This window comes from Symsagittifera roscoffensis, chromosome 6 (genome assembly GCF_963678635.1).
Source record: "Symsagittifera roscoffensis chromosome 6, txSymRosc1.1, whole genome shotgun sequence".
Taxonomy (NCBI): domain Eukaryota; kingdom Metazoa; phylum Xenacoelomorpha; order Acoela; family Convolutidae; genus Symsagittifera; species Symsagittifera roscoffensis.
The window spans coordinates 19,527,774-19,599,862 of record NC_087067.1 but is presented as its reverse complement, the minus strand read 5'-3'; the positions used below and the strand labels follow the sequence as shown (position 1 = coordinate 19,599,862).

Here is a 72,089-nt window from a genome sequence, read left to right as displayed (position 1 = left end):
GAATTCAAGAAAGATGCAGAAGTCTCCTCCTGTTGAAACTGAGATGCGGATGGGAGACATTGTCAACATGGAGGAGTTAATTACGAAAAAAAAAACATTTCAACCATGCCGAGACTAATTATTTTCGACCACGCCGCGACTATTTTTCTGACCATGCCGAGAATAATTTTTCGACCACGGCGAATAATTTTTCGAAAATGCTGCGATCAACTTTTTGACAGCCGCGGCTAATTTCTCGACCATGCCGCAACTATTTCTTTGACCGCCGCGACCAATTTGTTGACCACTGCGACTAATTTTTCGACCATTAGTTGCGTATCTCAGTTGCGATTAAGTTTTTGACCGCCGCGCGACTAATTTTTTGACCATCGCCACTGAGATACGCTATTTTCAGTCTCAGTTTTCAACCATCTCGACTGAAAGACGGTATTTTCAGAGTTTGTCGGCCTAAAACCCTGTCCAGACAATGAACTTTCGGTTGCGGAATTAACATTTCCGCGATCAACAAAGTCAAAAAATTAGTCGCGGACATCGACTCGGATATTGATTTGCCTCATTTAATTAGTTCTTCACGAAATGAAAAACTTTTAGTAAATGTCACGGGAGTGTTAGTTCACAAGGTGACAGCAATTCAAAATCAGAACGTTCACTAATTAAAAACATAACAACGAATTTCTTGAAAAACTTTTCTATCTAGCAGTTTTTGAAAAAGGTATTTAGTTACCTTGGGGTAGATGTACGTATCATCTCTCAAAGTGTGTTATGTAAGTAAAGCTTAGATTATATATTATGGTTACACACTCAAAATTTTGGCTAGTTCTTTGGTGCATTTTTAAATCAAATCGAAAAAACTGACGGATCAACCGTACAATTCGCCCCCAAATCGATTAAAGGGGGGGGGGATGATTTTTTATAAACTAATTTAAAGTATAGCCTAAAATTTGTTCAAAACTAACCGTATTCTCGAAGAAAATTGAATTAAAACATTAATTTGTGCAATTAACGGCATACAAAAGCAATCCCCCATAAAGAATTTTAAAATCAATTTTATTTGCGCTTCAGTATGAAATGCAAAATGCATATTTTATTTAAATTATTTGGTCCAAACTGACGCCAAAAGCTAATATTTCTTCAAAGTAATGTATAGCAACTTCGAAATTTGAAAAAATTAAAAAAAAAAAACATTCGCATTTTACATTAGAAAACACCGGGAGCAGATCTAAGGAGGGGATTCAAAAAGTGAGGAGGGGCTATTTTTTTGGTCGAACAGATTGACATTCAGTTTCAGAGCTCCCGAAAACGCAATGAAGACCCATTTTGTCAAATTTTTATACATAATCCGGCCAAAAAGCTATTTTTGTGCACCTTTTGGAGGGTTTGACTAAAAAATATCGCTTTTGTGGTACAAGTTCCCGCCTCAATTTTACCATTGAAACTATCAGGTCCCTACTTCACAAAAATTATTATCAAAATTCGAAAAATTTTAGTTTAAATTTCAACAAATCAATGCTTTCCAGTTGTTGGCGTCAAAAAATGTTATATATATGGAAATTGGTGTACAAAAATGTTATATGATAATCGAAATTGGTCTGGGTGGGAAGCTAAAAAAGAGCAATCGACAATTGTGCACAAGTAGTACGAAAACTCCAATCAATTTAGCACACGATAGCAATTAAATTTTAATCAGTGCTTGCATAAGCATTTAGCAACAGGTGCGATGAAGGTTTTTTTAAAGGTAGCCCTGAACAATCTTCCGCTGATGAAATAAAACAGAAAGTTCATCGAATTGTTCAACACTGACATGATTTCCGCTTGTAGCTGTGCAATTTCTTTCTCGGTAACTGTCATATTGGGGTCATCCGATTGACCTATTCCATTGAGAATCCCACCGCTGATTGAGAGAACTAGAAACGCGACGGTGATGAGCATCAGACTGATTGTCAGGCTTGAATTATCGTTTCTCCTTCTGATCTTTTTCCCTCTAGCCTCGTCGCCTTTCTGATTTTGATCTCTTTTGTTTTTATTGGTCATTTTATGCGCAAAGTTACCCCGATTTCGCTCATGGTTGAGCTTTGCGTTGGGAATCTTATCGCAATCTTTGATCTCGCTATCATGATTAGCCGTGCCAATCTCTACCGACGTTCCAACTCCTCCAGATTCTCTAGCTTGGTTGTCAGCTATATCATTGTCAGTTGACATCCTCGATGTTTGCTAAAAAACACAGTGAATATAGATTGTAGAACTATGTACTAGAGGGGCGGATCCGCTCCCGTCCCCCTTATATCCGCCCCTGATAATATATACGTGACTATAGTCTGGAAAACAGAAAATGTGTATACCAATTTTTCTCGACACTGAGAGTATTTCTGAAATAATTATTTTGAATCTGATCAAAGATAGCCGGATGATGTGCAAGTAGCAGAGAATTTCATACATAAGCTACGATCAGTTTTATTGTTTAATTTTTCAAATTAAATTTGTTTTAGTTTAATAGAGTCATGAACTGCGTAGAAAGTTAGTGAATTAAAAAGTAAAAAGACAAAAGTTGTATTCGGAAAATGAACAAAAAAAAACATAAGATTAAAAAACAAATTCAGAAAAATAACTTTTTTAATATGTCAGAAACTTTGCTAAACAATTTCACAATTTTTTTGTTAGCAAGCAAGTGCTAATGAAACTTTAATTCTAGTTTTATGTTGCTAACTAAATTTTATACTTGAGTGAAAAATTTGTCTAACTTAGAGATACTAATTTTTTTGAGCAAGTTACAACCGCATGAAATTAAAATGAAACTAGTATGTTTGAAACCGGTTTTTCTCCACACTGGGACCTTTTTCGAATTATTTTGTTAACTGATTCTGTGTACAAAAATAAAAAATAACAAAACTAAACAAAGGTAGCCGGTTTCTGTGCAAGGAGCACAGAGTGTCAGAAGGTTCCAATCATGATTTTTTCTTTTTTTTTCTTCAAATTTTAGTCATTCTTATGCACGGTGTAATGAGATTACTATTCAAACGCGTATAAAGTAAGTGAATTAGGCATATTCGACAACAGTTGTCCTCAGTAAATGAATAACAAACAAAGCATAACTGTTTTTTAAAATTTTCAAAATTTTTTTCTACAAATTTTGCTCAATAATTCAAAATTTTTCTGAGAAAAGTATTTCGCCCTGTAAATGCTGAATGAACACGAAACTAACGTTGTATTCATAAAAATAATATTCCTTCTAGTAAAATTAGTTCTATAAGTGACCTATATTCATATAATGAACGTTGCTCAAAAACTGATGAAAGAAATGAAATATAATGCACTTTACTCAAAATATTACCCAAAAAAATTTACTAATACTCCAAGAGTTAATACTCCAAGTGTTTTTGCCTATCTAATCTCACAAAGGTCCGTCTCTATTTTCTGTATCCGAGGTTTCAGTCGACAATGATAACGGTGAAACGTCCGGCCTCGGCAGAATGTGTACTGGTGGTTTTTTGGCTTACTCGAGCTGCACTGATTTAACGGTTTCCTTGGCGTGCTTGCAGCTGGTGTCTTTGAATCTATACCTGAACAAAATATACTGATTTGAATTTCGGTTTAAGTTATATGTGGTTCTTTCTAATTACTTTCCCCTTTTCTGTAACGTGGGTGTTGTTAATTACTTTAACAATTTTCCCATTAAACAATTTGAATAAAGACCGACACAATTTTCAGTCCAAAATCTTCCGATAGCCAACCACTTTCTCTGGATAATGATGAAGATCGAATTCAAGATTACTTGTTTTTGGCCTCTGTACTGGCGTCTCCTGTTCCACTCTGAATCTTAGCGACCCATGGTTGAGATCGCTTCGAAGTCTTGCTGCAAGAAGTGGGTTCGTGTCTGTCAGTTTCCTCAGCGCTTCTGATCCCTCCTTGTGTGTGAGATGCTTTTTGTGCAACTTCCAGTCAGATGCTGCCTTTGCCAGATTCTCTAGAGCCCTGATGCTATCTGGCTCTTCCACTGACCTATTCAGTTTTGGTGACACGTCTCTGCTCACCATTCCCTTCTTGAACACCTTCAGTCTGGTCCTTGAATCGGTTGCTTCTCGCATTTACTTTTGCTTCAGCATGGATCTCTCGAGTTTTTGTTGATCTAGATTTAAAGAATAGATTAGTGTATCCCTAAAATAAGACCATTCTGTATTTGGTTTCCGGCCGTAATGAAGTTCAAATGGTGACTTCTTTAGAGTACTATGACGTGTTATCTGAATATCTTCCAAAATCGATTTGCCTGCTGATTGTATACCCTCAAAATTTGGGTCCAATAGCATAGTATCTAGTTTTCTTTTAATAGTCTGAATACGTCTTACCACCAATCCGCAACAGCGGTGTATCCTACTGGGCAGAATTCTTGGTTTACTCCCTTAGACTTGCAAAGTTCTGCAAGCTTAGCATTTTCAAACCCAGAATATTGGTATGTACTTAAATTCTTTGGTATGCTATGTTGATGTATATAGTTGTTTAAAAATTGATTATTTTTTCACTCCCTGAATTTCTAGTAATCATAGCAGACGGGTATTTCAAAAATCGATCAATTGCAATTAAAATAAATAGCTTTTTTTCCCTGTGAATGAAACATGGGAACAGCAAAATCCAATGTAGCTCTTCATTCGGTCCGGATAGTTCTGGCAGAGTTTCTGAAGAGTTGAATGATTTGGATGTCTTAAGGTTCTTACCATACGCGGAGCATGATATGCAGGACTGGCATAGATCTATGATTTCTCTGTGCATCTTTGGCTACCAGAGGTATTGTGCAGCACCCACCATGGCTTCCTGGCCTGGGTGTGTTCTGTGCAGTCGGGCCATAACCGCATTCCTCAGACAGTTAGGAACCGCCACCCTGTTGTCGATGATGATACGGTCGTTTATCAATGAAGCATATTCCTAAAAATTGACCATGTAGCTTTCGAGTCACAGAAATCCCTCTCTATCCTTAGCTAGGATATGTTTTCTTAGTTGGCGTAGCTGGCTGTCCTCCGTTGTCAATTCCCCCAATAGGTCCGCGTCAAGGATGTTATGAAGGCCTGCTGTGAAAGACTTTTTGTCTGATGTTACTGGAGCTTCTGGTGTCCTTTTTTCCCCGACCTTTCTTGCGATCATGTTGACCCCCACTGATTTCTTTATCATGTTTACTCTGAACTTCGCAAGAATTCGAGAATAGCTAGTCTTGTTGACTGGTGTGATCTTTTTCAGTTTCCTGCTTGTAGTTATTGTTTCTGCTGTTTGTCTCATTTCAGCCTTACTTCTCTCACTGATTGGACGTTCCATCTGCTTTATTGAAAAATATGATTCCTCTGAAATATAGGAAGTTTTGAATTATTTGGTTTTTGGATATTTGAGCTGATGTAATTTAGATGTAAAGTCGGAGACAATGATTTTTGTGTATTTCTGACTGAACATAACTTCGCCTCCTCTGATTGGTTAGATTCTACTCGGACGCCCTCTCGTGGCGATCTGGTAAGATGCGGCAAATTTGTAAATAAATTAAGAATAGTCGATTCTGATTGGTTAAAACCTCCACCGCATGTATTTTCGCCCTCTTGCGGTGAGTTGTATTTTTGCATATATTGCTTTGATTATTTAAAGTATTTGTCGCGTAAAAATCCGATATGAACATGGGGGATGTGAATTCGCATAAATTGATCTAATTGTCTAATGTAATAATCGCATGGCGATGCGTCCTCTCGCGGATGTATGTACATTTGCATATTTGTCTGTGATTGGATAAAACTTGTGCCGTCTATGTCGAATGTTTCATCAAAATTGGCGGTTCTATTTCAATGACTTGATTGGATAAATGTTTTGTACAAATTGCCGTCGCCCTACTCCTGTGATTGGGTAGTTAATTGTACTTTTTTCCTTAGGTTCACGTCAAAGAGTAATTTCTTTGTATTCTCACTGTACTTTTCTTGGTGAGCCTGAACTGACTGAACTTTTTTATAATCTAATGGGTTCTCTTCTGGTGTGTTTATCACCCTGCATGCCTCATCAAAATTCTCGATAGTCTTGACTACGAACTGCTCATTGTATTTAGACGTAGAGAGTGCCTCGAATTAAGGGCTTCTCGACAAGCAATTTGCCATTCCTATTTTAGCGCCTGCAATGTGGGATATTGTGTATTCAAATGGCAACATTTTGTCTGCCCATCTGGTTAATCTGGACCGGTAGGTTTTATTACCACGATTTTCTGTTAATGCTATAATTATAGCCTTATGATCAGTTGAAATTTTAAAGTGATTCCCCAGCAGATAATTTCTGAAAAAATCATATTACCAGACCACTGCGAGCAGTTTTAGCTCGTTAGTGCTGTATTTTTGTTCGGCAGTATTCAGAAACCTTGAAGTGAAGGCAATTGGTACCCATTTGTCTCGTTCTATCTCGTGCTATAATGCTGCTCCCAGTCTTTTGTGATTTACATCACATTTGATCCTACACTGTTTGGAAGCATCATAATTGTACGTTTTGGGAATGTTGGCGGTTATTTCTAGTATTATTTGAAAAGCATTGTTTGCCTCTTCACTCCAGATAAACTTTTTCCTTGTTGTCTGCTTTCAGTGATTGTCGAAGTGGTCCGGTGCATTTTTGTAGGTTAGGAATAAATCTGGACGTGTGGTCCAGTATGCCCAAAAAGGATCTGAGCTACTTCAGAGATTTTGGTGGTTGTAGCGCCATCACTGCTTCTATCATTGAATGTTTCATCGATCTCACTCCTGATGCATCGATCTCGAACCTTAACCAGGTTAAGTTAGTTTTTGAAAATTCGCATTTACTCAAATTTAAAGCAAAACCTTCTTTGTCTAATCTTGATAGGACTTCGTTGACTATTACGTTGTATTTTGTGACTGAGCTTTTCGACACTTTTAAAATATCATCTACGAAACAGTATACTCCTTGTAATCCTTAAATTCTGTTGTCCATTCCCTTCTGAAGTTCCTTCGGCATGTCTGTTAATCCATAAAATCCGGTTTTAAATCTGTATGTTCCAGTAAATTCCCCACATACTATGCTGAAGTTGCAGTGTTTCCTCACGGATTCAACTAATGGAAGTTCGCTAAAAAAGCGTATTTCAGGTCTCTAGAAGTGAACCAAACTGTGCCCTCTGTTTTGGATGTGATGATTTGAGCCGCCGAAATAGGAATTTCTAGTAGATTTGGCATTTGAAATTTATTTTCATAGATTTGCGAGTTCATTGGTTTGGCGTCCAACGCTAATTTCACTATGCCATCCTTTTTTGCTGTGATAACTACTGGGGATACGAATTGATCAATTGTGCATTTGTCTAGTTTTACTATGTGGCCTTCTTTTATAAGTTTCTTAATTTCTGCTCCCATTTTTGCTTGAATGAAGATTGGCACGCTTCTGCTGTTCTCCTGGATTGGGATTTGTGGTGATTTGAAAAGAGAGAACACCTTATGGTTCTTCGAACGTCCTAATCTTTGGAGTACAAAACTGTATTTTTTGACAAACTAGTTCTTCCAAAAAAATGACTCTGCTGATTCGTTTTCTTGTTCTTCTGAAATTGAGTTGGTTGACTATTTAGAGGGTTTGAGCTGTGTTGTTACTATCCCAAGTCCTAATTGAAAGTCTACTCATAATAGGCATCTGGTCTTATTCTTAGAAAATAAGAATTTTGCGCCTTTAAGTTTCCACCCGTTTGAATAGATATCTATTTCTAACATTATAAAAAGTTTGATGGGCTTGTGGTTATAATCAACGTACGTTGTGTTTATCGGGTTTTTATCTAGGGAAACGATTCTTGCGTTACGGTCTTTCGCTAATAAAGTTTCTGCTGTGCGTTTATTGACAAATGAGGCTGGACTCCCTGTGTCAATTGTGGCACTGAACAATGAGCCTCTTGTTTTCGGCGTTGTTCTAAGGCATTCAGTTTTGCTGGTGGGGGAGTTAATTACTTCTAATTTTTGACCGTTTCCGTTTTAATGGATAATTCTGAGATCTTTAGGATAGCAATTTTCTTTGCTGTCTGAATCTATGAAGTTGCTTTCTTCTTCATCTGGCTCCGGTTGATCGACATTGGCAACTTGCGTGCTGTTACAGCATTTAGCGAAACGTCCCTTTTTTCCGCAGCTTCTGCTTATTGCTCCCCTGGCCTGACATTTGGCTTTGGGTTCGGATGTAAATCTTTTCCCACAGAAATAGCATGGTTTAGATTGAGTGTTCGGTTGGTCTTGTTGATATTTTGATTTATAAAATTCCCTTCCCTAGCGATCCATTCATCCTGTTTTGAACATTGTTCTTAGTTTGTATGGATTTTAGTGGTTTTTGCTTTACTCGGAATTGATTAGGAGAATTAATGAAACTCGTCTAGTTGCTCGCTACAGATGGGTTCTGCTTTCGGAGAGTGTTCGCTGTTACGTATCCTTTTTCCTGTAGCAACGCCGATTTGAGCGTCCACCGTGATTCCTAGTCTAATACAAAGCTCACTTTGTAGGTGAGAGAATCTCATTTCGCAATGAAGATATCACGAATGACCTGCTTTTCAATATTTTGAGTCTATCCGCACTTTGAGCCCTGTCCTGCTAGACAAAGATAAAATGATTCAAGGCTTTCTTTTTCTCCATGTGATGGGTTGTAATTTTGCATCCTTTCGATTATATGATTTTTCTCAAGTTTGAATAATTGTTTACATGCATCGTGAAAAAAAATGAATTTCACTGAATTGAGATTTGTGTGTGCGTGTTGTTGCAGGAACATTTTCTTCCTTTCATTTCCTAGGGCAAAGAGAAGCGTTGATTTTATTCGTGCGTCTGCTTCATGGTAAAAGACGTTTGGATTTATTTTGGGTCCATTCTTCCGTCGTTCTTCGTTTGCTTCGTTTTTTTACTGACTGCTGCTTCGTTTCTTGCGACTCTATTGTCCGCTTCTGTCGTCGATTCTGAACTTGGATCTGATAGAAGGATGTTCGGGTCACAGTTCTCCTTGAGTGATACGGAAAGGAAAAAATGACCTATCCATGCCTCCCATGGATATGGAGGTTCGGCTGACGGTTTACCCCAAAATGAAGGGACTCTTAGCAGTCTCCGAAGAAGAAACTGCTGGCTGCGCCATGTGATATTCCCTAAATCTTATCTGAAAACTGAACTAATAATACGGTTGATTTAATAATAAAGTTGATAAGTAAATATGGAACAATAAATGATAAGCAAACCATTACCTTCCAATAGTTCACGAAGAGTGAGATTTTGCTTTTGCACCGCAAAAGCCCCTAAATATGATAGACATGTTTGGCAGGTCTCTAATTCATAGTGATCGGATGATCGTTAACATAAGGCACTTCATATTTAAATTCAACATTATGTCCTCAACGCTAGGTGGTCAACTCCCTACCACCACACAGAGAAAGCGCCTACCACCGCTTTTGAAATTCTAAATAACGGAAATCATTTTCTGAAAAAAAAAAGAAATAGCGGTTGCAAATCAACTCAACTTATTAATGAGTTTAAGCGCCCGAGAACAAGGTCTTGTAGTCTAACGGCGTCCTCTCAGTCTATATATTTGTAAATGAGATACTAACTGTGAATTATTTATATCAACCCTAGATCGGAAATAGTTTGTTATTTATGGTGATCTGTTTGCAGTGAAAAAAATTGATGCTTCTGTTTTTTGATAATTTGTTTATTTAACAACTCTCTAATCAAAATTTTTCAATTTTTTCTTGATGATACCAAAAAAACTGACAGAGCTCGCAAAACCAGTTCAGTCGGGCTAATAAGATCGGGTTTTTATGTTTAAAAATCTGACCCCTTAAGGAAATCAGAGAATCCTAGATCCATATCTGCATCCAAAGTAGCCTCTGTTACCTGACTTGATCTAGAAGCGTCATTTTTTGGCTTGTCTTCATTATGAGTCTTGATAGGACTCATTTCCGCTTCGGTCGTTCGTGATCCCCGTCCAGATATTACAGTGTTGGATGTCACTGTCTTTTTGATACGGTTTTTACTCTTGCGATGTTCGTGCAGTTTGAAGAGAAACACAATATTAGAGCCCAGAATTAGTCCAAATGGAACCAAAGCAAAGAAGACATATGTAGCCAGTCCAAGATACACAGCCTGCGGGACCAAAATTCAAACAGTTTTGAACTAAATTTCATCTTACTTTTATTACGTCTCTTGTTTTTTCAAAGTTCAACTTCTTGTTTTTTTTTCAAGTTCAAGCAAAACGCAATGTTAAATTGCGTTTATTTTTTCGACGCTTCCATGAAAGAGAATTAGCGCAAAAATTTGTCATGAAATATCTTATCTGGTCTATTTTTTTATGTGGCTTATGATAAGTTAACTAATGAACTCATCGCAAAATAATTAATTGGTCTGATTACGTAAATGAACTTTCTGAAAACCCGTTTCATGCATTAATCTAAAAACGTTTTTAAAAATGTTTCTTAACAGCTTGAATTTGTCCCCGCCTGTAAAACTGGTTTTTTGGCCGTTGCCATCTGGCAAGCGCCATTCGCGTCAATTGCGAAGAAGTAGAAGTTGGGCAACACTAGAACATAGGCGAAGAGCGAGAGAGACCAGGAAATACGTCGGGCAGTCTTTTGTTTGTCCAGTCCACGGTGCCAGATAGGATAGACGAGGGTGAGAGCACGGTCGGTAGCCAGGGCGGAGATGTGCCAGGCGGCATTGATAGTGCTCGCCCATGAATGGTAGTAAAAAATCTGAAAAAATTTTCTCAAGATAGTTTAACTCCGTTTGGCTGCACAAAATTCACCAAAAAAATAATTCATCGAAATTTATCTGTAATCAGAATTGTAATAGACAATGCAATATCTATCGCGACCAAATTCCACGATTTTTTTTAATTTCGAGTTTCTTTATTGCTTATCTGCCAAAAGACAAATGCAAACGAACCTTGCATCCAACGCTGTGGTAACTGGCAAGCTTTATTCCAAAAGTTTTCAGTCCTATGTCGGCAACACCATCTTGAAGAAGTGAAATGGTATCCCACACAGCAAGATCAGCCATTAGAAGAGTGCTGATAAAAAAGAAAGCATAAAAGTACCTAGTTTTTCTTACACTTATATTAAAACTCAGCAAAAAAACTAAACTAATGTAGGGTTTCAAAACGCTCGTACAAAAAACGCTCGTACGCTTAAATTGAAATAATTGAAAAAACTCTTTTTTTGTGTCACTTTTTGTTTGCGGTGTAATGAGAAATTTTTTGAGAAATAAAAAATCAATTTTTTTTTTGGTTTTCGAATTTTTCAAGGATTGCTTAAAATCTAAACTCCTAAAAGACGCTAAACAATAACAACAACTAATTTCATTGAAATAAATGAAGTTTTCAAGGTTTATAGAGAATTATTTGTGTTAAAATGTGAGAAAGGATTTCTCAATTTGTAGAGAAGTCATTTCCAATTTTTTGATTAAAAATTAGAAGTAGATTAGATATCGCACGATGTCTCGCAATATCAGGCAATGTCATGTCACTGGATCAAATCTCAATACGCGGTTAGTTTACATAAAAAATTGATTTACTGCTCTTATATGGCTCTCTATTTAACTGTTGTTTTTCCTTATTTTGCTGCCAACCTGTGGTAAATTGGGAGGCCAACTGCCAAATTACGAGTCAGAAATCATAATTGTCTGACTTAACAAAAACTTTGGGAAAGCTTGCTGTGACTAGGTGACAGTTGTAAAGTCACACAAACGATAGACAGGCGAGAAAAAAGCCACAAAAAAGATAGTGGACAAGCAAGCAGATAAACCACAAAGCAAAGCAAAAAAAAGACAGCGCATTGAGACAATTCGGTGATCAAAAGGAAATCTGGAGTCACAAGGAAAGCTGAAAAAAGCAGACGAGAGCAAGAAATAGAGAGAAAGAGGCAGACACAATGTGACAAAGAAAAAGAGAATGAGAGATAGATAAAAACTGATAAGCGCTTGAATTTGAAGTTATTAAATTACGTGGTGATGGATGATTAACGGAAATTTCGTTGTTGTTTGCGGGCATCGTATTCAACCGCTGTGACATCTGAATTTGAGCCAATTTTAACGAACAGAGTCGACAAAAACAAATACTTCAAAACTTTGTGTTGCCCGGTAAGCAGACTGGCAGGTTTTGGAGCAAACTTGGTCAAAACATACATGCTTATTTATACTATGCGATTTGATTTGACTGAGTATTTGTTATCGAGGTTACATGGAACATAGGGTATTTGTTCAGAAAAATAGTTTAGTTAAAAAGATTCTAAATCAGACAAAAAACTTTTTTAAAAATTGAAGGTTTTTGTATTTTGCAGAGGTTTTTCAAGCTAGACCTTTTCATCTTGAGCTAAATTTGGTTATCAATAAAGAAGTAGACGAGAGATATTTTGCAACCAATTGTAGAAAGAATGCTACCGCTGGAAATGAAAGGGAATATTTATGAAAAGGAAGAGAATTTTTGTTTGAAAACTAATTGCATGTTTGGCATAAACTAGTTCAATGCTTAGTTAAAAAATCTGTTTTGTTTTTAGAATACTAAAAAAACAAGAGAATTATGGCTTGAGAAGTTTGGAAATTGAAAGCGTGGAGAGACACAGTATGCAGCAAATTATTTCAGAATTGTACTTGATTAGAAAGAAAATTTAAAAAGTTGTAATTGAATATATTACGAGAGTTGAAAAGTTGTAGTTTAAGTTAGAAGAAGAAGACAAAGTTTAACCCGAAAGATATGTGCGTGTTAAAAGCCTTCCGAAGGAGTTGAATGCTTTTGTTCTTTGATAAAAGTTATTTTGAAACATGAAAAAATTTTGACTAAAAATAAGAAAAATTTGACAACATTTTAAACGGACCACAGAAAAAAAGAGGACACTGAACATTTTTTGTCTCAAAGATAAAAAAAATTATGCGCAAATGGACAGGACACATTCCAACTCAGTGAAAACCAAGTTAGTGAATAAAATAAATCAGTCCTCGAGTGATAAACTTCCTGTGAAAAGTTTTAGATGTTTAGACTTAGGACTAGCTAGGGATTTCAAAAAGGATTTACTAAAAAACTATAAGAGAGGAACAAACTTTGGCTACAACAACAGAAACTCATTTTACTTTTTAAAAATCAGCCGCGAGGTGAGGCTGACTAAGTAACAGATTCCGGCGAAACCTGCAATATGAGAAGGACAAAACTTTTTTTCCAGTTTATAGTGATTTGTTTTAGTGAAGTTGTTGAAAACTCTAATATAACGGATTCTAATCTGAGGAAAAAAGAGAGTTTAATTTACTGTGAGAGACTCTCAAAGAAAGTAGAAAAACATTTCACTCAGTGATTGTTTCTAAGTATCAGAAAGTGGGAGAATTTTCGGTCAGTCGTAAAACTCACAGGAAGAACAGCTTTAATAATTTTTGGAGAAATTTTGTCCGTTGAACAAGGAAATGAGACCGTTTGTTCTCTAATTGAGCTAAAAAGTCTCTTTATTTGGAAAACATTAAGGTTTGAAAAATTAGAAAAATGGCTTGCTGATAATTTTGAGCTGAAATTAGGATTTACAGTCAATACAACTTGTTTTTGCAGTGAATCCAACAGGTTGATATTTTGCAGTGAGAAATTTGATGACTTGATGACTAGCGACGATGATTGAAAAAAAATGTTGAGCTCAAAAATGAATCTAGAACTTGTCCTAAAACTGAAACTCATTGAATGAAAAAAAGTGGAGTTAAAAGCATAAGTGAAGCTAGGAAATTTCAGCGTATAGACTAAGATTATGTTCAAAGATAGTGGAGAGAGGGAATTTTTTTGAAAGCAGAGCAAAAAACTAATCAGGGTTTACTGATTTTGCTCCCAACAAAAACCGTATGAGACAAGGTGAAAGAGAACCTCCTGAAATGTGCAGGATAACTTGCATTAATGAATTTGAAAGGAGGAGGTTAAGTTTCGGAGAAATGACGTCTCATTTTGTAGAAAAGTCTCCTCCCATTTTTTGGTTCAAATTAAAACCATGATTCGATATTGCAAGATGTTATATAACGAGATCAGATCTCAATACGCGGCTAACTTTCAATTTATATAGAAGTTCATATACTACTCTCATTTTTTGTTCATGTATTGTTTTGCTGCCAACCAGTAGTAACTAAGTTTCAAAACATAAAAATCTAAAATTGGCCCGCCAAGTTTTTTCTTATCTTCAGTGGTCGAAACAAGTAGTTTGCTACTAAGCTACTATACAGTAACCTCTATCCAATCTAATTTTGAAGCTCTGTTCAGGTTACTTCGACTGCCGGACTTTCAAAAAACAAAAATTTTGGATAGATCGCGCGCTTCTTTTCTATATTTTTTCTTCATTAAGCATAAAAACGTTTTGAAAGTTCGAAAGAATTTTCAGTCCTTATTATAATTCAAAAATTTGAAAATAATCTTTAGAGCTAAAATTCAGCTTTCAACTCGGTTTTTTTTCAAATCATTTTGCTAAATTTGAATTTCGAGAAATGAAAAAAAAACATTGTGCTTGTTTTTTTTTCGAGTCTTTGCCATGTGTATGAAGCCCAACTAACAAAATATATAAGAGCTCAACTAAAAACAACCGGTTGCTGTGCAAGCAACAAGGACTGTTTCAAATCAAAAAATTGTACAGTTACAGACAAAGTGGATGAAACTCATATATATTCAAAGTGTTTTCCGTTTTTGTTTGCAGTTTTTTGTGTTTTCCTTTCCAGAAAAAACCAATTAAATCCACAAAAAAAAGTACAAGGTCAAATGGTTATCATTAGCCATTAAAAAGTTTAGTTTCGAGAAAAAATTAGTTTGGTTTTCTGCCGCATATCAAATTTCTGTCATCAACGTTTTGTCCAATAAATAAGAGAAAAAATTCAGACCAATTTTCTCGACAACAAAAAAAGATGAAATTTTTTTAGGAATCAAAATCGGCTGCAAAAGAACTAGCTCTACTCCATCGTTCCTTCCCAGTCTTAAGAATGATATTTTTGATAACTTTGATATTTTTAAAAGGACTACAGGTTTTTTACCTATAAGTTTATCGAGTTTATGCCATGTGTATCAAGCCCAAGTCATAACAAAGATAACCGCCAGCCGATTGCTGCGCTAGTAGGTCGTAATTTTCCGACCATATTTACGACCAAATTTTTCAGTTCTTCAAATTAGTTTATTTTTTGTTTGTGATGTGATAATAAAATTAGACACATGCGTAAAAAGTCAGAAAATTAGGCATAATCGAGAACATTATAGGCATAATAGGCATATCTCCAATAAAAAAATAACAAAAAAAATTTCAAAAATATCAAAAAAAATTCGAGTTTTTTTAAATATTTTCTAAACAAAATTTGTTAAATAATAAAAAAAGATTTTCTTGCCAGTAATTTCCCAAATAAAAGCTTTCAAAATTAGTTTCAGTTTGAAGAAAATAATTGTTTTAGCCTAAATGACCAATTTAACAAGTTATTTTCACTTTATTTGGTCGAAGTCGAAATTAGTGAAAAACCAAAAATTTCAAACCGGTTTTTCTCGACAGTGTGATTTTTTTAAGAAACTTTTTAATGTGGTTCGATTTACGACAAAAAGAGTCTTAGCATGGTGTATAATTCAACCCAGTCCGATGAGTTATTGTGGTACCTGTATTTAAGTGAAAAAAAAAGTTATAAAATAAACCCGAATACAAAGATCCTCCCCATTTTTAATGGTCGGAATGAAAATGCCGACTGCCCTTCACTCTATCTCGGATTTTTTTTGGTTATAAAGATTGCTAACAGTGAAAATTTGGAAGTTTAGTATATTTATTCGTCTCAATTTCTGATAATTTTTACCAGGTTTTCAAGTCTTATAACTCCTAGAACCCGTTTAAAAAACTCTTTTCAAAACTATTTCAAAATGTTTTTGTAAAATTGGCTCTGAAACTGTTCCGATCGCAAAAATTGATTTGAAATATGATGGATTCCGCACTCAAAATTGTGTTACGCAATTTTTGTCGGGATATTAAGTTTTGTAGCTGATTCTGTAACAAGCTAATTTAGCTAGTTGTTCCGGATTCCCCACATTAAAGCGGATTCTGCAAATGCAAGCGGATTTAGCAAGTTCGGCGTTTTTCATTTACATTTTGATAATTCTACTTGCATTTTGCGGATTCTTCATACAATTTGGGGATCCTGCTTGCAGTTTACAATTATGCGACAGCTTATTTTAATATACGCATTTTACTGTTTGTTAGTGGATTTCACAAAATGCTCTGGATTCCGCAAATTTTGTCGCGAATTCGGCAATTTCTTCTGTTTTTGGAGCGATTTGAGCCATATAGTGTTTTAACTATTCGTTCGTGGATTCCGCAACAATTTTTTTTCTATTTGTTGCAGAAATCACTAGCAATTCTCAAAATTCACCGTTTGGTATCGTATTGCAAACTGATTTTTTTTTGTTTTTTTTTTAAACCTGATATAAGAACATCTTCAATTGTTTGAAGACAAATTGGACAAAAATTGGAATTTTCAGAGCTCTGGCTCAAGATTGGAAAGCTTATTTAAAAAATATATTTGAGTACTTGCAAAAAATCACAGCTCACATTTTGACGCTGTGATTTTTTTTGTTTTTTATATATTTAGTAAAATGATGCAAGACAACTTTTAGGAGTTGTTAGCAATTTTATTCAGATGTTTTTTCCACAACAAGAAAAAGTATTTCAAAACAGTAAATGGATGAAATTTTTTTGAGGCTGAGCTCGACGTAATTATTTTCTTATTCCTGGTAGACGAGAAAAAGTATAGGCGAAATCTTAAATTAATATATCTCGAACTACGTTTGCTCAGCAAATTTGAGTTATACCTTGTTGATTGATCAGACAGAGCTAGTGTTGTCTTGTAAGTGAAGAAATTTAGAACCAGTCCTATCACACTCAAAATTGTCCCGCAGAGGCTGGTAAGATGATATTTGTCAGAGCCAAAACAAGACAGTCTACTCAGAAACAAAATGCTCTCGTCACAAAGCTCAATCGAAGAAGTTGTATTGCTGTCCATTTTAGATCCAAACAATTAAAATTATAAGAAGAAAATCAACGGTGATAAAGCCACAAAATTTTAGAACTATGCAATGAGTATAACGTTTAGAATACCAAATAAAAGTGTTGACAGACTATTTTTGAAAATGTTTCAATATTATGGTTAATTTTGAACAAAGCAATTCTTAAGAAATACGAGTAATCAAACTAATTGGAATATTATAATGTTTCCCATGTCACATGACACTTAGCTTTTGAGTTTCCTGAAACAAGAATCAACCAGGATGCTTAACAGACCAGGCTTATTCATGAAGAACTAATTTTCCAATGAAGCTGTCAAAGATAATGTTTTGACTTTGATAGATTCCCAGACATCAACAAATTTTTAATTATCAAGAAGGCTCCAGAAGATATTAATTCACTTCACCAATTTCGAATTCGAGTTGTTAATTTTTTGTCCTATAATTGAGGAACTAATGAGGAACTTAATTTGAATTCAGAGAGTATTTTTGAAAATCTAAAGAAAATCTATTCTTATTTAAGCTTAACTTTAAACCTTCGTGGCTTTGGTAGAAATTGCAAAATTAATTGACATTCCCGGATACAGTTCTGTGAAATCTCTTTCAAAAAAAAACAAATTTGCATTCTTAAACTGCGGATATGTTTATCACTTTGACTTGATTGATTACAACGATAGCTTCTTCACGATTCACTTCAAAGAAATTGTTCTCGATTTTAAAAATAATAGTACCTTTTTTATCGCGACGGGAGGCAAAATCAGGATTTTGAAAGGAGTGGATTTAAGAAAAAACGAAAAATTTGTCCAGTCTTATGTCATGAAATGACATAATTATTTTCTTGATTTTCTCACCAAAAATAATTTTCTTGATTTTCTCACCAATAAATTATAAAAAAGCTTAGAATTTTGAGCGGTTAGTGGATCATAACATCCCTGTTCCATGGGTGCCAAATAAAAATGCTAGTTTTAAGAAAAAGGCTTGTCTTCTATTTTTTCAATTGTTCACGAGAAATGAATGACCTCATCTGCAATGAAATCATCTAGCCCTTCCCGGCCTTTAGTTCGGACCTGATTCGTCATTAGAAAACAATTGTGCCCAGAGATATTTTAGTTGACTCATTCAAACAAAATCTACAAAAAAAAAGAACAAATTCAATCCTTTTAGAAAAAAAGTAGTGCAAAAAATACGAAAAGCAGTGTCATATGACAAACCAAATTCGGAAATTGAACTCGATTTTGGGTTCAACTGAAAAGAAGACAAGACTGCTCGTATCAAGGCGAGGCCCTGAATGTTCCGACTGCCTCTTAAGGTCTATAGAACAGTAATCACATGAAAAAAATTAAATGTAATAAAAAAATGAAATTTTTTTAATATGAGATTTTTTTGTCCCCCCACACGCCATAAAAAACACAAAGTAAAAGATTTAGCTCCGAGTAAGAAATCAATTATGGCAAGTAAGCTTTCTTCAACCAATTTGGAACGATTTCTGAGAAGTATTAAATCTCCGCTTAATCGGTAATAGCGCGAAATATATCGCGCTTTAATTGTCCCAAATTGGCAAAATGCAATCTTTAAACCCGCATAACCTTACGAAAAAAGATCGCCGGTGAAAGATCTTTTTTGAACTTAAGCTCAAGGCAACAATACTTTTCAAATGATTTTAAAAAGTGTCGTCAAAAATGGCTATTTAAAAGTCTAAATTTGTCTGAAGAAAAAAAAACCAACCCCGAGCACAAATTTTCTGTTACTTTCGTTACTTAAGTCAGAACAACAAATGGTAAAAAAAGTGAACAAGACTGCTAGTATCAGGACGAAGCCCTGAATGTTCCGACTGCCTTTTAAGATCTATTGAGCTGTAATAATAACAAGAAACAAATTAAATGCAATAAACTAAAATTACTATTTTTTTTAAAGTTGAGATTTTTGTAAAAATAATCCCCCCACAAATCCCCCCAGATAAAGTACAAACTAATCGATTTCGCTCCGATTATCAAATATGTTTAGCAAATAAGCTTCTTTTAACAAATTTGGAACGGTTTTAAGACAGATTAAATCTACGCCTACTTGTTAATAGCGCGAAACATATCGCGCGTTAATTGTCCCAAATTGGCCAAAATGGCAATCTGTAAACCCCCATAACTTTGCAAAAAATGATAACAGATGAACTATCTTTTCAAATAAAAGCTCAGGACAACAATAACTTTCGAATGATGTAAAAAAGTTCCGTCAAAAATGGCTAGTTAAAAATTCGAAATTTGTCTGAAGAAAAAACCCATCCCGAGCTCAAATATTCCGTTACTTTGGTTACAAAAGTCGGAATAGTAAATTGCTGCACTTTTAGGAAAATGAAAAATGAAACTTCTGCGAAGCAAGGAAACCAAAAAGTGAACAAAAATCTGAGCTTAGGTTTTATTTCACCCCAAGGATTTCCTCTGGGTAAAACAAGAAATGAAAGTAATGATCTTTGAAATTATTAGTCGCTTTAATTTCCGCTGGGCGAACCTGATATCTGTCGATTCATCTTTTTGTTTTTAAATTTTCGTCTGGCCATTGTAGTTTTTCAAAGAAATATTATTTTAAGATTTTAATAGGCTTTTTTTGAAAAGCACACAATCATTTTAATTGCTTTCTCTGTGATGTCCGCTGGGTAAGCAAACAAATTTGTAAACATATACATATATCTGTCGGGGAATTTTGATACTTTTGCCAAACTAAAGCAAAATTTGAAATGATATTTTCAAAAAATTAAGAACACTTTATATAGCTTGCTGCCTCTTTGATACTCAAAAAATTATTCAAAACTAAACATTAAATGTAACATTGACAATGGAAAAGACAAGGCATTGACAATGAAAAAGACTTGACGCGTAACCAACATTGTCGAATTCTCGTACAAAACATAAGAACACTTCCATATTTTTCGATGAATTCAAATTATCTTAAAAAATATATCTGAAAAACCAAAAGTGAGTTGTCTGGCTGACACCTGTTTTTTTCGAAAGGATAAAAAGAAAACAACTCGTAAATCGATCATAGCAAAACTGTTCTTGATTAACTTTTTGATCTCGTCAAATTTCTATTTTTTTCACCACATAAAAAGAAATAAAAACATCACAGGCTTGTATTGAACCACTATAGCAATATAGAGTACCTGCATTCGCTTAAACTGACATATCACATAACTCTTGGAATGAAAGTGAATTTTTTCAACAAAACCAAATTTTACATACTCAAAAATTAATCAAATTGAAGTTTAAAGGCCAAAACTTTTAAAGTTTATCAACAGATTGTTCGGCCTATAAAACTTTGAGATTTTTAAACAAAAGTCATATAAAAAGACTTAAATTGAAGAATTTAGTGACGATATTAAGCTTGGAGATATAACTCAATTGTAAAAAAATTCTTGACGTCCTCTCAATCTAAAAAACTGTAAGTTTTGAATTAAAATTCCTGAAATAATGTTAGTAGCCCTAAATTGGAATTAACTTGCTTTCTGATTCTTATTACTAAAAAAATTTTGAAGAGTACGATTCTTTTTTTAACCAGACAAGATTTAAAGAGTTTGAATCTGACTTTTCTAAAAAATAGTGAATCATCTCGGTTGATAAATTGGGCAAGGTAATTTTACATCATTTTGAAAATTAAATTTCAAAAAAAAACGTGGTTATACAGTTAGTTTTTGGATGGGCAGATGAAATCGCGGTAGCTTTTCTGCATTCAAAAAAATTTTCAGTTTTAATTCTGACTTACACTCAAACTGTCAAATAGATAACCTAAAAAAGAGAGCAACCTAAGTTGTGATCAACTTAAAAGCTTTTGTGTCTGTAACAAATCTTTTTTCGCATTATCTTAGCAGCTAAAAAATATTGCTATCAGGGAACTGTTATCCGACACACAATAGTTAAATTTAATTTTGCTGACGGACACCTCAATCAAATTTCCCCAGTCATTTAAACTGTTAGTTTGTTTTCAAAGTTATTCCCATTTTACTGAAGTTCGTTTCACCAGACCCGACGATACCAGTGTAATCTGCAAAAAAAATCTATATAGGAATATTTAATTCCAAAAGAAGAATTCCATTCTTATTTAAAAGCAAACTGTGATTATCTGAAGGATGTTTCCGACTCTTTTTCCTTTCCCTCCCACCTGCAATTTCTTACTAGTAAAGTTACAGTTCACCTTGTCCGACCGTTATCAAAATTGAGATGCGGACTAATTAAGCTGTGCCAAACATATTTGGTCTTCATAATTAACCTCGTAAAACCACTTATTCACCTTAAAATTGATGGTCGTGTGAGGAGTGGGGAAGGGGAGGAAAACGAGCACTGTTTCCTTCTAACAGGTTCACTTTTCTGATCAAAGTTTGAAATTTTTCAAAAACAAGTTTGTCATGAAAAAAATTTTTTTTTAGAAATAAAACTTTAATATCACAATCAAATTAGTCGTAAAGTATAAGAATAAAGCCATTCCATTGTCTTTTCAAACTTTTTAAATCTCAATTGTGCGCATGTTTTCAGATATTTGAGTTTTTTCAATCTGATAGCAACAGTTATCCAGTTTCAAAAATTCGTTCAAAACATTCCAGATAATTTTCACAAAACAAACGAGCTAAAAATGAAGAAGTTCAGAAAATGTGAAATGCGATTTAAAATTGAAATGTGAAAGGCGTAAAATTGTTTTTTTTTCGTTTTTCTTGAAAGAGAATGAACAAACGTTGATGAAAATTGCTGCTGAAACTGATCAATTTAGGTTACTTTGATAATGTTTTACATCAGGTGTCTAACCTCTCTTCCGAGACAGTTTCTGGGTTTTCTCGCATACTGAAAAAGTTTTAAGCAACGTCGAAAACGTCATAAGTTCAGAATATTTTGTTGCTTTCAAATAATCATAAAGATTTTGTTCACATTTTAGGCTATCATATTTTGCAATGATCAAAGACTTAACCAGTAATTTGGATTTTTAGTAGAAACAAAAAAAAATTGAGTATTTCATTCAGCTTGTTAAGCACACCAGGTTAGCTATAATTCCCAAATTTGTTCTTTTGATCGCTGACTTTGTTTCATATTTAAATTGCAGTCAGATAATTTTTCAAAAATCAACCGTCAAAATTTTCCATTTTTTGAATCTATTTATAAAACAACGGAAAAATCTGCATTTTTACCCTGACAACAATAGTTTTCAGGGTCTTGTTGAGATTTGTTTCATCAATCTATTTTTTGATTTTCGGTATTGATTAGATACCAGTCAACACCGTCATTAATCGACCAGTGGTCAACCCTTCACTGTTTTTGTTAGTTTTAGAACAGATATTTTATTTCAACACATTTCCTAATTGTTTTGAAATGGGTATATTAAGAGTTGGTATTAGTTTAAATGTAGAAATGTGTAAATTTTTCCTTTTAGGGAATGTTGCGATTTTTTTAATTTTACTCTTTTGACCTTCGATATTGATTAGATAACAGTATATACCATCTTGAGATGACCACTGGTCAATCATTCACTGATTTTGTTAATTTTAGAACAGACAATTTAATTGAACTCATTTTTAATTTTTTTTGTTCTAGTTAAGTTGTACATGGTTTGTATACTTTAAGTAGAATTTTCTCAACTCTTTTTCGAAACCCGTTTTTTAACACCTGATTGACAAAAACCATTACCTTATTGACAAACTTTTTTGCCAGACAACCTAAAACAAAAAAAAACATATATAATTAATTGTCCGAGAAGAAAATTGACCTAAATATTGAAATAACGATTAGTTTTTTGTTGAATTTCTATAGTGGTAACCAAGGGGAGAAACTAAAAAATTTATATTGTCATGATCTGGTGGAATAAAGCTTTAGATCTTCAGGCCGCAAAGTTTGTTAAGAACTAGTTGGCTTATTCACTTTTTACATGTTGTACTGCTGCGGTCCTCCGTCTTATCTTAGCCATCAATCAAAAACTTTCGAGGAAAATAACGGAATAATTGTGCTCAAAGTTCTCCTGAAATAAACATAAATAATTTGAAATTGATGTCGAAAGCTCAAAATCAAAAGCAAGTTTTACCGGCTTTTTGATCAGGATTATAGGGATTTGAATTTGTGACTACTTTGATGATATTATTTTGCGCAATTTTTGTCCTATTTAAGAGTAAGCGTCAAACAAAACTGCTAGTATATCACGGCAAAACCCTGAATGTTCCGACTGTGCCTTAGTTAATATCTAATAATTTTTGGGAAAAGAAAACATTGAAAACCTACAAGTTTTGGACAATAACACAGTGTGAAGTTTTCGTACTAAATTAATACGACTAATTAGCTAGCCTCAATTCACTTTGGAACGATTTTGTTGTGCGGGATAATTCACCACGAGTAAATATTTCGCGTTACGCTCTCAGCAAAATGAATAATTTCTTCAAAGCGCTCATAGTTTAATCCAGAACATGGCCAATTTGGCAATTTCCAAACCCCCAGAACTTTACAAAAAAAATTGTAGGTAATTTATCTTTTTAAGTTCGAACTTCGATGGGGTAATTCAAATTATTTTGCTCGGGGAAATTTGACTGAATATTGCACTGCAACTTTAACGATGTTTATCCATGTTTCATTTATGAAACATGAATGCAAATTACATTGATGTTTCATCGATGAATCATGCCTGAAACATGGATGTCAGTTATATGATTCATCCATGAAACATGGATGAAACATGGAGGAAAAATAAACTGATGTTTCATCTTGGTTTTTTGCCGGTCCCCAAATCCACCAATCTTCGATATCATTGAAATAATTTTCAAATTTTTTTTTATTATAGTTATAACTCAAATTAAAAAACAACAAAAATATTTTATTTTCGATTTTTCTTAGTATAAACACAGGTGCCAGATGTTATAAAATTCAAGAAAATGATCAGTATAACTCCAATGTTGGGCTCAAAAACGAGCAAGGAAATCATCGAAAAATCATGGAAAACATGGATGTGACATAGATCAATGCAACAAAACTATTATAAAATAGATGTCACATCGGTTTTCATTGATGTCACACCAATGTTTTCGTAACAAGTAATAGCAAACCAATTATCATAGAAAAAAAACATAGTTTATTTGTGTATTTGCGCTGGTACATCCCTGAAACATGTCAAAACAATGCAATAACAATTATACATTTCTGAATTGCTATGGAACTGCAACGGGCGAGCATGAATATTCCGTTTTCTTTGAAAGTCTGAACAGTTAATTGTTCACAATGAAATGAGGCAAACAAATTTCTTTTAACAACACGTTACCAGACGCAAAACATATTTTTTGTACTCAACATAGCTTGTGCTGATTATAAGATTAACGAATGAGTTTTAAGCAACAACTAATTTCAAAAGTTTGTGTTTTTAGTCCCAGTTTTGATTTCACAGCTCAAGCTTTCTACTTGTTAATTTAAGACCAACTACATTTCGTTTGGTATACAGAGTCAAAGAAAGTTTTTAAAACTAATTTTAAGAAAACTTCATTTTGCACAGAAGACGGGAACACTCATATTTTGAAATTGAAAGTTTTTTACCGCAACGATTGTGTCCAGGAGAAAAAGGCAACAAAAAGCCGATTGCTGTGCATTTAGCACAGTATTTTTCTACCTCCTTCATAGAAAAATCAACAAATTTTTCTTTTTAAATTTTTCTTCAACTTTGTGTCGTTTTTTACTCTCATAGGTGTAATAAAATAGCTACACAATCGCGTGTAAAGTTATTGAACTAAGCAACACCCGACATTTACATTTTCATTTTCAAAAAAACTAAACACAAAACAAATTAAAAAATTGAAGTTAGCTAACATTTTCCTGCTCCAAATTAGACTATATCTCAAAAATTTTGAACGCGTTTTTTTTTCAATACTCGAACAACGTTTTGAGTTATGATAAATGTTGTTCGAATTTCGTTTAACAGAACTCTGTTATGATATATCAACCAACTCATTCCGATGATAATTTGTGATACCAGATTTGCGCAGAAAACAAATAAAAAACAGAAAAGCAACGAATGCAACGTTGCTTCCCATCTTCAATGGTCGTAAAAAAAGTCAGCAGAGAGTTAGAAGACAGCCAAAGAACGCCAAAATTAAAACCAAATGGTTGAAATTTTTCTGGATAGATTTAGTCTTTAAATTTCAAAAATCAATAAACTTCAAAAAAAATCAACGTGACCTATATAAGTATATTCGTACATTTATGGACACTTAATAAACAAGGATAACCCGTAAAGGTGTAATTAGCATTGAAACTTTTGAACAAAATAATTTGATGTAACGATTAGAACAAAAAACTAGAGTTGAAGAAAATTCAAAAAAAACAGGGAATGAAGAATGTCCAACAACACTTATCATCAAAAATTGATAGAAAAAATGAAAATAAGAAATATTATATTCCCAAGAACGCGCTCTCAAAGGTTCTAAAACTAATTTTGAAATGGCGCCATTTTTTTCATTCAATGAATGATCTCAGATTATCTCAGCGAAAGCTTGTAAAACCAATAGTGATATCAATTTAGAGCTATACCTGCCAAAATTTGAATTTCCAGCATTCCGAAGAAACACTCCAGTGTCGACAAAAAAAGATCCGCATTTCGCGCAGAAATTCGATTGGTCATCAAAAATCGAATTCTGGAAGCATTTTTGTTTATTCTTTATCAGTAGCTTTACTCAACTTTCATTCATCTAAGCAATAAGTTCTGTCCCTTAATGTCCACACGAAATTATCAAAACGTATGTCATGATGCAAAACTTTTTGCGGTCGGACCGTGTTGTCGGATATTTTTTGTGATCGAGCAATTTAATGCGACGATTTGAAAAACCTAGAATTGAAGAATCTTAAAACAAATAGTAAATGAAGTATAGCCGACAACAGTTATCTTCTCGCGGACCAACTTGAATTTCTAGTCTTCTATTATAAGCCTATTAAGCACCTGCATGCTCGCCCTCTTCGCTTCAATTTCAACAAAATCACAAATTTAAAACCGGTTTTTCTCAAAAATGAGAAAATTTTTTAAAATAGCCGACAGATAATTGGAAAAGAGTAAATGAACGCAAGTTAACAGGAAAAAAAAATTCAGACATGTTTTTTTTTGAAATAATTTCAATTTTCGAACTACCCAGAAAACAGATGAGCTTAAAGCTCTTTGAACTTCAAGAACAATTAGCGCACATCTAAAGCTGGACTTACCTAATTTGATAGTTTTTTAGTTTGCGGTACTGATGAGGCATGAAACAGTTAATTTAAAAAGCTCAAAATTTGAGCTTCTCTCATAACCTTCGTTGTTTTGCGAATAATTTGAGAATGAAATTTTTTGATATTTTGGCATTTTTCTTAAAACAACTATATTTCGAATAAAAAACTTCCAGGGGTATAAAAAAACAAAAAATCTCAGGAAAGGCTCGTAAAAACGTTAGTGATATCAATTTAAGGCTATACCAGTCAAAATTTGATTAGCAACGTGCTCAAGAAGAGTTCTTCTGTTGTCGAGGAAAAATGATCTGCTTTTCTCGCAAAAACTTGATTGGTCATAAAAAATCGAATTCGGGAGCTATTTTTAGTTGTTCTTTTGCGGTAATTTTACCTAATTTTTATTCAATCAAAGCAGAAGTTCTTTCCCTTCTTTTCGACACGAATTGAACAAAATGTCTGACATGTTCCAAATTTTTTAACAGCAGAAAGAGTAGTCAGAAAGCCTAAATTTACTGCAACTGAACTTTTGTTATTTGAATAAATCACAGGGATCGAGCTGATAACCGCTATTACTTTATATCTGCTATTTACTGGCCAGTCGGGAGTTGGGTTGACATCTTTGCAGGCATTAGTTGAGAATTCCAAAATTATCAGCTCAATTTAGACGAATGGACTTTAAAACAGTTGAGTGGCGCTTTCAATGCATTTTTTGAGTGAAAAACAATATGGATTTTATATTCATTAGAGAGCACTATTTTATTAGAGCACTACCTACTTGGTTAGGGTCAAGGTTTGACTTTATCACATTGGCCATCCTCTCCTTAGTTGTGATTCATACAATTTATTATATATCACTTTTGGTCAAATCTTAAATTGGTGACTCAAGATTTAAAAGTTCGGCTTGATTGGCTGTATGAGAGGTGAGAGGTTTATTTTATCCCGACCAGAGCTACAATTTTGACTATTTCGATAGTTTTTGAACATTATGCTAAGTTTTTTTTTCACTGGTCAGAATAGAAATAGAATAGAACTTTTAAGATGGATTATGACTTTATGAAACTAAAAATTGATATCGGTGTGACTAATTTACTATAATCTAATTGAATTCACGAATTATTTAAACGAATTTATTTGAAAAAATATACCTCATTATTCATGAATGAAATCAATTGAATAGTAAAGCAGCAAAAAAAGGTAGGTCGCTGAACAGAAAGTCTGCAATCGCAAATGTATCAAAAGACCACTTTATCATGAAACTAAATTGAGCAGCCAATATCTTATCACCAAACATCTTACAAGAAACACAATTTTTTTAGCCTTTTGATGTTTTGGCTCTTTATAGAAGGCTGACCTTGAAGTAGTTTCCAGATAACATGTACAAATTACCGCATCACGTAAATTTAAATAAATATTTTGGACCTACTTAACTTTTACCCTTCCCCAGTTACCAGATGTTGCTTGCGGTGGTATAGTTATACATCTATAAATTAGGTATTGAAATATTCTGCGGTATATTTAAAGGCAACACGGGCAATTTTTAAAAACACAGCCAACAGACAGTTTGGAAAAGAGTCATGAACGCAAGGAAATATAATAAAACTTCAAATTTCGAATTTTAAAGAAAAATACATGGCCTTAAAACTCTTTGAATTAAAGAAAAAGACTTCAAATTTCTAATTTTCAAGAAAAAATACATGACCTTAAAGCTCTTTGAATTAAAATAAACCTTAAAAATTGATAGCTTTGATAAGCTATCTAGAATTTTTTTGAACTTTTTTCTAGAACAATTCATGATTGACACTTTTTTGATAAAAATAACCCAATTTGAGAAAACTGGATCAATGAGTCAAATTTCTATTCCAATGGGAAATCTGTAAATTAAATTTCACTTTCGAAGCTAGAAATCGATCAACACGTTTCTTGCTGTTCGATATAGGAGTTTGCCTTCCTTTGAACAAAAAAATGAACTGAGTCTAAAAAGAAATCAAAAGTCAAACCGCTAAAAATCAAACTTCGAGCGTTAACAAATTTTAAGACCTTTTCCTGAAAAAAAAAACAAAAGAAATCACCAAGACCTATATAAGAGTGTTCACTACGTTCATGACTCTTAATAAGAGTTCGAAATAGTTAAGTAGATCATTTAATTCATCATTAAAATTAAGAATTAGCCAAATGGGGTTAAAAATTCTACTGCGTCGTGATCCTTAATTTAACAAGACAACTAAAATTCCTATTTACAGGTATGGACAGAAATAATGGAAGCATTAGTCAACTCCAATCAGTAGTTGTAACTGAATAGTTGTTCATGGAATCATTAAGCAGTTCTTTTAGCTCTTTCGTTCGCTGTTGCATGAACCCAAATTAGGTTTCTTGAGGTTCGTCGAAGAATTTGTAGATAGGATTATAGTACCCGTTGACCTATAAAAAACAGGAGGCGTTTAAGAAAAATCAACAACTTCGGGATACAAAAAATACATATAAAAGCTTATTATATTTGAAACATAGCGGATTTAGAGGGCGGAGAACCCCCCAGGGATTCGACCTTCTGATAGCGACCCCCTTTGGCGCTATTTTAAGGCCTTCATTTTTAGCTGGCTTACCCAAAAAGTTTTTTAAAGGCGACTCTTTTCCACTCCTCCACCTTTAAATTTTCATTTTTTTTGTATTGTGTGATATTACGTTGTAAGGTATGAAGAACAAAATGTTCAGTTGTTCACTTGTTCACCATGCCAAGTTTCATTGCATTATGACAACGTAAGAAAAAAAGTTTTTCCAAACTGAAAATTTCAAAACTAATTGAACAAACCTGGAGAGAGTTAATATGTTTGTCCTCAGGACTTAAGGGGTGGGGGTTGTTGTCGACCCGGACGAAAGTGTTGCCTCCCACCATGCGACCACGTGGCCTCCTTCTCAAGATTGAGATCAAAATAGTAGCGACCACACATCCTGTGAACATGCACGCGAACATGACCAGGTACAGTTTCTGTCGCGAGTGTCCGTGAGAGTGTCCATCATCGTCGACATTGGATCCATTGGGGTCATAGTTTTCGCTCTTCAGGACTCCCTGAAAGATGACAAGAGATCAACATTAGCAAGGCACTAGGAGGATGGAAAAAAGCTTGTTGGCTCTTTCTTTAACTCGAAAAAAAATGTATCAATCGTAGTCTAAGCCTTGCTGCTTCAGTGAATAATGACAATGTAAGAAACGTCAAATAAGGTAACTTGCAATATCGACGATTATTTATGGAAACTAACCAAAATGTTTTTTATAAAATACAACAAAATTAGACTGACAAGAATTTAGCCGACAGACAGTTTCAATGAACTATGACCATTCAAACTATAAAATCATCAACTATCAGATCAATTTCTTTCGTCATTCTTTCTAGAATTCAAAATAAATTATGCCTTTCATAACGACTTATAATTTTAGCTCTAAAAGTTAGGTACGATTAACGAACTTGCATTCTATAATGATTGCGGCAACAAAAATACTGGGAAAGATTGGTTTTTTTTTAACAGTTTCTGGTCTCTTAAACTATCCCATCCCCTATTGCTCAAGGGGAGATTCACTAATAGTTACAAAATTCACATACGGTTAATAGATGAATTAGTTCTATATAGGGGGGGGGGGGCAATTCGTTACTGACAATTCTGTGCCATAGAGCTTTGAGGAGTAGTTGAAGAGTTCCCAGTTTCTTTACGATATCTTAGACGAAAATTTCTATTCACCACGCCAATTAAAAGAACTTTTTCCAATTAATGAGGCTTAAAATCACTGAAGGTGATTAAATCGATGTAAATATTGCCACCTATCAGTCGATTTATGAGAAGTTCAAAAGTTCGAGGTGAAATTATCTTATTTCTGTCATTCCTGAAAACTTAAGGTTTCAATATTAACTCACCGGAAGTTTGTCGACATATTTAGCCGCAAACACTCCTGACTGCTCAATCTCGATCTTGGATTGATCTGAAAATAAACTCAATGGTCAATTTCAGATATCACTTCCAGGATCACGGAGTTCTTTCAAACATTTGTATTATTCGTATAGACAAAATATATAAACATTTATGGAAAATGTTAATTAACTAAACATCGCTAACCGAAGAGTCATTCAGTTGAAATAGAGATATTTAACAAAATAGCAATGAGAATCATAATCATAAACAAATTGTTCTGAGGCTTTTACATTTTGAGCAGTTTTATAAACTCACAAACTACACCGACAAACATACTGGCTAAGAGGCAGGCCCACTTTCAGGTGGCTTGCTTCATTTAATTTTGGAACAATTTTGAGCCGATAAAGTTTCCGCTTAATATCGCCGAACTTGGTCTTTCAATCACCTATCATTTCACTCACAGAAATTTGTTCAATGAAAACACCGGTAGCATAGTTAGCTCAAATTTAAAATGACTTTTGTCCTTTGTTTCGATTTGAAAGAAGCGATAACATGGTATGGTAAAATAAGATCAGAAAAACCTGGTAATGTTACTTCCATGGGTGACTGAATCAAGTATCAACATACCCATACAACTCATTTCATTTCATCCAATATCTGAGCATTCAAAATATCTATTGCCGTTTCTCCGGTGTTAATTAAATTGTCGCAAAATAAGGATATAAAAGATAGGCTTTGGATGCTGCATTTGAATGACTGGTATCAGTCTCTTTTCTTTACGTACAAACTTGCGTCGGATCATCACCCGTTAGCACAATTAACAAAATACTCACTCCAGCCATATATGATTTGATTAACCTTCATTTTGCTCCGACGGAACACTTAGGCTTCGTGTGCTTCTTTATTCAGACTAACATCGACTTTGCAATTAACCCTTTTAAGTAGAATTTTTTACACAGAGGCGAAGCGGATCTTCGCATTACTCGCGATACACAACTGAATGACTATAATTATAAGCAAATGAAAAGACAAATCAAAAAACTAAAAATGCAAACAAACAAAAAAATTCCTGGAACAAAATTTCCTGCACAATTAGAAACTTTACAAAGAGCTTTCAAAATGCTCAAAACAAACCGAAACTTTCTGAGGGACTTAAGTCGTCAAAAATAAGCAAATACCAAAGTCTAAAATATTTGAAAATTTTCAGTTTCCACAAAAAACAGGCCCCGGCTGTAATCCTACTTCTGGAATTTGTCGTCTCAAGCATGGTTGCTATCGATGCACCAAATGCTCAGAACACTCGTTGAATTTATAAAGAAAACAACTACCTAAAACTTTTACTCAACATAATGAAAAAAATCAAATGGCAAAAAATAAGCAAACTTTTTGAACTCAATTACTTGCCCAAAACCGCAAAACACTGAACCGTTTTTAAAATTCAGTAAAAAATGCCGAAAATTAGGGAAATTTGGTACTGGCAAAAAAAGCAGACAAACAGAAGTCCCACAAGACAAAAGTTTTGCTAGACAATTGCAGTTTTCTATTGAAGCGTAGCAAATTTGGCACATTTAGTCGGCTCCGAAATTAATCCAAATTGAGTTAAACAAGCTATTTGATCCGAATAATGTGTTACTTGATGCGAACTATATCACTTAGTACTTAACACTGTGCTTGGGGAAATACAGATTTTAAAATATATGTTTTTTTTTGTGAAAACTGATTATAAATGAATAACCTTTGGAAGATTTAGAGGATTCGCCATAATTCAAGCAATTCTATTGATCAAATTTTTAATACCCCATTGAATATATCGCTTGTGTTCAAATGTTAAAAGATATTTTACCTTCGATTATTTTTGTTAAAATCTGAGGGTTTGAAAATTGCTTATTTGCTCTGGACTAATTTATGCGCTCTCTGAAGACGTTATTTATGATGCTGAAGGCGTAACGCGATTTATTTATGCGCTGTGAATTATGCCACGCTACAAAATCATTCCAAATTGAACCGGGGCAAGCTAATCGGTCGTATCGACTTCATCATTACTCAAATTTCCTTCAGCAATAACTATTCAATACCAACTACGGGGCAGTCGGAATATTCAGGGTTTTCCCCTGATATAAGACCAGGCTTGTTATGATTTAATAAATAAAAAATTTGTAGAGTCTTAAGCATTAAACAGCCCAAAATCAAAATTTCCATGTCTTGATTTAAAGTTTATGCAGGTGAAATTTGATTGGCTAATTTTAGCCCATCAAATTCAAGCAACACGGTCAAGCATTTCAATCAAAATTTCCAGTAGTTAAAAATATCAATCAAAATTATCGAGTGCAACTTTGCCAAAAAACCAATTTAATTTCAAGTCCAAGTTCTATATTTTCAGTCATTTTATGACAAATTTTTGTTTGAAATGACGGGCCATAGTGTTTGAAATTGATTGGTAATAAGCTAATCATGATCAACCACATCAATTTCAGTTCAAGATATAGAAAAACTGATTTTGAGCCGTTTAGCGCATAAGGCCCGATTTCTAATTGATAAATGGATAGTAAATCACTTGTGTTCAGAATGGTTAATTGGTTCATCGTTACAAAATTTATCATCTGCGCACCAAGCTTTATCTTGATTTAAACAAATGTTTAGGTCGACTCTGAATGCTTTCAATTATATGGATCAATTGAAACACCAAACCATATCCGAGCCTTTATAAGACTAAGTCAATTTTGTCAATTCGAAAACTAAAAACGAATAGATTTCCAAAAAAAAGTTACATCTAGTGTTGTTTCGAACAACCCTTTTTACTGTTCACAAATTTATAATACCAATATTGGTCTTCAAAAACAATGACTGAATAAACTTTTCCGGTCACAAGGTTTAAAGTATAAAGAGTGGGTCTTTAAAAGGGTGTTTTACGCACGCACGATGATTGTTAGTAGGGTGCTAAATAGATCAAATCTAAAGTTTGAACAGTGCTTGAGTCTGAATTGTGCGTTGTTATGTTTGATGACGGATGATACCTTTAGTTTCAGAAGGGTCTTGTGAGCTAACGATAGCCACGTTACCCCTGTAGCCTTCTAAATCAACACAAATTATGATAGTTAATCGCATGCGAAAAGCAAGCATAGAAGCTTGTCCAGTCATAATCATGATTAATTTTTGATCAAGATCTTGGCGCGGTGCGTGAACTAAGAAAACAAATCCAATGGTACTTTCGAAGATTTCAGTACCTTTGAGGTTTTCTTCGATGACTTATCTATACTTTCGAGAACCAACTTATCCAGACGCGTATTTGGGGATTCGACCCCATCACCAACCAAAGGATCCCCTTTGGTATTATTTTTTGACATTCATTTTAGGCCGACCAACCCTAAAATTTTTCTAAACGCGCCTTTTGCACCAATCTATAATAATTCTGAAGGGAAGCGCGCGCCGAAAAATGCGATTTTATGGTCAAATTTTCCGAAGTGCCCAAAAACGGCACTTTTGATCTGTTTTTCAAAAATTTGCCAGCGGAGCAATTTTTTTGGTCGAAATAGGGTCTTTATAGTGTTCTGGGAATGCTCAGAAAATCAATTTTGAAATCCGCCCCATCTCCCTCGAGAAAATCCTAGATCCGCACCTGAACTGATATATTTGGACCGCACACAATCTGAATTCTGTAAATCTTGCAAAATCCATGGGCAGTAGTTATTACTTCAGAAAAATTGTTATTAGTTTTTTTTCGGTTTTGAAATAGCAAAATCTGAATTTTGCGGGAATATTTTATTATCATAACTTGACCACCGAAAAACTCGTCCAGTGGCGCCAGCGGGGATTTTCTTAACTTCATCATCAACAGCATAATAAACAGTTGTGTAACACCATCTTATTGTATTTGGCGGCTTGGGAGTAGTTAAACGACCGTGTGGATTAATCTTGTGGGAGTTTTGGAGATCACTTAAAGTCTTTTGTAAAGTATGTCCAATGATGGCAAATTCGAAGAGAATAAGTGCACTCAAAATTTCAACGATTTCAATGATAGTTAGTACTAAAACCAGCTAAAGTAACTTAAGTTGACAGGCTTCTGAGAATTTCAAAATCTGGTTTTTAGATAGTCATCTTCATAATACTTTAGCAATCGATTTCATATGTCAATCAAAATTGAGCAGAACAGTTCCTGGTTCTTTTGAGCTCCTAATCTTGGTTAGCTTGTCAAGAAAATAAAAAAAGTTGCCAAAAAATTGGCAAGAATCAATAAAACAACATTTCACTGAGGCATGACAACTAGAATTATCAACACTTTCTTGTACGTTGCTCTCGATTTTCTCAAATTTCATGTTGCAACATCATCCAATAAAAGTTCGCATACCGGAAAGCCATGAACAATATATTAGTTAAAAATTAAAGACATCGAAATCAGACAACCTTAAAATCAAAACAGTTAAGACTGTTTTTGGATTTTTTTTTCGTCGAGGTCGTTTTTTCGACACTCATGGATAAAAAGTACATTTCAATGCCGTCTTGCTGGTTTATTGTACTCTACCTCACTTGATTCATAGTGCTTTTTTTTAAGTTTGTAACTCACCTGGAGTGAATTTGCTGACTGGGGGCTTTGAACTGACTGACGTGTCGATGCTGACCTCGAGTGACCTGGTGACCTTGGTGATTTCGGCTATGACCTTGGAGAAGTAATCGTCATACTCACTCATGATCACATCTGAACATAACAGAGCAAGTTTATAAAAGGTCAAAGGAAAAAGCTCTACTTTGCTAAAGTGTCCCTTAGGACAATTATAATTTTTACCACAGAGGCGAAGCTGCGCTTCGAACAACCTGCGCTACAAAACAATAAAGCCGCTAAGTCGGAAAAAAATCAAAAATGTGAAACTAGCATCTGAAGAAAAAAAATTATTAGCGGTATCAAAGCCAAAAATACTTTAGCAGAAACTCTTTAAGCCGAAAAAATCAACAACTAAGATTTACAAAAAATTAAAAATTCCTCCTCGCCCTCAAAACGCACACAAACACAAAACTTTAACTGCTCGTCAAATGAATCAAAATGAGGCCATTTAGCCGATATAATATAAGTCGAAACCTATTAAGCCACAAAAAGGCGAAGCTGAGCTTCGCTCCACTTGCAATATAACAATTATAGGATGAGTGCACCATGAAGAATAAAAATTAGCAAACAGAACTTCGAACGATGATCCAATTGAAACAAGAAGTAGAAAAACAAGAAAAACATTTTAAAAGAAAAAGCATTTTTTTCGTGGTTTTTCAAAGAGGTCATAGTCGAGATGAATTTGGGCATTCAAAAATGGTGCCAGAGTCTTATCGATCTCAAAAGTACTATAATTTAGGGAGGAAAAAAATCGGTATATAAGCCGACAGAACTGAAGCCGACATCCAATAAAAATAAACTCAGCCAAGAACTTTCGTCAAGAAACATTGAAAAAATTTCATGTAACGCCCACATAGGATCCACGATAGATATATCAGTAGCGTATGCAAAGTAGACTACATCATTAGAAAACTAAAAAGATAGAACTTAATTCGACAAACATGAAGCCGAAAAATCATCAGCAGAAAATTAATATCAGAAAATTAAAATCTATAATTATATATACAATAGCTTGAGTTCTAGATATGGCATGCAGTAGTCACTAGTACCCCAGCATGATGTAGTTAAATTTGAAATTTCATGAAAATTTTTTGAGCTTGTCAGCATCATAATTGATTCAATTGATTATGTTAAACTAATGTTTAACCCGAAAAAAGGTCTATATTTCGATTTGATAAATTGGTAATAGCAAGCAAAAAAGCCAAAAAACAATTCAAAAAACTTACAAATAATGAAAAATTATTAACTCCCCCTCAGCCTCTAAACACACCAAAACAAAAATTTTATTCGCTCGTCAAAAGATGCAATATGAGGTCATTAAGCCGATATAATGTAGGCCGAAATCCATCAAGCCGAAAAAAAAGAAAAGAAAAAACAAAAACAGAAAAAATGCTTTTATGAATTTTAATTTTTTAATTTCTCTTCTAGGCACTTAAGCAATTTGTGCAATCCATAGGTGAGCAAAAAAACTAAGTTTCACGTGAAACGACTCAACATTAGGTCAATAAGCCGATACAATACAAGCCGAAATACAGGCAGAAAAGTTTCAAGCGAAAAAAAATTCGACGTCAAGAAAATACAAACAGCCGAGGTAAATCAAAACACGAAGAGCAACTACAATGAAAATTGCGCATTGAAAAAAAAATTCTACAATGTGGCATTCTTTCATTTACCATAAAATTAGCTTACAGAACAAAAAAGGTAAGAGATGTGGAAACTAAGCCGACAAAACAAGCAGACAACTGATAGGACAATGATTTTTTGGTACAAAATACTTTGGGTTTTAAAAATACAGGTGCTGACCGTGGATTCAAGCCTAGGCCCTTAGCCGTCAAATATTTTTGGTTACCAGTACTTAAATTTGAATTTTCAAGATATCGAGCATGCTGAATTGAATGCTGCGCAATTGATTGTGATTTTGTTAAACTAGTTGTTAACACAAAAAAGTCTGTACTCAGATTTGATAATTCTTGCTAATCGCAAGCGTAAACATAGATATAAAGCCTAGGAAAAATTGAGTGTTGATGTACGCTGAGTAGCAGAAAAAAAAGATTATTTGAATTCTTATTACTTTTCAAAGTGGGTCTGGTAGTGTTGCATGAGGTCTTGACTCAGGTACTTTTTTTTCTGTTTTAGTCTTATCTCTTCTCTTTTTTCGGCTTGATTAATTTCGGCCTACATTATATCGGTTTAATGACCTCATATTGCATCTTTTGACGAGCGAATCTTATTTGAATTTTCAGAAAAAATATATCAGGTTAAAGCTATCAACTTTCACGATGCCTAAATCATTTACAATTTTATTAGCTACACCTGATCAACTTTGCCATACAATTCACTGTTGAAATTTAACGACCTTACATCGACCTAACACTTATCATGAAAGCAATAATATAAGTACATCTTTAGTTTTCCAACCCAGCCGATTCTTGAAATTAAGAAAACATTTTCTCAAATTTTTTCCTTCTCAAAATTTTTAGGAGGTAGCTCAAAATTAGTTTTGGTTGGCTTTTTTGGAGCTAAAAAAATGCTTTGGTTTTTGCGGTAATAAGTTGATGATGTCCAACTCTCACCAAGCTGTTTCTGGAAGTTATAAGACAGCCCCTCCATCTTCAACACTTTCTCACACACCCCCATGCCTTCCTCGTGGGCTGCGTAGACACTGTCCAGCGTCCTGCCGTGTTCCACTTGTGCCCTGGTGTAACTCAAATGAGCCACCCTGGAGAAGTGGGTCTGGTAGTGTTGCATGAGGTCTTGACTCAGGTCCAGGTACTTCGTCAGCGCCGACATCAAGGCCGTCTCCTAAAACAAGAAATTTATTTACAGAAGCATTTTGTTTAAATTAATTATAAAAAAGCAGAGACAAATCACTTGTCGCAGAAGAACTAAATAAGAGACTGATGTTTTAGCTCATCAGAACTGCGTATTGAAACATTAAAAATTGGAAAATTTATGAAATTTTTGGTCTTTTTATATTTTGATAGGATACTTGAAAACCTTCATTCAACTCCAGAAAAAAAAATAAACCAAGACAAGACAGAAATTCTGTCAATGGAATCAAAACGACTTTATTACAGGATTGATAAATTCAAAACCATGGACAAATTAAACGCGTCAGTTTCCTCCTTAAAATCTGAAGGGCAACTTCGAATTGTTATTTTTCGCCCAAGAAACAGCTCCAGAAAAGTCTTCAGAAATATGATTCTTGAGTTTCGAGATTTCATGATGAATAGTCTGATCCTCCGTGGATTGGACTTCAAAAATGACTTATCTAAAGTGCAAAACATCCGAAATTTAATATTGGTCTGAGAAATTTGCATATTGCAAAAAGAATTTCAAGTCTACCTTGTCTAATTATGTAGAACAAAATTTTTATTACATTTTTTATATCACTCTTGTCACTATATGCCTTGAAAGATGGAACGGTTACTTTAAAGAATTAATCAACACCGATTGTTGTCAGCAAGAAAACGAAGCCCAAAAGCTCACCACACATTCTTTGAGAAAAAACTGGTAAATCTCCTAAAAATATTGGAACAACTTGTCAAATAGTCTTAGAGCTAGAAATGCCAAATATATCTAAACGAGGTTTACAGAAATTTTTAATCAACAATCTTACTATCTTAAAGCAAAATTGTAAGTTCACAGCAAAAAAATGTATTCACAATCTAGCACTAGCACAAATTGGTCAAACCTAATCAACAGCAGTAGCGGATTTAGGGGGGTGGGCGACGCAAAACACAGATTTCAGAAAAATTTAAATTGCTGAAGAAACTTAAATAGTTTTCATAACTTTTTGAACAATTTTATATTTTACTACCATTTGTATTTTTTGAATTGAACATCTTTGCCTCTGGGTCACTAAAAACATAGCCAATCGAAGATTGCAAAAGAGTAATGAACGCAATTGAACATAGAAAAACTGACTTTCTTGAAAAAATATCAACTTTCTCAATTTCTAAGAAAAAATAGATGCCCATTAAATTCTATGTCTAGAACAATTTATGATTGGCGCTTTTTTGATAGCATGAACCCAACTAGAGAAAACTTGATCAATAGGTAAATATCTAAGTTCATTCATAAATGCATCAATATGTATGAATGCACATCTGTAGTTATTACAGACTTTTAAGACTTTTCATGATAAAAAAAAAAATCACCAAGACCTATAAAAGAGTCTTCATTACGTTAATTAATCTTAAAAATACTTATTAAAGCTTGTTATATTTGAAAACTTTTTAAAGACAGTATTTTCGCATTTTGCTTCACAAAATCTTTCTGTTATCCGTGGCCAAGAGAATAACACATCAGTTCTTAAATTTATCTCAATGAATTTTTCTATTTTATCTAAAAATCGCCATTTCTTGACTTTCCATGATCTCATTGACAGCAGCTACCTTATCATTAAAAATTTTGATAATAACCGTTTTTCTGCATGAAGTAACAGTATTGAATTACGGAGATTATTTTCGATAGTTCTCGTTTTTCTTGACGTAGTTAGTTTCAAATTTTGAGCTTATTTTCGATTATTCCTGTTTTTCTGCATAAAGTAACAGAATTGAAAGTTGAAGCTTCTTTTAAATTTTGGAAAAAATCTAAAGTAACTTAAAGCGGTAATATTTGTTCCCGATACTGTGCTCGCGTGTTGTGCATCTTGTGCTCGGGTGTTTTTAAAATGTAAAGCAACTCAAAGCGGTAATATTTTAGTTCCGATATTGTGCTAGGGTTTTTTCTCCAGATAAATTTCGACATTTTAACTAGAAAACTTTGACGGATTTTTTTATATCAGCCAAAAGCTGTTGTTTTTCTCGTAATACCTTGCTATATGTGACATATATCACTTTAAAATTTTCATAGCTGGTGTGTTTTTTTTCCTTTTTTGAGAGAAAAACTACCCAATTGAATTTAAGAAGCAGTCAAAAAACTCAAGGTTTTGCCCTGCTGCAATCATTCTTGTTGTTCCGACTTTCGCTACGAAAATAACGGAATATTTGTGCTCGGGGTGGGTTTTTTTTTCAGACAAATTTCGACTTTTTAACTAGCCATTTTTGACGGAATTTTTTTTATCGTTCGAAAGCTATTGTTGTCCTGAGCTTAAATTTAAAAAGATATTTCCTCTGTGATCATTTTTCGTAAAGTTATCGGGGTTTAAAGATAGCAATTTCGGCCAATTTGGGACAATTAACGCGCGATATCTTTCGCGGTATCAACGCGTAAGCGAGATTTAATCCGTCTTAGAAATCGTTCCAAATAGGTTCAAGGAAGCTTATATGTCGTAGTTGATTTGTCAATCGGAGCAAAATCTATCACTTTGTACTTAATATGGCGTGTGGGAGGATGTTTTCACAAAAAATTCTAAAATTTAAAAAAAAAAATTTAAATCACAATTGAATTTTTCATGTTATTGCTGCTCCATAGACCTTGAAAGGCAGTCGGAACATTCAGGGCTTTGCCCTGATACAAGCAGTCTTGTTTGTCTCTTCAACCGAATTTCTTTTATTTACCTATACATGTTTTTTAAATAAACAAAACCTTTCCATTATGGCATCGAAAAGAGCCATACAATGCTGTGATCAGAACCTCCGCTTTGTGTCAATTATCCCGGTCTAAAAAGGAGCGAACAGCTAATTAGCATGATAAAAGACTCCCAATTTTGTCAACACTTCATATCCCCCACTGCCCTCAAAAGCCAATTAACACCCTCAATTTCACCAAGTGCCTGATCAATGCTTAACTTATATGAAAACGCCACTCGATAGGTAGTTAACTAGCTTTTTTCGTATTCTTACGAGATGGACTTTTTTCATCACTTTTTTTTCAATTCCCTCCCTTCTTGAAAATGAATTTAACTTTATTATTATTATTATGTAATGACTTCCTAAGTTGATTATCAAAAGGATCATACCAAATGTTTCAAACTTGATGAAGCAAATATTGTTCTAATACCGTTCTCCAAAACCACAGCAACAAATCACAAAATCACAGCAACTCATAATATAGATTTTTGGTATTATGAGAAGCGATTGATTTTTCAATGACATTTTTGGGTTTAAAACTAAGTTCAACTGATATTGTCTCATTCAGTTTTACTCTTCACAAAAAATTCATTTACTTGGGATAGACAGATTAGAAAAAAGTGAGAGTCAAAACCAATGACTAACCCCAGCTTTAAATTAAATTTCCACTTCAAATTAAATTAACCATTTTAACTTCGGGCATTCAATCCTGTCTGCGCCAACAGACTTTCGGCAGCACAGATTTTAAAATATTCTTTTTTCATCTTTTCCGCCTTCGCGACTGTGATTCACTCTGTTTAATAGTGACCCAATAAGATGGCGTGCCCAAGGGAAAGACAAGAGGACCCCCTAGGGTCTGGAAAGAATAGATACCATGCACTGAGCAGACATGTCTTAGTGCAGAACGTTTCCTAGGGCATAAATGTGCGCTTTGTAAGAATAAATCAACAAAAGAAAACTTAAATCGTGTTAATTTTTTTTCGGCAACAAAATACCTCATTTAGAAAAAGATCTACTAGTTGAAAGCGGGATAATTACATTATCAAAAAGAATAAAAGCATTTTTAAAATATTAATTAGTAATTGCAACGATTCTTCCGTGGAACATGGTCTGCTAATACGCACTGAGTGAGCTTTAAAAAGCAGTCCATTATCATTTGTGAAATTCTAACACTCCTTTTAGCTAGGTTCAACAATAGCTGGGTGCATTAGAACCTTAACAGATAAAATAGCTGTGGCTCTGAAAAGAAATGGAACTATATATGGTATCAAAGGATAATTTAAAAGCATGTCTAATGAATATCAGGGTTCATCTTAAATAAGAAGTCTCGATTTCTATACACAATGTTTTCTCTATTCATATAGTAATAAGAAAAACTTACATCTATTTTTAGCCGGATTGAATTTCAAAAAGAGAAAAGACCGATTTCTACTCAGATTAAATGAATGAATTATACCTAAAATGCAACTAATTTTAAGGGGAATGGGCAAGAATGCATTTTCTCATCCACATAAACCAATCTAAAAATCAAGCGACGAAGAAAAACAAACGTCAAGGTCTCGAAAAACCGCGAACAGAAAAAGCTCCCATGGTTTGGCATCTTGATAAAATTTACAAAAAAAATATATATATGACACTAGAGTTCTTTGAGTTTCAAGATCAATTTGTAATCGACACTTTTTTGATAAAATAAACCCAATTTGGGACAACTGGATTAAAAGCTAAGTTTTCATTCCTCTGGGAAATCTGAAAATTGATACCCACTTTCGAAAGTAGAAGTCAATCACGTTTTTCCTGACCTTAACACTTTTGAAGTTCGATAGCGGAGTTTGCCTTCCTTTCAACAAAGAAAGTGAAGAGAACTTAAAAAAAATCACAAGTCAAACCGCGAAAATCAAAATTGAACGTGAACAAATTTTAATGACTTTTGCTGAAAAACAAACGAACAAAAAATCACCAATTGCCGCATAAGAGTATTCACTACGTTCATGAATCTAATAAAATTCATCAGAATACCTGTTATTTATTCGGCTCTTTTCCAGTTCCCCCCTTTGATTTTTTCGGAAATTTAATATATGAAAACTTTTAAATTTAAAATGACTTTTCAGGTTATAAACTGCAACAAAACGTGTCAGCGTGAACAAATTTTCACAACATTTCTTTCATGCAAAATTCCGTGTGAACAATTTTTGAACAACTTTATTTTGAAATTTTACGAGGGGGGTGGTAAACTCGAAAAGAGCCATTTATTCGTAGAGGATTGAGCATTGCATCATGCTTAAGTGCTGTGGTCTGAATATTTTCGTGTTTAAGACCAACCACTCAAAGAGTGGTAATAGAAGTGAGCTTCAAGTTGAATTGGACTTTATATTTTTTTCAGAACGTTTGAACGGTTAATTATATTATTTCAAAAATATTTCTAAAATTATAGGTCCATACTTTCTATCATTTTTTCAAAAGCTTAACATTTCTATCATTTTCTTAAAGAACTGTAGTCGGAATATTGTGTGCTACTTGCAAAGTAATTGTACACCATTAAAATCACTGGAAACTGTAAATATTAACCCTAACCGATTGAACGTTTTGAAGTTGCAGTGTTTTTATTCTCTTCAAGTAAGCGGGTTGATTGTCGCGAAAGTGAGTCCGTATACTTCTCTGTAAAAACTTTTGCTGTATTTGAAATTATGTGATAACGCGAATACATAGTAACGCAAGCCTAATGGAACTCTCCTAACCAAACAAAACAAAGTTTGAAGCATTCAGAACAAGAAGAAAAATTCTACCTCAGAGAAAGGCAAAAAGCATTTGGCAATAAAGAAATTGAAAGTCGAAAAAAAAACAAGAAAACAGACAGCAACAAAGAATCAACTCTTTGGATTTTTCAAGATCTCAAATGGGTGATACTTCTTTGAAAAAACTAGAACTTTCAATTACTTTTAATTCGCCAAAAATTTAAAAACTGATAACTAATGACACAAAAGCCAGGCGCTTTTTCGCACTTGTTATTTAAATGAAAGCAAATTTCAATTTTCAAATTTCTCAAATTTCAAGTCAAGAAAAAAGAAACCAAAATTCTAACTTTTGGATTTTTGAGAGCGACTTTTTGTTACTTCCTGAAAAAAAAACAGTACAAAATATCACAACGACGACATGTGAACACTTCGTTCATTAACACTTAAACCCAAAAAAACTGAGCGGAAAATTCAGAAAAATCTTTGATATCCGAGCAAAATCTCAATTATTGGTATTTTCTTTTTTTTTCGCATCCAACAAAGATAACACGGATTTCTACACTTATCACGCAATTAGCCTTTTGAAGAAGCAACAGTACCATAAATACATAATCAAAACGTATAAATATAGACTTAAATAGTTAACAAAAAATCCGAATTTGTTATTCTAACTTCAATTTATGATTGCTCAATTGTTGCCAAATCAACATGTGTTAAATTAGATTTGGTGGAAAACATCAATGAAAAGAATTTCCTTAGTTTTGACTAATTTTAACAACGAGGCGAAGCTCCGCTTCGCAAACACTTGTGAGAACACGACAAAAATTGCTCTACAAATGCAATAATAAACATTAAATATAATCCTCGAATCGGCAAAAAATCGTCCACCTCTGACACTCGAACCAGCGACCTAAATATAAAGAATCTCACACTAACCACTAAGCCACTGACGCTTAATAGGTACTATTAACTACTCAGTTACAAATAAAGGAGAGAACAGATGGTATGCAAGTTCCAATGCTACAGTGAAATTTCCAAATAAGTGGACACTTTTAATGAACACTTTTATTTGAGAGTTAGAGTAGAAAAAAAGAAGATTCGTAATAACACACTAAGCTGATCGCAAGTGTAAAAAGCGATCGAATGATTTGGAACTAAATCAATGACAAATTCACGGCAATAAGGGTGCTATTTGAAAACAAAATATAAAAACATATTTCATTGGTAGTAGTCTCCGCCCTAGTATTACTTATGTGACTACGCTTCGATGTTCAAATGCTTAAAATGAGAAATCTTAAAATTTTTCAGAAGATTTAGTATTTTTCAGAAGATTTAGAGAAAACATCGACAAAGTTGTTGCAAAAAGTCACCGAAAAGATGTTTAATTACGAAAAACTGAGTCAACTCGAAGCCATGGCATGATTATATTCTGAGTTCATCCTTAAGTTTGATGTTTCTGTAGAACGTACTATCAATCTACAGGGCAAAATTCTACTATATGGTCTGATCAAGTGGTTAAAGACGTGCTTGATAGTGGTGAGCAACCCCTAATAGTCATGGCTGGTCCGAATTATTTGTACGGCAAGCAGCAGCTTCCCCTTATATCACACTTAAAATGTGATACAAGAAACTGTGGAAGAAATGGAGTTGCTGAATATAAAACAAAATTGCTGAATAAATTGAGCAATAGCAATCTGTTACCTGGAAAAATTGGTGAAATGACCAAAAATGAAGAAACAAATTTCGTTCACAAATTCAAAAATAATTTTATACTTGGAAATAATGATTTAGTACATTCCATATTTTTAATTAACCTTTCATCTACTATATATATATTTTTTGAACACTTTGGCTAAAAGCTATCAAAACACCATTTCAGAGTTGCGATTCTTGTCCGAAAAACTGAATCTCCAAATCCTTCTAGTTTTCGAGATATCGTTCTCTTTCAATTTTTTTCGGAATTTTTTTTTGAAAAAAAAAAATCCTTTTTTTATTTCCTTAAAACTGATGTTAAATTATATGGGATTGTAATCGGGCAAAATCAGAGAAAACTAAACAGTATTTGGCTCTTTTGTGAATTAATTTGGTATAATTATTTTTACAAGTAATTTTTTTTTTTCGTTTTTTTTTTCTCTTATTTTATTTAAATTTGTCACCAAGTTGTGCTCGGGTAGACTCTCGATAGGTGCGTATTGTACCTTTAGTCTATCCACTCCATTTTTATTTTGTACAACTAATTTGAGTTTCCTAAAATACTTAAAAATTACTGTTGTATCTGTACTTAAACTATTATGGAGAAACAAATTGTTTTTTCTTTCTTTCTAGCACTCCGTTAACGAAGTTATGGCTCTTTTTAGTGTAGGAAAATACGATATGGTACGTCGTATAAACAAGGCGTACCGAAGACTAACCAGATACAATGACTTGCATTTTTAAAAACCATGGGCGGATTTAGGGAGGGGGCGGACTTTGGTACTTTTTAAGAAATCCATTTTTGGCCGACCGACCCTAAAATATTTCTAAAGGCGCCTTCGGCGCCAATATATACTAATTTTGAGGGGAGAGCGCGCGCCAAAAAAAGCGATTCTTTTGTCAAAATTTTCCAAAAAGTGCCCACACCGTCTTTTTAGTGCTTAAGTAGAGCTGGGAAAATCAATTTAGTCGAGACCTAAAAAAAAAGTCGTCAAATTTTTCCAAAAGTTTTTGAAAATCCGCCCCCCCCCCCCCCCGAGAAAATCCTAGATCCGCCCTGACAGAAACTTTCCTATTCGGACAAGGCCCGGGGGTCAACCCAAGCTGTACAGAACTTTCTGGGATTGCTTTCAAAAATTTTGCATCTATCTTACCCTTGTTTTTAATGTTTACAATAACTAAAGATATCAGGTAGACAAACTCACTTATATGCAATTTCATAGTTGAAGACAAAAAGCCCAATTATAATGACACTTTATCAATATCTTTAACCTGACCGACCTTAGCTGCACTGTTGCTATCTGCAGTGTCAATCAACGCCTTCACCCTCTTCAGAGCCAAGTCCATCTTATCCCTCTTCCCGCTCGCCACTCTATCTCTGTGCTTCTGTGTGATCTTCGCCTTCGCTTCCCTGTACTGCTTCTCCAGGTCTTTAGTCGCTTCTTCGTACAGCTACAACAAACAAAGTCAGCATCAACACCAAGTTTTATACAAACTACGTGTATTCGTCAATGAAGTGATGCGTTCAGAAACCTGAATGACATCAAATATACGGATCATTGAACCGAAATACGAACATTTTTTCGCAATCCAATTATAAAAAAAAGTGTAATAATTTTAACAAGCATGCTAACAGCAAGAGCTTTTTCATATTCAAATTTTAGTTTAGTGGAAGAAAGATGGCACAAATCGGCGTCTTAATTATGTAAATTAAAAATTTTGTTCCTGTGCATCGTAAATTTTGTTGATTATAAAAAAATAATTTGCGTTTCTCTCTGGGGAGTTTATGTGCATTATTTCTTTTGTTGATAATAAAAAATAATTTGCGTTTCTGTCTGGGGATAGTCTATGTGCATTATTTCCGCACATTCCAGACTGAGTTATTTTGTTGCAACTTTTTTACTAGTTGAACTTTTGTTTCGCACCACTATTGCAGCCGAAACTGGTCAATCTGTAGTTAATGACCCAGTTAATAGTCATTTCCGGTTTAATGAGTTGATCCTCCCATTTTTGTTTAATAGTGTGATGCATCGATTAACTGATCTACTTAAATAATTTTTTCTATTTTTTTTTCCAGGAGGCTAAGCCGAATTCCATCGTAATGCAATGTTATTTCGCAAAATTCTAATTGAAGCCCAGTTACTAACATCGCCAACTGAAACTTGGAAAAGTGTCAATGAACTCAAGAACACTGAAAAAATGATTTTTTCAGTTTCAAAATTTGGAGAAAGAATAAATCACCTTAAGGCTCTTTGAAAAGGATCTTAAATGATCTCACAAAACTAACCAATGAGAGAAAAATGAGTCGCATTTGAAATTTGAGGGAATTGTTTATTCCGGTGGCAAATCTACAAATCATATTTCACGCTCGAAACTTAAATCCATTCACGTGTTTTTAGCTCTATTGGCATTTTCATGAACGGAGTGCGGAATTTCTAAGCCTGTACAAAAATCATAATCAAACCGCAAAAAATCAAAATTGAGCGTGAACAAATTTCAAATTTTTTTGCTGAACAAAAAACACTCGGCCTTACATAAAGGTCTTTTAAGCAGGTACAAAAAATCAAAATCAAACCGCAAAAAAATCTAATTTGAGCGTTAACAAATTTTAAAACTTTTTGCTGAACAAAAAAAAACACTCGGCCTTACATAAGTGTCTTTTAAGCATGTACGAAAAATCAAAATCAAACCGCAAAAAAAAAATCAAATTTGAGCGTTAACAAATTTTAAAACTTTTTGCTGAACAAAAAACACTCGGCCTTACATAAGTGTCTTTTAAGCATGTACGAAAAATCAAAATCAAACCGCACAAAAAATCAAATTTGAGCTTTAACAAAATTTAAAACTTATTGCTGAACAAAAATACTCGGCCTTACATAAGTGTCTTTTAAGTCTGTACGAAAAATCAAAATCAAACCGCAAAAAAAATCAAATTTGAGCGTTAACAAATTTTCAAACTTATTGCTGAACAAAAAATACTCGGCCTTACATAAGTGTCTTTTAAGTCTGTACGAAAAATCAAAATCAAACCGCAAAAAAAATCAAATTTGAGCGTTAACAAATTTTAAAACTTTTTGGTGAACAAAAAACACTCGGCCTTACATAAGTGTCTTTTAAGCATGTACGAAAAATCAAAATCAAACCGCAAAAAAAAAACAAATTTGAGCGTTAACAAACTTTGAAACTTTTTGCTGAACATAAAAACACTCGGCCTTACAAAAGTGTCTCCATTTCCTCCATATACACAGTTTCTATGTTGTAACGAGTGGACTTATAAGGTTAAGTATGCAGACCATTTATGTTCAAAATTTTTTAGATTTGGAGTGTAATATCAGTACTCGAATTGATTGTAACTGGATTATCAATGCCTAATGTCATCATCACTTTTTGAAAAATTCCCCTATTCAAATTTGGTTCAATCTCAGCGTCATTGGTGTATTTAGAAAATCTGATTTCTCTGGGCATGGAATTTTAGTTTAAAAATTTTTAGATCTAGCAAATTTAGTTTAAAAAAGTAGCAAATAGTCACAGAGAATTTCACAGCTTCTTAATTCACACCATGATGATCTTTTCTGAAGTAGCACTCCAGCAAACTTGTAATTTAACATCACAAGTTACAATTACCTGCGGAGCAAAATTTTAATGACCAGTCAGCCAAAGAAAAAAGGTACGCAAATTCTTTTTCAGTTTTTGCAGCTTGGCGTCAGCTTTTTACTTTGTCAATCATTAAATATACCTGGCGCTGGTTTAATCGACCGACAAGCTGCTTGTTATAAATAGTACTAAAGTGCTGATTATAAATCAAGACCTGTGAGGTTGGTTAAAACGCCATCTGTCAGAGAGCGATCAAGCTTTGAAAATGATTAAAACAAAGAAAAAAAATTTTCGGGACGATTGATAAAAATTGAGTCAACATACCTTTAAAAGCTTTTAGAAGTACTTAGCTTTTAAAATATAAAGCGCATGAAAATAAGCGATTCAAATTATTTCGAGTTCGAGTCAGATATACGTTGAGAGAGTAGAATTTTTTGTGAATCATAAAGAAGTTTTTAAGGTCAAACCTTAAAACATGCCTAAAGCATAAAAAGTCGCATTTTGTCATGAAAATGCTTTAATTCGCATGTCAACCTAATTCCCCGAAACGAAAAAGCTTCTTTTGCCAAATTTTGTCATTTTTATCACGTTGGTGGTCCCTCATTTTCAGATAACCCCTACCTTCTGCCAATTAGCGAATCAAATCCGACCAAGATACCAGTAGCTGTTCAAGTAGACGATATGTTTGAAGTCAGGTTCTCATTTAATAGATAAGAATTAGTTTAATCAAAACATAGGTTCAATAACTTGGACAAAAAACAGCTCAAAGTTTCAAGCAAAAAGTTATGATCAAAGTTTAAAGCAAAAATTCAACTTTTTCTCTTTTTATAATGAGCTTCGCCCATTAAGACCTAATTTCGACAAACTATCACAAATCTGTTTTGAGTAACCATTTCATTATCCCTGTGGCCCTATAATTTGAATAAATGTGAGTTTCTTGACCAAAAAATTTATTTCTTGACCAAAATTAGAGAATGATTTCGATCAAACTTTTCTGCATGTAAAAATATATTTCGCAGCAGCAGGACAATTGTACCTCGGCTAATTGATCCTTCTGTTGTTCGTATACCCCCAGATAATACAACACTGTCACAAAACCTGCCTGGATAAATGGTAACAAAAGCCTCCCTGATTTTATCTCAATCTCATACCAAACAAGACTGTTACGAGGATCAAAAGATTACCGACAAATGACTCCATTCTCATTTCGCAAATTAAACACAAGTGGGATTATGAATCACGCATAAGATCTCAACATGAAAAAAGGCAAAAAAAATTGTCGAGGAAATTTTACCACAATAACCAAGTTTTTCCTTTTGAAAAATAATGAGCAAAGACAATATAAATCAATTCAAATTAGTCTCCAAAACATTTACTATTTGTCATTTCTTAATATTTCATTTCTTCATAAGAAATCTGTCAAAATCATAGACTAATGAAAAAATTCAACATTTTCTGTTTATATATCTCACTTTCAATTTTTTCTCTTAGGTAAAAGGCGCCTAACTTAAATCTAAACATGTTTTGGCTAAAATGTAAAAATGACTACCACACAGAAGCCAGAGGTCGTAAAACGTCAAAATGTCGTGAAAATCAGGTTTTCTCAATTTAGTTAGAAAATAAAAGTACCCAGTGGCTAAACTGGCCTAATTTGCACAGAATTATAAACCCACTTTTCTGGTTTATCGACACAAAATTGGTGTAAATTTTGAATAATTCCGACATAAGGAAAGACTTACACACATTTAAACGTCAAAAACTGATTAAAGTTGTGTTCTTTTAATTTTTTCACTTTCAAAATTTACACATGTATCTTTCAATGGCGTTTTATTCAAATTAAAAAAAAGAAGTTAGAAGTTTATTACAAGACACTTGCTCTCGCAAATGTAAAAACTTTGTAAATAGGAAAACCGTTGTCATACTATAACCCCCGGATAGGAGCATAACCCCCGGATAACTCCCTAACCAAATTTGGATAGGCGCATTTATCAAAAAGTGATGATGAGATTAGGCATTGATAATCCAGTTAAAATCAATTTGAGTGCTGTGATTTTACACTCCAAATCCTTCTTAAAATTTTGAACACATATATGGTCTCCATACTTAACCTTAGAAATCCACTCGTTACATTATAGAAACTGTGTTTATGTGTAAAAGGAAAGAGCCAAAGATTTTTGATTTTTTTAAGTCAATGGACGAAATGAAGACCTTTATGTGAGACCGTGTTTTTTTTTGTTCAGCAAAAAGTTTCAAAATTTGTGAACGCTCAAATTTGATTATTTTTTTGCGGTTTGATTTTGGTTTTTTGTACATGCTTAGAAGACACTTTTGTAATGCCGAGTGTTTTTTATGACATAGTATTACCCCCGAATACAAAATTCAAATTATCGGAACAATTACCATAACATCACGATGTTCACAATTCATACCTGCACAATTTGTTTCTGGAAGGCGTCAGTGAGCTGTGCGTTGGAGTGGGTGGACTGAAGTGCCTGGATAAAACTTCTCTCTGCACTCTCGTAGTCATGCATCAGTCCAGTCATCTCAGATTCGTAAGAGTCCTCCAGTTGCACCAGTGCCTGAAATCAACATCATCATCATCATCATCATCACATCACCATCATTGTATACAATCATTTCATCACCGTGATAACCATCCTTTTCATCGTCATTATTAATATCATTTTTGATGGTAGTAGCTTTTTGCCCAGTGATAGAATTTTGTTGTTACTCTCAGGTGATTAACTATCGAGACAAAAAACATAATTGTGCCCGAAAACTAATTATGCCTTCATCCCATTGCAAAATTTCAAAAATTTTGTCAACACCGCGGATTGAACCAGAGAATTTTTCGTTGTGTATATTTGACGTAGTGATAGCGGACTGAATTGGTTAATGAGCGTTAAAATAATAATAGAATCATAATAGCTAAAATAATGAAAAAAAAATCCCGAATAATTAGATTTTCAGTAGCAATTTCCAATCAGAAAAAAATGAAAAAAAGAACCAGGATTAATTATTACGACACTGAAAGGCTTCATCGCAATTTATTGAAATCAGAATCACGGTCACTAGGACTAAACTTTGATACTACACTTGTTTTCCTACGAGTTTTCTTTGAAGTGTCTGATGGTGGGCGAAAAAAAAAACACCCATTGCCAAAATTCCTTCCCCTTTAGGGGTTGGTGTAAAGTTTATTTATCCATACACCACTACAACTAAAAACTACAACAAACTCCCTGCTTTATTTGTATAAAATATATTCAAGATAAATGACGATCAAACAGTGGTAGGATTTGCTATGGTTCAAGAGTGCCGATTTATATCAATTTCATTACCATTTGGAACATTAGAATTCATGTCTGCAGGCCCAACTTATGTACCTAATTTTTAATTCAGTTCATTGAACACTGACAGTTTTTTAATCAGAAAAGGTCAAATCAAGTAACACAAAGCAAAACTGATGCCTTTGATTTATACTCAAAGCCTCATTTTCAGAATTAATTCCCATGTCGAAAAAAGTCATTAAAAACCCTTCATTATCGCACCACCACAAAAACTGACAGGCCGCATCCTTATAAACAGCAACTAAATTCTGTCCAAATATTTGCTCATAAGCCCATCAATAACTCATCATCAGCAACCAAACACGAAGTGACAGGCGAAAAATGCAACTTGAAACAAGGTAGGAAATTGAAAGTCAACTAGCCGAAGAACCATTAGGTCATTTATCATTGACTAATATATAACGCCACCCCCTCTCAGCCGCTTTCCAAAAAAACGGCATTTCAATTTTTTCTTTCAATACAAATTCAAATTGAAAAATGAAAATTCATTAAAAAAACTATCGGAAACATGAATTTGGGGAAAATTGTTCTAACAACGCGGGAAAAAAGGAAGGAAGACAAAAAATTGGTAGGAAGGAAAAGCCAGGGGCGCCTTAATGCACTTAAAAGGCAAATATTTCACATGTAGGAGACAGGGGATTGAGATTAGATTAGTTGGAATAAGGCGACCAAAAATTTAGACTTGAATTAAGAAGAAAGAAAGCACCCAAAAGTTCACTAGTTCGATATAATAGAATCGATCAGCTCAAATAAGATATTGCACTCAAAATTAGAAGGGAATTGAAGCTAATCCAGACTATCTTTTCAAAATTTAAGCTGGAGAATTGCAGAAATTAAAAAGTTTTTTTTTCTGTTTCTAACTTCTGTTGGGACACATTTCTAGAGTGGAGTTTCGAGTAGTACTGAACTATATTTCAAGGGCTATTTTTTATCAGACTTACTCATTGCATCGTTTTCAAACAATTTTTGTATTGTCAATTTTCTGCTTCATCGTTTCTGATGAAAAACAACCTAACAATGAGGAAAGAAATAATTAAACTTTAAGACTTAACAATTACAGCAAAATGTCTTCTATCGATGTTCTTCACACCTAAGAATTAAAAATTTAGTTCTTCTATAAACTAAATTTGTTTCAAAACGATGCAATTTGATGATGTTCAGATAAAGACTCAGAAACAAAAATAATTTAGACTACAGAAAACACCTAAAAGGCAGCTTGTTGTGTATATTCTAATTAATACTACGGTGATTAATAAAAATTAAATTTAAAAAAAATTGAAAAGATAAAATGTTCTTTTTCAAAAAAATTTTCAGCCTGCTTTTGGGTAGTAATGAACTAAGAAGAGCCTAAATATGATTTAAAAGTGAGCCTAAATATGATTTAAAAGTCAAATTGATCAAACAAATTGAAAGTGTGAAAAACAAATCTACCAAAAAATTAAAACTAGTTCGTTCAGTAGAAACTTGTTCGTTCAGTAGAAACCTAGTCAACAGACAGTTGGAAAAGAGCTAATGAACGCAAATAAACAGAAAAAAAACTACCTGTTTTTGAAAAAAATCAAAACTTTCGAAGCAATTCGAATTTCAAGAAAAAATAGCAATTGACTATTTTTTGATAAAGTTTACCCAAGCTGAGACAAATGGATCAATGAGTATTTTTGCTTTCGCGGGGAAATCTGAAAATTCAAGTCCATTTTCGAAACTAGAAGTTTTTTCGCGCCATTTTCTCTTTGGTATTTGGACATCGCAATTTGGCTGCCCTGTAGCAGATGAATTTCAATTGAACTCAAAAAGTACATAAAAAATCAAAAAGCATTCAAATGTGCAAGAAAATATTTGAATGCACTCCGGTAGTTACTAGAGTGTTTTAAAATTTTTCCTGAAAAAAAAAGTGATCGCGATCTAAATAAGAGTCTGAACAGCGTTCACACTCTTAATAAACAAACCAAAAAAATGAACGGACTAATTTTTTTGAAAATTTTGATTTTATTAATTCAAAATAGATGGCCCTAAATTTATGAAAACTTATGAAACTATCAATAATGATTGACCAATTTTCGATAAACTCAACCCAAATGGAGAAAACTGGATTAATAGGTAAAACTTTTATTTCGCTGGGAAATTCGATAATTAAGTTCCACTATCTAAACTAGAAGTTGATCACGTTTTTCGCGACCTTTACACTTTCACTGATTTAAAGTGGAGTTTTCTTTCCTTTTAACAAAGGAAATAAATTGAACTTGAAAAGGAATCAGAAGAAAAATAACGAAAAGGTAATTATGAGCCTGAACAACATTTAAGACTTTTCCTGAAAAAAAAGAAGAAAAAATCACCGTGAACCATATAAGAGTCTGAACTACGCTCATCAACTCTTAAAAATACCGCCAATTTATGTTTTTCAACCACTGATAGACATAAGTTTTACACTAGCGTTCACACTCTTAATAAACATTTCAAAAAAAAGAACGGACTTATTTTTTTGAAAGTTTTCATTTCATTAATTCTAAATAGATGGCCTTAAATTTATGAAAACTTATAAAACTATCAATAACGATTGACCAATTTTCGATAAATTTAACCCAAATGGAGAAAACTGGATTAATAGGTAAAACTTTTATTTCGCTGGGAAATTCGATAATTAAATTCCACTATCTAAACTAGAAGTTGATCACGTTTTTCGCGACCTTTACACTTTCACTGATTTAAAGTGGAGTTTTCTTTCCTTTTAACAAAGGAAATAAATTGAACTTGAAAAGGAATCAGAAGAAAAATAACAAAAAAGTATTTATGAGCCTGAACAACATTTAAGACTTTTCCTGAAAAAAAAGAAAGAAAAAATCACCGTGACCCATATAAGAGTCTGAACTACGCTCATCAACTCTTAAAAATACCGCCAATTTATGTTTATCAACGACTGATAGACATACGTTTTACACTAGTCTAACAAGCCTACACGCCGATCCCTTATTATCCATTAAAAAAATTTATGGAAATTTTTGCAGTTCGAAATACGACTAAAAAAGCTTCAAATTTCTGATAATTGAAGATTACAGTTACAAAAAACATTAAACAATTGCATATAACAAGAATTGACGATTGCTGTGTATGTGGCATAAAATGTTTATTTGGCAAAAAACCGAAAAAAAAATAAGTTTTTTCAGTTTTGAAAAACTATCGTGGCTTTATCAGCGTATAATTATAAAAATTTTGCACAATTAACTTAAAATGAACCAAAAGGAAAGGTGACTTGACACTTCGATTATAAAACAAAAATTTCAAACCAGTTTTTCTCGACACAGACATCTTTTTAGAAATATTTTATATCGATGGAATCATGACTTAAAGGTCTTATTCAGAAATCTACTTAACTCATGGCCACACGGTAGGCTTTGGAAGCATATCGCTCAACCCTCAATCAGAAATTTCGACTCTCATTATGATAGAAACCTTATCCAATCCACTCTTTACAAATTTTGGATTTTCATAGTACTTCTGGCTCCTTTCAACCCCCCTCCGCATTATTTTAATTTCATTTTGAAAAATAATCTTGGCATTGCCATAATTTTAATTAAATTTTTGACGATGAACAAATTAACCATTCTGAACACATTTGATATTGTTCGAATTTAGCCACTACAGAAAGCAAAAATTTTATGAAATTGGACAACTAGTAATGTGTGGAGAAGTGAAATGATCCGTACTTCCATGAAACTATCGCTAAATGCTTATTTTTATAATAGTAAGATATAAAATTAAGAATCGTTCATTCGCTTACCAGGCAAAATTTCAAATGAAATTCACTTTTAGAGGCAGGTGGAAAAGAGACTTTAACTAATACTTCCTGTTACGTTCAGTAACTATACAATATTCTGCTTTGGTTATTAAAAACTCTCTTAAAACCTCGTTTTTGAAACCGATGAATGTATTATTGCACTGCATCTGGTTTTCAATTTGACAATGCGGCAATTTTTTCCACTTACATGTTATCTTACCATATATACGCATTCGCATTATTTTTTAATCTACCAACAAAACAAAGCCAGCAGCCAAATCAAATAGAATATTGATTAGCATTCATTTATACATACAGCTTTTCCAAAAAAGAATAATATTTAAACATAACAGTGAATTATAATCGATTCAGACACCGCGTTTCTATATCGGGTCATAGAGCAGAATTTTAAAACTATATCGTTATGTTTTCTGACCAAAAAGATATGCCTTTTTTCAAGAAAGAGCCAACATTATTGGGAATTCAGAAAGGATCTCGAATATCTTGCTTCCCAAAACTTATTCTTCACCTAATTTTAAAACATGACTAATTAGCACAAAAAAGTTGTTCGTCTACTCTATAATTTAGGTTATTATGTTCAAATACTAGCTATTTCTATATTCATTTCGTATTTGCAAAAAAATGGAGAGCATTTCTGCAAGCAATAATTTTTTCTCCATTTTCCACATTTTCAGATTGAGTTAATCGCGCTAAGTTCAGCTCGATATACTACCTATTGTGCAAAAAAATGAAAGCGACCAATTCAACGCTCTACTTAACGAACTAGTTAGTACCGTTATTAAAACCTAATTCGGCGCCAAAGCATTTGAATAGTCACAAGTGTTATAATTATGTCGGACGTCTTTAGCGTCTGTAATAGAGATGCCTTTGGCTGCCGTTAAAAATGTCAATCTATTTAGAAATTTTTGGTCCGTTTTTTTTTTCCAGTCTGAAACAGATTGAAGAGACAGTCAGCCGTGTCGTATGACGAGTCTGTCAGCTGAAAAAAAAAACTGTTAACTAGAATCTTCAAAATAACCGCTTCAAACCTTTATTAATCGAAAAAAATCCGATAATTTGTCTTTAGAAAGTCAGTGAAACAAAATTTCAAAAAACATAAGTGGCTCGAGAAAAAAAATGTCGGTGAACTAATATGTTGATAATTATGCCTTCGGCGATTAACAGTCCTAGTTTTCTGCATGAAGCAAAAATACAATGGAATGCATTTTATGACGGTGTTGGCATTGATTTACGTTCTTTCATTTCATATCGAGTCGTAGCAGAAAACGTACATTAATAATGAACAAAAATATTGATTTTATGGCAATGAAGGATGTTTTTGAAATCAATTCTTTCCCCGAGTCTAGGTTAGTCAAGGTGCATTTGAATATACTTTTAAAAAGATATCACTATAAAAATATCAGCAAATCAACCTTAGGCCAACTAAAAAAACTTGAATTCTGTTACTGTCTAACACACAGGAGACTCACTTTTGCAAACCTTGAAATTTTGAATCACATCGGGGACACTTAGGGGCGGATCTAGGATTTTCTCGAAGGGCGCGGATTTTCTTTTTGTCGACCTTTTTTTAGGCCGACCACATTAACTTTGTGAGCTCTCACAAATCATTATAAAGACCCTATTTTGAGAAAATTTTCTTCGCCGCAGGCAAAATTTTGAAAAAACAGGCCAAAAAAGACGTTTTTAGGCACTTTTGGAAAATTTTGACCAAACATCGTGTTTTTTCGGCACGCGCTCTCCCCTCAAAATTAGTATATATTGACGCCAAAGGCGCCTTTAGAACAATTTTAGGGTCAGTCAGCCAAAAATGGATATCTCAAAATATTAAAAAGGAGGGGCCCTTTGGGTCGGTAGGGGGTTGAATAATTTTCTGATTGATTTGCAGATAAAGCAGTAAATTTAACCAATATACTATATTCTAGAAAGATTATTGCGTAAAATGATGCTAGAGAAAAACTTCTCTGGTTCTTATTTTCTTCAGCTGCCTGAGATTAAACATAGTTAACAGACTCTTAGGGAATAAATCAAGGAAACCATTCATCATTAAAAAATAATTCCTCAACGTTTGAGCTTCAAACATTATTTTTATCAGCTGAAAGATCAATTATGAAGCATTTAATGAATGGCATAACTTCGAAACACGAGCTCAAAACGAGAACACTGGTTGAAAAGGTTCATTTTTAAATTACGCTGGTGAGTCTAAAAAATCCTATTTATAAACACAAAAAGTCAACACGTATTTCCGTGTCACATACTCTTTCATTATTAAGGAGCTTACTTTGACTTCCAATTGAAAAAAATTGCAGCGATATTATCGTAAACAAAAGTCAAACCCCCAAAAATGAACAGAAACAGCTTAAAAGTTTCCCCCGAAAAAATAAACAATTAAAATACCACACTGCCAAGTGTCTTTACTTCGCTCACTGAGAAAACGAAGTAGACAGCAAGAACAAGAGCATTAAGAACTTTAAAGCATAGCATCAAGCAATTTTTTTCTACAAGTTTCATTCAAATAAAGAGGGGAGGAAAGCCTCAAAGTCAAAAAAAATATGGCAAAACGCAAAAAATGTCGAATCAACTTTATCTTTCAAATCTTTACACGTGAGTCTCTATTTGTCTCGAAATATGTTGATATGAAATTTTAATTTTTAAATTTTTAAAACTATTTTCGACAAAATAAACCCTACTTGAGCAAACTGGATCAATAGGTAAATAAGTCGGTCACTTCTGCTGTTCGATAATTGAGTTTGCCTTCCTTTTAACAAAAAAAACGAACTGAAATTAAGACATCAAAAGTCAAACCGCAAAAAGTACATTTGATTTTGAACTAATTTTAAGAATTTTCCTACAAACACAAAAAATCATCAAAAAAGGGAAAAAAGGCGAAAGTCATCGCATTTCCAACTTCTTTCAATAAATCATTGAAAAATCACAATTTACCTGAAACCAAACAAATACGCCTTTTTCCGGAGCGCTGATGGGCATCTTCTCATCTCGATAAACTGAATGTTTCCTTTTGTCAATAAATCATATCAATCTATAGTTGCATTCACAAGGCAAACACAAAACCTTACTGTATTTATACGCATTTGAAACAACTTAGCGAAGCACAAAAGTCATTCCTAATCCGTTATCATCAGTTTCGACGAACAAAACATTTATTATTTTTTTAGTTTTGAACAAGCATAGGTGCTTGAACAAAGAGAAAAGATCTAGCCTAAACCACAATAAAAAATCTACAAGCCTATATTTGCTATTATCCGACACTTGGTAACTTAAGACAAAAGTACGCTTCCGCTTCGCTTGTGCACCCATAAAATAAAACTGTATTGTATTTGCCATAGCCCGATAACCAAACAAGGAAAGCTCATGCAACAATTTACATTCAGAGCTGTTTTGCTTATTGAAAATCAAGTTACAGAACGAAACCAACCTTTGTGTAAACATCGTGCTCGTTCAAACTTTCTGGCTTCACAAAATTCTCATCCAGGAAATCAATATCGGCTATTTTGACCTTGAACCAGGATTTCGGCTCTCCGCCCAAGAGGTAAGGCAGGTCAATATACTGGTTCATAATCTGCTCTGTGGTTCGTTCGGTTGGATGCTCATCACTCGAAGTATGCTTCTGTAGCAGATCCTCTTCGATGATGGTTCCAGAACCATCATCACCTTCTTCGACATCTTCATCAGGCAACTCCTGCGAATTTCCATCTGAGTTGCTATTTGTGACTTCTGCTAAAACACAATAAATTGTTAAAATGGTTAAGTTTTAACTCACAAGTACATTAAGTTGAGAAGTGCAATCGAAAAGATGATGTAACAGAAGGAAATTAGCCGATACAAACTTCATAGAAAATTAGTAGCTCGAACGAAACAAAAAAAATCCTAAACTCATCACATCGAATACAGAAACTATGCTGGAAAAAATGAAGAGCTCATTAGAGCTTCGCAAAAGCTATATAGCCGAAGCTTATGACATTTTTGCGGAACTAACACCCCGTCAAAATCTAGCATAAAAATCATTAAGCCTTGCAAAAAGGCAGTTGAACCAATAGGATTTTGGAATATATTTAGACGGACAAAACCAACTTAATAGATCATTTTTCCGTTTCCGCTGGAAATGTTTAAAATTTTTGCAATGAACGTTTGATATTTCAATTATTTCAGAAGACGAATATTAGATGCACAGTTGAACATTAGCAACCAGCAGTTTTTTCGGTCCTTACCCTACCGTTTTTTTGCCTGTTTCCTTCTCAGGAAGCAATGAGCGGGCGATAACTAATACTTGTCCGGATTCCGCAACTTCCGGTATGACAACGCACAAAACAACTCTCAAAAATATATTTTTCTTCTCATCTGGTTCATGAGAGGCGGGAAAAACTTCGTGGAACTTCCTGTTAATAAACAAAGTTACACGGTAGCATGGTAGCAATGAATTTTGTTCCGCTCATGTATCCTTATTTGAATTTTTGCGCACCATTTCCGTACGTACCATAGCCTAATTTCCTTGTTTGAAACCTTTTCAGCAGTCAAAACTGAATCACTTCAATTTCCGGGCAAATATAGCCTCAGTTGAAAGGTATTTAGCTACAAGTATTCGCCAGGTAATTTCACTTATATGTGTTGCTTTTAACCTACATATAACTATCTATCCTCAAAATTTCCACCATTTCAGATCTTTATAGTTAAGTCTGTTCTTTATTTTGCCAAATATTTAGCCTTTAGTTTATGTTTAAATGACAGGCAAAGACTGACTTTAGAAGGAATAATGGATAAATAGTAAAGACTGCAGGTCTAAATAAACTTAAGAGGTCCGCTTACTGTACGTTTTATTGACCAACCAACTGGTCAAACTTCCAAAGCAGTTCTGAAAACAACCCACTGCAAGTTCCCAGAAATTTCAAGGCATGCTCGGTCAAAAACATGCTCGGTCAAAAACAGCTAAAATGAGAAACTCAGCCTCGAACATTCAACTATTGAGAAAACTTCTAGACAAATAATTTACAAAATTAGAAAAGAAGGAAACTCTTGTGGAATTTTTAAAGTTGGATTAAATGATTGATGGGTATTACAAAGTTCCAAAAACATGTCTGACAGACGGTTAAAAAACTAATGAGAAGCTGTTCAAAAGGTAAATTAAATTAAGAAAACAAAAAAGGAACGTTTTTCAATTTCAGCGAACTTTAGCAAGAAACCTTTCCTTAATCTAATCAAGACAATTTGAAAAACGGATACAAATAACTAATTTAGGCTGCGATGCGGGTCACGCGAAAATATTAAATCAGATTTTGCACCTGAAACACTCGAGCTGACTTTGACGCGGTTCTACTTAGGGAATCGGCGATCTTCATCGCCGAAAAAAATGAAATGCGAGCTTGAAAATTTAAAACAATGAAAAAACTGAGTGTATCTATTCAGAGACGGATCTAGAATTTTTTGAGAAGAGACGTTTCAAAAAAGTTTTTTCGACCTTTTTTTAGGTCGCCCAAATTGATTTCTATAGGCAGCACAGATTGATTTTTTTAGGCCGGTCAAATTAACTTTTTAAGCTCTCCCCAACACTATTAATCCCTTTTTGTAAAAACGTCCAAGCGAAATGTAGAAAAAAAACAGGCTAGAAAACTAAACGTATCACTATCGAAATCGATCGCACCACGCTTACTTTCAAAATTAATCTGAAAAGCAAAAAAAAAACAATTTGACCTATTTTTCTCGAAACACATTTTGTTGAACTTATTTTGAAATCCACATCACAGCTTTTTACTACGCATACACAAGCAAAATTATGACGGATAACGCTACTGGGAAAAATTGAATGGGTAAAACTTTGAGCCTACAAAATTTCTTAAAAGACGCACGCCAATTATGAGTCTACAAAATTACTAAGTGCCGCAAGCAAATTATGACGCATTAGCAGTACCAGTGTATTTGAAAAAAAAAGAAACTTACCAACTAACATGCCTCAATTTATAGAGCGGACGCATGTTAACTAGTATACAAAAAATTTCATTAAAAACACCCGTCCCTACCCAGGATTGAACCCTCTTATCAATTGGATCAAAATGAACACTTTCAAAATGAACGCATTTTTGTAGAAACATATGTCGCTTACATATGTTTACATATTATTGCATCGCAACAATATTTGCGACTTAGGTTGGAAAAAAAGAAAGTCCATACTATAACACAAGCTATGCTTGTGTAATGAATGTAGCATCAGCATACTAAGAACAAAACGTTCAAAATAAAGGCAAGACAGTAAGTAGAGTTTCAAAAGGCAACAACTTATTCCAGCTTTGAAAAAAATCAGTTTGACAAAAAATAGGCTTTATAAAATATGACCGACAGACAGTTGAAAAAAGTCACAAAAGGAAGGAAACAGAAAAAAACACTGACTTGTTTTTTAAACTTCAGGTTTCGCAATTCAGGAGAAAAGTATGGCCCTACAGCTCTTCAACTTTTAAAAAATAATTAATTCCTGATACTTTTGTGATTTGAAACAAATTTGAGCAGACTGGATCTAAATGAAAAACTTTTTACTCCGCAGGGAAGTCTGAAAAAATCCACTTTCGGAAACAGGAATTCAATCAAGTTTTTCGTGACCGTAATTGTTCGATAGTGGAGTTCGACTTCCTTTTAACAAAGCAAATATAAACTTAAAAAGAAGTCAAGTCAAACACTGAAAAAAAATTGAGCCTGAACAAGTTGTAGACTTTTTCTTGAAACAAAACTACCGAAAAAAAATATCGCGACATATGTAAGCGGCTTCAAAGCGTTTATTGACTCTTATGCACACAGTAACAGTTTTGAAGCACATCCTTATGAATTTTAGCTTAAAAAACTGTAAGCTGCGTCTCATATTTACTGCCTGAATTTCCTATTTAAAACAGTAGTGTAGTAGCATGCAGGCATCTTAAAAGAAACAAATGACAGATAAAGAGGTTCATTGTTCCGACCATTGAAAATGGGGAGGACCTTTGTAATCCGGTGTGTTTTAGTTTTTTTCTATTTTTTTTTGTTTTCCACGCAAAATCAGGTACCACAAATAATTATCCGAAAGGGTCGTGTGATATACCAAATTAAAGCCCTATCATTCCTAATTCGAACGACATTAAGAAAAATGAATAAGTTTTCTTCGTGTTGAGAAAAGCAGGTATAAAATTTTTAATTTCAAGTTCAGCTTCGAGCCAGTAACTCAATCGAGCATGGTTATATGAAAATTTACTATTTTTTTTTAAAAACTTTTAGACTCACAGAAGTTGATTTTACTATCGAGAAAAACCGGTTTTGCATGTTTTATTCAGCGCTTATTCAGCAATAAATATTTTCAAAAAAAAATTTTGTACAAAAAGTAAAAAAAAAAACATTTTGATTTTTTTCCATTTTTTGTTGGTTACTCATTTTTTGAAGCAAAATGTTGTCGATCTTGCCTTATTCACTAACCTATCACGCGTTTGTATAGTTCTCGAATCACGCTACTCACTAATTGAAGAAAACAAAAGACACTTTTTTTATAGTATTTTTTAACGAATATGGTCGAACATTCTGTGCTTGAACAGCAATCGACAATCCTTGTAAAAATATATATTTATATATAGTTTGCAAATAGTCGTCTCAAAAAAATTCAAAGCGTGGGAGTTTTCTGTCATGAACCAAGTTCTTTATTAAACATTAATCGGTAAATTTTTGATTTTTAAAATCAAAGAAATCGTTCAGGTTTGTGAAATTGACTGATGGAAAAAAATTCAGTGAATGCAACATATCTGAGAGTATTCATTACGTTCATAGACTCTTAACAAGAACTTGTTTAAAAGCATTTGATAGCCTGTGATCAATGCCGGAAAGAAAAGTAATATATTTTCTAATTTGCTATTAAGGTAATTAAAGATCCCCCTGAGAATCATTAAGTATGCACCATTGGAACCAATCAGCAAAATAAGGCTACAATTTTCTCGCTATGTTTGCTTCCACATTTGAGAGCAATGATGATTTGACCTAAATATGTGAACTAACAGTGAGCATTTATTTTCCAAAACTTCAAATAAACTAGACACAACAAGCCAAAAGTTCATGAACGTTTAAAACTGCTTGGAAGCAATTCAAACTTCATACACCGAGGCAAAGCGGAGCGTTGCAAGCTAGCAAATAGAAGATGAGACGGGAATAAGTAAGTCGAAATTTATTTTTTTTGAAAAATGAGAAACTCATTTTCAGAAAAAAAAAAACAGTGGAGAAACACAACCACCAGCACCAGCATTACATAATCTTTCAGTATTTACTGAGCGACCACCAAGCGGATAATGCGTGAGTAGATACCCAATACCCAATGAGACGAAAAGAAAAAAACTCCATGAGAAATTGGTGTCATAAAAAAAATTGGCGATTATGTTTTTAAACTGATTTTTACGCAACAACCGACCTGATTTATAAATTAAAAAAATGATTAATTAATGAATTTTGGCCTTCAAACGACACAAAACTGGAAAGGAGACTCAAATTTGTTAGACAAGTTCAATTTCTTACAGACTATTAAAAAATGTTTATGGGATAAAATCTAGTTCCCGATTACAAGACACTTGCTCCCGCATGTTTAACTAACATGTTTTATAAAAAATTTCAAAATAGATTTACAAAACGTAGGCTAACTTGTGTCTGTTTTAATTGCGTGTTGAGCGCAGGCACTCATACACTCCTGTTTAGAGTCAAATCTGTTCCTGTTTCCATTACATCCACCGTAGTTGAACATGAAACAGGCACCCGACACTGCGTCGAAGTACCAGGAGGGAAGGGAGGCGAAACAGGGCCCGGACTCCGGTTGAAGACGACACCGAGTCGCCGTGTTCTGCTCCAGCATTTCCAGCTTCTTCTCGTTTTCTAAAAGAATCAGAAAAAACTACAACTGTTTCGAGATAACTGCATCTCAACTCAATCGATGAACAAAAATTTTCAGATAATCATTCGTTTTTTGAACTAGGAGAACTCCGTGACCTTTTATTTGAAACTATCCAAGACATGTTAAAGAAGGAATGAGTGACAATATTTTTGGCATTTGAGATCAGTTGGGAGGAAAAAAGCTTATAAAGAATAACCTTTGATCATAGTGGCTGGGTCAACTGGACAACAAACGAATTCCACGCCTTTCCACTTGTTGATTTCATCTGAAAAAAAATTAAACCATTATGTACCTGGGTAAGGCCAGAAAACCTATGCTATTGATTCCTGGTTTAGCCAGAATCTTTGACTGCATTAAGATCAAAAAATATATAGAACAAATTAAAGAACCAAAGCAACGCATCCTTTAGACAATGATCTCTGGTGCTGTTACGGGTATTCTTTTCACGAATGAAGGACGATAATGTTAAATCTTCGGCTATCCAAATTTTACTATACTAGACTCACTATCGCACTTGGGTGGGAGAACCCCGTAATCATGTAGCAGATACGCTGGCTTCATTCTTGTTCCACATTCATACTGAGCCAGACTTTTTAAAGTCGAGTCCAGGGCACAATCTTTAGCCACACTATGCCCAAAGGTGCAATTCTGAGGTACCACCAAACTCCTGGCTGTGAAACTTTTCTCTAAAAACGAATACATACTTTGGCAAAAGTCCTAATTTAAATAAAAGATGAAAAAATTCCCATTTCAAATAAAATTGATAAAACTTTAAATGTATAAAGATTAGATGGTGAATAAAAAGCAACAATTTATCCAATAAAAATTATAGGTTCAATTGCGATACCATTTTGAAAGCACTCACTGTGACAAATAAACTGTCTTCCAAAACATGAAGTCGAATCTTCGTTGGTAGAACAGAAACTAGGCACGAACTCTTTCGCGGTAGCTTCACTGATAGTTTCAGTTTCTATTGAAGCATAGAGCTAAAATACACAGTATTCCTTTAAATTTTCAAAATTTGCACCAACATAATCATTTGTGATTATTGATTTCAAATTGCTGTTTATCATTATCAACCGACAATACCGAAAAGAACCTTACTGCTTTACATATCTCAAACACTCTGTTCGTGATTTCCTCCTCGCTGCCACATGCATCAAATTCCTGTTCTGATTCAGACCATTCATCTTGAGTGTCTTTGAAGAAAATTGGTTTTCCACATTTCAAGGCAACTTTTGGTACAATTTCTCCCTAAGCATTTTGATTCAAAAATTAAAATCATAAAATAGTGAACTTATTTTATTTCGTCCATGAAAGTTCAGCAATCTATAAAATCGGCAACTTTGATTGCCAAGCTTTTCATGAATTCCCTACTCAATTTGAAGCAAAATTTTACTCTATCTTCAATGTCAATCAAGTTTAAACAAAACTCTTCAAGGTTAGGATCATACTATCTTCAATATCAATCAAACTTGTACAAAAAGATATCCATTATCAGGACGCAAATAAGCAAGATACTTACGTACGAAGATGCTAATACAGCAATCAGAAACCCAAAAGAAAAGGCTGTGTAACGTGACATTGTTTAAGTCTATAACAATTGTTTTTTGAGTTTCATAATCAATGATACAAAAAATCAACCACTAAATAACCAAACTCTGTGACTTAAATGTTCTTTTGTAGATAAATATTCTTCGATAAAAATTTTGATTCTTTGTGAACATGACGAATTTGAATAACTTCAAATCGAAAATTGGTAAACTCTTTTTGTTATACACACAGTTTTTGCTCCCCATAAAACAGAGCAATTTATAACCACCATGAAAAGCGAAAGAATCATTCTACATAGCAGGATGGTGTTTCCAAGATGTCATAGACCAAAGAACATTTACCCTAAACTAGCCCTAGTCTAATTTGCCGTTTGTATGTAACAATATCGAGGCGTAATCAATTCTCCAATTACCGGAAGACATCATTCATAGCCCTATATTCCAAGGTGAGACCTGTATCGCAACTGAACCAGGTCAGTATGTTTACGCACGAAGAGCAATTTTCGATGTATAAAAACAAAACGAAGATCAAGAGAAAAAGCTGACGGACTGGTCTTACAGATCGAGAATGGATAGCTTTAAAATGTGGGAAGGTGTAGAAATCTCGTTTCACATACCTTCACTACATGAATGTCTAAAATGCAAGATCTCTGATGCCAAGAAAAAGGTCATCACGATTATTGGTGCAACATAGGAAACCAAAATACTCAATAACCCAAATAATCAGTCCCCAGAAAAATCAAGCTCCAATAATGCCAGCGAAGAGAAAAACGATGACGAAACAACAAGCGATAAGTTTTGTAATGGCAGCGAAAATGTCGAAGAAAAGAATGTGGAAACACCAACATCTACAGTTTTGGTTATTGAATCTAAAACAAACAGTGCGGCAACTCCAAGCGAAGAAAAACAAAAGGTTGAGGTTCTCAACAATCAGGTCGTAGATTTTCATTCTTACTCTGCAAAAAAAAAAAAAAAAGACAATTTAAATATCGAAAATAACAAACGGAAATGATCCTCTGACGGAAGAACGCTTACAAAAAGAGAGCGTGAAATTTCACCAGCCTCTTGGTCAGTTTTAACACGGAAGAAAGGGCCTAAAGTGAAATCCAAAAACTACGGAGAAGACTTGGTTGGAGGGAAGTTTTAGCAAACTTTCTATGTGCGAAAAACCAGATATTTTTTCCGTTAACATTTTTTATCGTACGATATCCAGCTAAACTACATTGATTTAACAAAAAATGCCAAGTATTAAAAAAATAGCCTTGTTTCATTTTGTGCATTCAGGAAGCAAAAATATCAAATCTTAAAAATATACATCTGAGTTTGTTGAATTTGATTTAATAACAAGCTCAAATAATTCTGGTTTCTTAACGTTATGGTCAGCAAACTTGAGTCCTGCAAAAAATTTGCTTCAAGTACAGGTTTTCAATTGTTAAAATTTGTCAAACTTGATTTGTTTTTTATCAAAATTTATGCGAACCCAAATTCCTTCCAAGCAACTTTGATTTCCCTGAAATTAGGCATCAGATTTTTACCCAATAAATTGAAAATTATCATGACGGGTGATTTTAATGCGCTGAGTTATGACAATATTAACAGTTCTTCAATACTTGAGTTAAATGATGAACGTATCAAACGGTTTACCCAACTCAAAGAACAAATTCTTGATTGTTTTGGTTTTGTTGATTTCGCACTCAAGAATGATTTTTGTGATAAAATACAATATGATAAACAACATAAAACTTTTGGGCGCTTAGATTATGTTTTTATGAATTTCGAAACAGAGTTTAATTCTATGCAAAGCACTCAAATATCAATCTCTGATCATTTGCTCTTACATGTTTTTATTAAGCCATCCAACTTGTATCAGCGCGGCCATAGTTACTGGAAATTGAATGAAGAAATTTTAAAAAACAACGTTTGTGAAGAACTAAAAAACTATTTTTAAAAATTAATCACCAAGTAGTTACAAAATTTTAAAGCATGATTTTCGTGACCTTCTAAAGTTTATTCAACAGAAAAAAAGCGTGTAGATCAGAAAGAACTAAAAATATTCAAGTATCATGAAACATCTTCAAAAAGTGCTGGAACATCTTGAAAAAATTTCAAAGAAAAAAAGTTTTTCCGATTTTCGAAAAACTCAGACAACTCTCAGCTATACTTTTGAGGGTGTGCCTAAATTTTATAGTCAATGGACCTCAAAGAACAATTAACTAAATCAAGCAAATTCAAGTGGATCAGAACGTTTATCATACGGATGAGAATATTCTTAACTAATTTCGAAAGTATCTTTCAAACATTTTTTCGAACAATTTTACAACAGACTTTGATCAACTACTAATGACGTTTTTATCAAAAAATAAACTCGAAAATAATGAGATTGATGGCTATAGGAAAACAACAAGAGATGAAATTCACTTGACTATAGTCAAAGTGAATTTGAAAACCTCGCCTGGACCAGACGGACTTACATCTCGGCTATATAAGACTTTCACGGATGAATTTTGTTCAATTTTAGCTAAAGTGTTCAACCATTTTGTTCGCAATGGAAAACATCCAAACAGTTTTTATTTAGCAATAATCAAACTGCTGCCGAAATCTGAAAATGCCATAGCAGTACAAGATTTTCAACCGATCAGTCTCATGAATAATGACCCGAAAATTTTTGCCCATGTAGTCTGTAATAGAATACAAAAAGAGCTTTGCAAAGTTGTAAAAAATCATCAGCACCCGTATTTGCCTGGAATTCAAATGCACACAGCAATACAAAAGTTCAGAAAAGCGATTACTCCAGTACGATTGGCTAACCGAGGTTCACGTGCTGTAAAATTAGGTTTTCCTAAAGCTTTTGACAGAGTTGACAGATCTTTTCCCATTAAAAATTTTAAAAGGGTTAAAAATTGATGAGTTTTCCGTTAAAGCTATTGAAACTTTGTGTTTAGACTCAAAAGCAGTAACTGAGATAAATGGTTTTTTATCAGCCAGCTTCAAAATTCATCGCGGTGTGAGACAAGGTTGCCCTTTTTCCGCATTTTTATCCATAATTTTTATCCAAACCGTTCTTCAAGCAATTGAATCTACAGAAGCAGTTGAAGGTTTCAGGTTATTGCGCCCCAAACTAGTTTCATATGCAGACGACATAACTTGCCTCATCAAAATCCGATGTGTTGACAGGTTGTTTCGCTTAATCGATACATTTTGCAAACAAACTCAAATGATGATAAATAAAAGTGAAGCGCTTTCTACTCCTGATGTATCACCCTATGAAACAGTCAACGAAACAAAAAAATTAGGTGTCTTGTTTTACCCTTCCCAAAAAGTTTGAAAATTTTGAACTAATGTTGAGTTCTCAAAATCAAAAAACGTCGAGTAAATCTATGAGGGTCAAGTCGTTAACACTGTCAGTTTATGTTTTCCCTAATATTTTTCATTTGGCTCGTCATACTACAGTTAACTTGGATACTGTTAGTAATTGCCAAGAAATTATAAATGCAGAACTGAAAAAATGAAGCAGACTCGATATAAAGAAAGAAGTTTTATATCATCCAATTTTAGATGGTGGGGTAGGCTTACCATGCCCTACAACTCAAACATTTCAGTCTGAAAATTATATATTTTTTTGCTTCCGATATGTCAGATCAAAATACTTTGATACCAACAGAATTTATTTTCACGAAAGAAAACAAAAATTTGTCGAGAAATACAAACATCTTTGTTGAAATAAATTTGAGTGATTTTGTAATTTTTTTTAACGTTACAAATAGCCGTTTTATGATAACATTACAGAGAAAATCGCGAAATGTTTTTTATTCCTGCTTACAAAACTGTAGTTATCTTCGAGCTGCAATTTCTGGCTTGTGTTTTGCTGCAAATCGTTATCTCTGTTCAGAAGTAAAATTGTGAAATTAAATGCATCAAGCATTGAAAAATTCAATGCTTGATGTATGGGAAAAACATTCTTTATTATTTCGCTACTCTGTCGAGAAAAGCGTTGGTTTTTATTTCTTGAGAACGCCCCCGAAAGTTTCTTTTGTAATTTAGAATGCAAAACATTCAAACACCTAATTTTCAGTTTTTAATCGCTACAACCTTCAAAAAACAAAATACAGATTAACAATTGGCGTGAAGTTTTTGTATCAACGAACATTACAAGGCTTAAGTATGTTGTTGCGATTTTTCGTGGTGCATATTCAAAATCATCGATGTCATGGAAAATCAATTTGCAAACCTTTGTGTCATGATATTTATGGAAGAAAGGAAATACAAGTTGCTCCTTCTGATAAAACTACCAATGATAAGTTAGACTTTAGCAACAAAATAGGTTACCCGGTATCCGGTAAAAGTAATGTCAATTGAACAAAAACTGCTAAGAAGTAGAAGGTAGATATTTCAAGCGTACCAGGATACTCTGTATCCGGTACTAAAAATGTATTTTAAGCACAAGTCACAGAGAGAACAAAACACAGTTTGCCGAACAGGACACCCTGTATCCGTTTGAAGAAAAAAAAGTACAGAAACAGTTCAGAAACTATCTAGACGAGCTCTTAACAGTTTATAAGCTGTTTCTTGTGTCAACAATTAAGTTACTAAATCGATGAGTTGTTTTCGATAAAAATGATGTTTTTTGATGTACTTATGGATTCTGAAACTCTCTTTTAATTTACAATTTCAAAAAAAAATTAAAAGACTTGGGTTTGACAGTTATACACAGACAGTAATTGCTCCCCCCTAAAGCAGAGCAATTTATAACCAGCATGAAAAGCAAAGGAATCATTCTACATAGCAGGATGATGTTTCGAAGATGTCATAGACCAGTGAATTTTTACCCTAAGCTAGCCCTAGTCTAATTTGCCTTTTGTATGTAACGATTTCGAGGCGCAATCAATTCTACAAATACCGGAAGACATCATTCAATGCCCTGTAATCCAACTGAGACCTGTATCGTAACTGAACCGGGTCAGTATAATTATAGCACTTTTAGAAGTTAAAATACAAAATGAAGAGCAAGAGAAAATGCTGACGGATTGCGCTTATAAATCGAGAATAGGTCTCTTTAAAATGTGGGAAGGTATAGAATTTTATTTCACATACCTTAACTATATGAATGTCGAAGATTCAAGATCTCTGGAAGCGAAGAAAAAAGTCATCATGATGATTGGTTCAACATAGGAAATAAACAAAACAAAATCTATTCCCCACAAAAACCAAGCTCCAATAATGCCAGCGACAAAAAAAACTTAAGAAACAATGACGAAAAAACAACTGTTAAGGCTTGTAATGGCAGCGAAAATGTCGAGGGCAAGAATGCCGAAACATTTGCATCTAAAATTTTGGTGAAAGGAACTAAAACAAACAGTGCAGCAACTCAAAGCGAAGAAAAACACAAGGATGAGGTTCTAAACAATCAGGTAGATTTTCATTCTTACTCTGCCAAAAAAGACAATTTAAATATCGGAAAAAAAAACAAACGTTAATGTTCTTCTGACGGAGAGAAAGCATGAAAATCGACCAACCTCTTGATCAATTTTAACACGAAAGAAAGAACCTAAATCGAAATCTAAAAGTTCCGGAGAGAAGACTTGGTTAACGGGAAGGTTTAGCAAATTTACTGTTCAAAAAACCAGATACTTTGTCCGTTAATAATTTTTTAGCATAGGAAATTACACTCACTTATCAAAATCCAGCAAATTACACTGATCTATCAAAAAACGTCAATAAATGAAAACAAAATTGACCAGTTTCATTTTTTGACTTCAAGAAGCAAAAATATCAAGTATTTCGAATTTACGTCTGAGTTTATTAGATAAACACATTACTTGTTTTGATTTTATAATTGTTGCATTTTAATTTTATGGTCATCAAATTTGAGTCCTGCAGAAGGAATTGCTTCAAGTACAGGTTTTCAATCATTAAATTTTGCCAAACTTGATTGATTTGTTATCAAAACTTATGCAAACCCAAATTACTTCTAAGCAAATTCTTTAAAATTAAGCAAATTTTTTTAACCAATCGAGCCAAAATTATCAAGACGGATTATTTTTACACACTCAGTTATGACAATGTTAACAGTTCTTCAATACTTAAGTCAAATAAAGTACGTATCAAACAATTTACCCAACTCAAAGAACAAATTCTTGATTGTTTTGGTTGTGTTGATTTCGCTCTCAAGAATGATTTATGTGATTATAATTTTTATGACAAACAACATAAAATTTTCTCCCCTGTAGATTTTGTTTTTATGAATTTTGAAACAGATTCTGACTCTATGCAAAGCACTCAAATATCAATCTGTGATCAG

General features: G+C 33.7%; 1 protein-coding gene across 3 annotated transcripts; it reads right to left on the bottom strand.

Moving 5' to 3' along the window:
• Positions 1–28,214: 28,214 nt before the first annotated feature.
• On the bottom strand, positions 28,215–65,925 carry LOC134848039 (amyloid-beta precursor protein-like). 3 transcript variants are annotated; one of them, XM_063865371.1, is made up of 15 exons: positions 65,764–65,925; positions 65,343–65,492; positions 65,104–65,224; positions 64,745–64,924; positions 64,435–64,503; positions 63,992–64,219; positions 58,779–59,080; positions 50,635–50,784; positions 45,893–46,063; positions 37,245–37,473; positions 34,636–34,767; positions 33,089–33,145; positions 30,080–30,144; positions 28,981–29,238; positions 28,215–28,592 (listed from the first exon to the last, which is right to left on the bottom strand). In XM_063865371.1, exons 1-15 carry the CDS (start codon positions 65,821–65,823, stop codon positions 28,536–28,538), a joined length of 2,229 nt encoding a protein of 742 aa, XP_063721441.1. In that variant the 5' UTR covers positions 65,824–65,925; the 3' UTR covers positions 28,215–28,535. The 3 variants fall into 3 exon arrangements, with proteins under 3 accessions (XP_063721441.1, XP_063721442.1, XP_063721444.1); XM_063865372.1 differs by having other exon boundaries at positions 58,779–59,077; XM_063865374.1 differs by lacking the exon at positions 33,089–33,145.
• Between the last annotated feature and the right edge of the window lie 6,164 nt (positions 65,926–72,089).

Excerpts from the sequence above, each read along its gene's own strand:
- LOC134848039 (XM_063865371.1), bottom strand. The coding sequence starts at position 65,823 with ATGTCACGTTACACAGCCTTTTCTTTTGGGTTTCTGATTGCTGTATTA. Across the intron at positions 34,768-37,244 it reads TAACTTCCAGAAACAGCTTG|ATGTGATCATGAGTGAGTAT; the intron begins GTGAGAGTTGGA and ends TGTTATGTTCAG. Across the intron at positions 29,239-30,079 it reads AATATGTCGACAAACTTCCG|GGAGTCCTGAAGAGCGAAAA; the intron begins GTGAGTTAATAT and ends GTCATCTTTCAG.